Source organism: Cannabis sativa, chromosome 2 (genome assembly GCF_029168945.1).
Source record: "Cannabis sativa cultivar Pink pepper isolate KNU-18-1 chromosome 2, ASM2916894v1, whole genome shotgun sequence".
In the NCBI taxonomy this organism is placed as follows: Eukaryota; Viridiplantae; Streptophyta; class Magnoliopsida; order Rosales; family Cannabaceae; genus Cannabis; species Cannabis sativa.
Window position 1 is genome coordinate 74,152,335 of NC_083602.1, and position 72,089 is coordinate 74,224,423.

A 72,089-nucleotide genomic window follows, 5' to 3' on the forward strand; every position below is an offset into this window, starting at 1 on the left:
TTGTATGTTATCTTGTTGTAACATTTATTTAATCTCTTTGTTGGTCATTGTATTGTATTACAATAGAGTTGTAATATCTTGATTTTCTTCCATTGTAATAAAATCTCTAACACTCTTAAGTTTTTTTCTTCTAACTCTCTAAATATATGATCATATTGGGTGCGTTGTCGAATAAAATTATAAAGAGTATAACAAGCAATTACTATCAAAGTTTGTCGACTCAATTTGTAAGGTAGCATCATCTTCAATATAGGAAAATGAACTTTCAACACACCAAAATGTCATTCAATGACATTTCTAAGTGAAGAATGTCCATAATTGAATAGTTCTTTCATATCACGTGGTCCATTACGTCCACTATTATATTCTTGTAAATGGTATCTTTCACCGCGATATGATGAGAAAAAACCTTTTGTACATGAAAATCTAGAATCTAAAATATAGTATTCACCTATAAAAAAATTAGTTTTCTATAAGTACCGTCACTAAATAATAAAATAATAATTTAATTTTGGTTACAAATACTTTCTTTAGGTTGTGGAAACTTATATTCAAGTGTTGTAATTGCATCTATAAACATCTTGAAATCATTTGCAATACACTCCCAACCAGTAGATCCAAAAGTAAAGAACATGTCGAAGTTACAAGCATATAAAATGTTTTGTGTTACTATATTTTTTTGACCTCTGTAACTGACTTGCTTATCTATAGGGACACATGCACTCACATGTGTTCCATCAATTGCACCTATACAACCATAATTAAAAAACAAAAAAAGTTATTAAAAAATGTATACTAATAATGTACTGTGAAAGTATTATTTATCTTACACTGTAGTTACACTATTATATAATAGATTTTTGGTATCGGTTCAAGTGATGTTTTTTTTTTAAAAATCGACACTGAAGACAACCCCAACTCTTTGGTCTTAGTTTATAACTGACTTTTATAATGACTTTAACTTACTAATTAAAAGATAATTAACTTAATTTAATTTAAATTATTTTAACTTAATAAAATAATTAAGCCAAATTAATCATGAGCATTTATATGTCACCTACATGTGTAGAATGTTCATACACGTGTGAGTCATATTTTAAAGTCTAAAATTGATTTTTCAATTTTGTCATAAATAAGATTTATTATTTATTACACCAATATATAATAAATGATTACTTCTCATTAATTTCTTATCTCACAAGGATTAAAATAAATATTATTTTTCTAAAATAATATATTTCTCTATTTAATATTATTTAATAATAATATGATATTTAACTAATTAATATAGTTTATCTAATAAAATTAAATAGTTAAATGTTATTAATTACACAATTCATAATTATCATAATGAGTCAAAATAATAATTTTACAAATTACTATTTTGCCCTTAAAAATTATTTCCCATATAAATTAATTCTCACTCGAAATTCATTCATCAAATAAAACTTTCCCTTGTATAGTGTTGTATAAAGGTGACTCGGAGACCATGGAACTATATTTTGAAGCTCCAATAAACCCAAGATTATTATTAATCTCATCAATAGAATAATCTAATTGATTAATTCTATTATTACTCCACTATAAATATAAAAATATACTCTTTGACAATATAGAATTATATTTACAGAATTCTTACTTGTAGTCTATTGATATAATCAATATAAACAGTTTTCCCTCCAATTATTACTTCATAATTAGAGTTGGTTAAAATATCGTTTTACCCTTCTGTTATCTCAATTTTTATCCACCTGATGTGGCATGTCTACATGGCCAACAACAGTGCTACATGGCAATACAACTCACCGACAAGAAGGCCAAGTAATCTACTCAGCACTTCAACCAACGAGAAGTCTAATACTCAAGCAGAATGACAAAGTGACCACCCCTGGCCAGCCCCATGGCTAGCATAGGCCGGCCAAGTTCTGGACATCCCATGGTCAACCAGCATGCATCCTGTAGGTGCATGGCCTACCAACTTTTGGCCTGGCAGGATTTTAGTGTGAAACTTTCATACATGGATAACAAGCCAAATCTTGGGCCTTAACAACTCATAAAAATAGAGGGAAAATATCTATTTTTGAGAGACATTTTAGTCATTTGTATTTTATTAATTTAATATGTTAATAATATCTTATTTTACCTATTTCTAAGGGATTTGAAGGGTATAAGCTCACCTATATAAAGAGCCTTAATCAAACCCTAAAACCTTGAGTGCTAAATCTAAAATCATTAAGTCTCAAACCCTAGCTCTATGTCTGATAACTCACATCTCTCTCTTACACGCCCACTGCTATACTCATACTTGAGATTTGCCAACTCTGATTTCTACATTGTAATTATAAGAGAGCTACTTAAGATCCCATCACTATAGTGATCTGAGTAGTATTATCTCTTGGTATCAGTATAACTAAAAGAGGAGTAGGTCATTACCTGCTAACTAAGAGGGCCAATCCTCTAAAAAATTATGTGTCTATTTACTTTATTATTCTTATTGTGTAACACATGGCAAGCATCATCATTAAATACAACTCTGTTGTCGATTGGCAAATGGAACTATGGACCTATATTTTGAAGCTCTAATAAACCCAAGATTATTATCAATCTCATCAATAAAATAAGTTGATTTATTAATTTCATTATTACTCCACTATAAATATGGAATTGCACTATTTGACAATATATAATTATATTTACAGAATTCTTACTTGTGGTCTATTGGTAAAATCAACATAAGCAGTTCACCCTCTAATTATTAGTTCATAATTAGAGTTGATCAAAATACCATTTTACCCTTTTAATTATCTCTTGATTCCTTACGTACCATTAATTCAATGTGAACAGTTAATCTATAACTTATTATAGATTTGGATCCAACTGTTAGCGTCTCTCAGAATTAACACTATAGGAGAACTAATAGTTGATTCGTTAGGAAAACTTAGATTCTATTATTGTATAACATGTTCTCAGCCACTCATGTTATTAAGCTCCCAAAATAGAAGTTGTAAGAATTGTCTTCTATGAGAATCTTTAATGAGTGAATCAAAGAACTCAATAAACACAAACAGGAGTTCATGTATACTCAGGATTCAGGTTGATCTACTAATGATCATTATTATGATATGATAAGCTATTTTCATGGTAAACGACATGTTAATTAAAGATATTTATTACATATTGGTCCAGTCATGTATAATCTAATTATACATAGTACATTTACTACATGTCCATCTACATATGTGATTTGAATCAAAATCACACAAACTAGAAGTATAGTGTATAGTAAACCGTACTTGGTAGTTACATATTAAAGATTTCCCAATACTTTAATAAACTACTTACTTATTTTATTCATATCGTATAATCTTAATTCTCTTATACATCCTTATAAGATTATACCTTCTCCATATGAATAATGAATTTTCAGATATTTTTAATAATTATCTCTTATAATTAATACATCACTTATCTTATAATCATATTATATGTATTGTCTAATATATAATCCATTAATTACTTGATTTTAAGACATAAATCCCAACACTCTTTTCCACATGAGCTTAGATTTGAATTAAGCTTAATTACAGCTACGGCTCACGTTCGTGTCCAATAAGATGGGTTTGTGGTCTGAAATAGAGGTTGTGAGGTGTTTAATAATGGCATCTAGCCAAGCAAGCCTCCAATCAATAGACACAAGAGCTTTGTTGAGCCTTGCCCTCTTCAGACAAGTGACGTTCGAAGAACCTGAGCATTTCTTAAACCAGGTAAACTTGACCCCTTGATACCCCAAATTAATTAGCCCTATTCGATGAACCATTCTCCTGAGATCAAAGGAATACCTTACGATGTTGATTGATTTGGAATAATTGACACAATCACTATCCATTAAAGTGCCATTGAGATCACCTAAAATGGTAACTGTCAGGTCATACTGGAGAATAAAATCTCCTAATTCATTCCAAAAGAATTCTTTCTCACCAAAGATAGGAGGACCATAGGCGCAAATTTGGATCCAAGGCCTATCCGGGGGGTCAGAGGAAATAAGGGCAACAATTTAATTTTTATTAGCAAGTTGTATGTTACGATCCACTCCTAATCTCCAACACAAACCAAGACCACTAGCTGAGCCCAAAGGGGGGGACATAATTCATACCGGAAAAGTGAAGGTTAGACATTAAACATGTAAATTTATCTTGTGTGAGTCTTACTTTGGAGAGGACCAAGATTTTAGGATTTGACTTTCGGATAAGATCCTTCAGTTGTTGAACTTTTGCTGCATTCTCCAGACCATGACAGTTCCAAGCCAGGGCCTTCATTTGGATTGTGGTGACTTTTCTGGGCAAGTCTTCACAGTCCCAAAATGAAACACCTCTTGACTGGTGTTCTCCATTCCCCCATTCGTATCATCAACCTTTCGAATAGAGCAAAATGACTTCGACTTTGGGTTGTAATCTATAATCACAAAGTAATTATTCTGGTCCACCTTTAGATCAAAGACATTTCTTTCCTAATTGGTTCTAATGGCCCAATTGTCTTCTTTTCACAGAACCTTTACTTTTCCTATGAAGAGGTTGAGGCTTCACGGTGAAACTCGTAAAAGCTTTTGTCGACCACCCTCTTGTTCTTGGCTTGGGAGAATGAGCATGAGGGTTCGATTTGACTAAACCGGAGGCAGATGGTCTCCATCTCTTTCGTTTCATGCTTATTACTTCTGAGGAGCCCGATGAAAAGTTTTTAGCAACCAAAAGATTGGAGAAAAGTTGATGTTCAATTTTACTAGGTAAAGGGTGAGGTTCAGTTTCTACGGGAGAACCATTACTCTGGGATTGGTCCTTAATAGAAGAAATGGGGAAAGAGGTAGGATTTGGAGCAATGATAACTGTTGGATATTTATTTTACCAGGATCTTAGATCTACTCACAAGTATGTTGTTTAAACACCCTAAATACGAACTTTCTAAAACGATAAATTAAACACATATAAAGTTAAGAAAACCTTACATTGATGCAGCGGAATTAATGTCTCCTTCCACTCAGATCTCTAACCCTTGTATCCTTTCTGTAGCAGAGTATAATCAAGATCTGAGCCCGAATGTCCTTCTTCTTCAAGTTTGATCCTTCACAGTCTTCCAATCTATGATTGAGTTACTGCTTGCTGTGTGTGGGCACTTACTCTTTCACTAGGGTTCGAAATTGATGAAGGGAAAAGAGAAGAGGGATTTTGGCCAGGTATAGAAAGTGGGAAAGGCTCAGTTTTTCTGAAGAGAGAAATTTCTGTCAGATTACTAATGAAAGCTTGTGAAAGCATGTGTTGTGACTGAGCCATCTCTTTCTATTTATAGGCAACTACTAGGTTTAGGTTAAGAATTATTTGGCATTAAAATAATGAAAATATTAATTTGAAAAACCCTTAATAAGTGGTCGGCCATGGTATTATAGTGGGCCCCACTTGATTTTGCAGTTTTATCAAATTTTATCTCTATTTTCTCAAAAACGCCAATTTTCTAATTCTAACCTTTTAAATGTCAAAACTAATTATTTTATAACTAAAATAGATTATTAAATAATATTGTCATTTAATTTAATTATTAATTAGACATATAAAGTCCATTAATAAATAAATAAACCTAGAAACTGTTTTCTTTACAATTTCACCCCTGCTTAGTGAAAATTCATAAAATTAGACATAGTCTAACTTTAGAATTATAATTGATTAATCACGAATCAATTAATGAGTCTTACAAGCAGAATGTTCTCAACTAGAATGGGGACCATGGATCTATATGCTGAGCTTCCAATAAGTGAATCAAATTTACCAAGTAAATTCCTACTTATTAATTCTTCGTTGAATCCACTCTTAGAACTTAGAATTGCACTCTCAGGCTTATATAGAGCATATTATATGTTCCACGATATCAATATGCTATCTCCTTTAACCATTGTTATAATCTTATTGTGATTTGAAGATCCTCTATATAGATGATCTACATCGAGATGGGATTTCTTTACCGTTCTCACCCCTCAATGTATTTTGCCCCTTAAAACACTTAGCTACCTGTAAATGGTGTTTAGTGATCTAATGATTAGTCAGTTAAACAAGAGCTCATCCATTTACTTCTATTTGCTAAGCTCGAAGGGAATCATCACTTGACTTCTATACACCAGTAGAAGCTATAGATTCTATATTTATGTTCAGCACTCCCACTCAATCATACTATCATGTTCCCAAAATATACGTATCACCCTGACCCAAAAGTAGGCTTAACTAATAAATCAAAGAACATGAATAGCACTCCTGAGTTGAGCCTAAGCATATCAGGATTTATATTCTTTTAATCTTAAGATCAACTACTGATATTGACTTGGAAAGATATGTATAACGGTAAGTTTGTAATATCTTAACTTAGTTGCAATATCGGTCCAGTCCAATGTATACTCCATACATTCGAAATCCAATAACACTGATGAAACAGGGACCAATACTTTTGATTCATATGATCACAATCACATTCCACTGTGTTGACGATACTGTAATTGTGAATAAACATATGATCTGGATTTAACTGATTTTGTGTGTATGAATGTAATAAACATATTAAACATATTAAACCATTAGCATGTAGAATTCACGCAAACATCAATCACTTCAAATTTCTTATATTGATAACTAATCAGATTGTAAAGAGTTTTATTTAGGGCATAAAACCCGGCAAACTCCCACTTGCACTAATATAAAACAAACTGTGCAAAAAGGTCAATCTGATGTCTTGATCTTCAGATCAAGTGTAGTATATTGAATCCACCCAAACTTCTGGAAACTAGTTCATAAAAAACTCTTATGAAACATCCTTTACTATATGCTTTACTTGTCAAGGGATACTGAAATCTTTACTGTTTTAAAAGTACATCTGAATTAACAGAAGACATATCTCTCATATTTTAAAATATGTAATTAAGATATTACAGTGTAGACTTTTCTTCAGTGATATAACTTTCTTGGATTTCGAATACACGAAGTTATAATTCTTCTCTGGTAGAGCTTGAATTATTATACAATAATTCCTCCACCCCCAAAGTAAATACCATCTCAAAAATCTCGAAATTAGATGGTGAGATGCAAGGACAACTGATACACAGTTCCTTAATATCTCACATATAGATCACTTTCATAAATCTTTCTTGAATATCTTCTAATGTTCCCTATTTGATTACATCTCAAATAGCTCCCACTCAATAGCAGATGTCTAGTTAAATAATACTTTTAACCTCTGATTGTTTGGAGAGTTATCTAGTTGTGACTTTTGTATTAGTCTTAAACTATTAAGTTAAGACTAAGTCATCAACATAGCAGACTAGTATTTGAAGTGAAAAATACATGCCAGAGATAAAGTAATCAAAAATTAAGATACCATCAAATTTTATGAGGATTTAGAATTCTAGGTTCAAGTCATTCAAATGGACTGAACTAGAGTTCTTTATCTTATTCTCATAATTCTAATAAGTAATTCCTATCCATGTGAATAGTTAGATTTGCTTTTCAGTAGTGTTCTTAAGTACCTATCACAAGTATCAACCTGATGAAGATGGGTATAGAACTTTAAAATTCTCCCACTCAATTAAGGTAGTGTGAAACTTTAACAAAGAACTTTCAAAGGTATCAAACTTTTACTTACAACAGTAAAATCGAAATGGAACATACAATCAAGATCAAGAATTTATATTGATAATAGCTGTCTCATTATATTACTTCCATGTTTAAAGAAAATATGTGTTACATAGGGAATTGTGGAATAGACTCCACCCCTAAGAATATACATATAGGGTACTTGTGGATAACCTCCACCCCTAAGTATATAGAGATTATGATCCACCCCTAAAGGTTGTAAAGATCATGATTCTCTAAGTGTGATAGAGTTTATGTGGAGTTGAATACTATCCAGAGTTCATTAGATATAAAAGATCATTGAACTGCATAGTTTTCTTAACTTTTCTCCACCCCTATCAGATCAAAAGATCTTTTTATTAAACAAATTATTAATAATTGTATTAGAATTAACAATTATTAATAAACATAGAAATAGTTTCTTGTGTTTATTTATTATAACTCTATGAAGAGTTGTAAATATAATAGAATTTGCATCAATAATAAAAACACTTACATATACAAACATACAAATATAATGTGGTAATAATTAATGAAGATAAATTAAATGAAGCTCAATCTCATAAATTACAATGGTGAATTTCGAAAATAAAACTTTATTAATAATAAAATAAAAAAAATGTATTGCAACAATATGAGAAAAATACAGGGATAAATATCCCTAACTAAAATTTGAAATCCAAATTGTCTTTAAACTAAAACAATTAATTCAAAAATAAATTGAAGAGCTTCATCTTCATCTGGACGATTTCACCCTTGGTCCAGCTTTCTGATCTAACTCAATTGAGTTCAAGTAGCTTGGCCTATAAGAAGAAGAAAAAAAATAAACAAAGTTAGTCCAGAATCATAAATCCAATTGGATAATAATTCACTAAAACTCTTAAATTTTATAATTAGAAATACCTTGTTTCTTTGCAAGAGGTTTAGGACACTAGGGTTTCCAATGACCTTTCTCATTGCAGTAGAAACACTTTCCTTTAAGTGTAGCATCACCAGAAGGAACAGCCTTTTTATTCTTCATGGCTTTTGTTCGCTTCTTGGTGTTCTTCCACTTTTTCTTCGATTTGGGCTTCGAAGCAGAGGCAACATTTGTTTCAGGTTTCATCGTCCCATTACCGTTCCCAGGATTGTGAGGTTTACTCCCTTTCTTCTTGGGTCTTCCAATAAAATTTTCATAAGTTTGAAGGTCATTGACTAATTCATGAAAGTCAATTTCCTTCTTACTCATGACATAATTTGAAGTGTATGGTAGAAATGCTGGAGTTAGGCTATTCAAGATAAGACTTACTTGAGTAGCACTATCCATTTCAGCACCATGATCCTGGGCTTCTTGGAAATAACTTGACATGAGGAGAACATGGTCACGCACGTTTTGATGAGGTTCCATCCGCGCATTAATGTACTTCTTAGTCGCGTCAAAGCGTGACTGAAGTGATGCCTTACCGAATAGCTCATTTAACTTCGTCATAACTTCAGCAGCCTTCTCGGTTTTAGAAAACTGAGTTTTGAGGGTGTCAACCATGCTAGAAAGCATAAAGTATAGAGCTTTGTCATTTGCTTTCTGCCAACGCTCATACTTTTCTTTCACAGCTTTGGATGCATTATCCCCAGGCACTTCAGGTGACGGCTCAGTTAAAACAAACAAGGCACTTTCTGCTATGAGAGCAATATTAATGTTCTCATTCCACTTATTAAAGTTAGATCCATTCAGCTTATTTTCAGTCAATAGTGATAACATAGGATTCATTTTGATAATACAGGATACTACAAAATAATAGAGATCAACAAATAGAAATTAATAATGGTTTAACACAAAATCAATTCAGAAATTATAAGCACATAGCAAGTAGGAATGATATGAGAAAATACTTAAAAAATTCAATCCTAAATAATTTCCAAGATTTTTCAACAAACTGATATCAGTGTCCCGTTTAGGCGAGAGTCAAAGCTACCATCCATTGAATAGAGTTCTCAGCTCATCTAAAATGTTAAACATTCTAGCAACCTTTTATTCGATCAAGATTGGAATCCAGCGTTGTCCCGTTTAGGCGAGAGTCAAGGCTATTCTATCTTATGAGCTACTACAATTGTTTCGCAATTTGCAAGTCAAATATGGCCGCCACCATTAGGGTGATCCATACCATATAAAACACTTACAAACCACTTATCATGCGAGATTAAACGGTGCAAAATTGCTAATGAACGTTCCTCCATTAGGGAGGATTACTCACTAAAACAAACGCGGTGTAAAACCCACAATGGAGATCGAATATCTTAATAATAATAAAGCTCATTCTTTAAAATATATTTTCTTTATTATTCTAATAAATAAATTCTCATTAAATTCGAAATTTAGAATTGAAATTCAAAAATAAGAATTTAATATAATATTTATAAAATTACACTTAGATGGTGATTGAAATAAAATTAATTATTTCCATCTTAGTAATAATCTTAAATATAACTATTAAGGAAATTAATTTAAGTTGAATTAAATTAGATTAATTAGCAACTTAAAAATTTCCTTTGAGAATATATTTATTGAATTCGAAAATTAAGTATATATTAAAAAAAAAATGTATACAAATTTCGAAAAATAATAAAAATTAGAAAAGAAATACTTTAAGCAAAAATACCACCTATCTAGATTTTCTTTTGACTAGTTAATTCAATTTCTAATAATATATATATATATATTTTAAATTTATTATTTTAAATTAATCAATTAAATGAAAAAATTATTGATTTGAGTTGGTCCAAGAATTAATTAAAATAAATAATTAATTTACAACTCAATCTATTTTTCAAGATAAAAATTCGAAAATATTGCAAAATTAAAGTGCAATTTTTTCGAAATTGATTAATAAAATAAAGAAAAATATATATTGAAAATTATGTAAATTTAAGTTGAAAAATTAAATTTCAACCTAAAAATAATTTTCTATTTAATTAAGTGTCATGAAAAATAAATATTTAAGTATCATGATGAAAATCAACTTAGATATTTAAATTTTTCAAGTTAATTAAATGTATTAAATTCAAGAAATAAATAATTAAGTGTAGAGAAGGCTTAATTATTAATTTCTATTTAATACTAGGAAAAATATACTTAATAAAATTGTACCAAAATTAATTATTTAAATAATTAATTTCACAAAGTATAATATTTTCCTATTTAAATGTTAGAAATAATAAGTAGTCTAGAAATTACTATCTAGAAAATATCTTATTTGACTAAGTATCTTTTCAACAATTTGAAAAATATCTAATTTAAGTTGTATAAAAAAAATCTAAAACTTAAATAATTTCAAATTTAGATTTAATTAAATATCAAAATTAAGTTATAACCACTTAATTTGAAGATATCTTTTTAAGTTAATATTCGAAAAGATATTAACCTAAAAAATATGTAAAATATTCCATTTTAAGTTAATATTCGAAAAGATATTAACTTAAAAAATATCTTAAGAATCTTTAATAACTAATGCCTAGGATTCCTCAACTTAATTTAAAATTTAAATAAAATATTCAAATTTAAGTTAGATAAGAAAAATCAGTTGATACAACTAATTTATAACTTAAATAGGAATATTTAATTAAATAAGCTCCAGAAAGAATCTTAGTTAGTTAAAATTCTATATTTAATTAAATACAAGAAAAATACAAATAGTTTGTCTAGAAATAATATCTAAAACTAAAAGTGTTTTTCTTAAAATTAACTTTAAAATATTAAAAAGAAAATAAATTTCATACATATTTTAAAAGTTAATTATGTTGCTAATTCAATTTTATTAGGTCAAACTAATATAATTAACCTAGTACAGTTATTCAAATCAGGCAAATGGGTCTTCACAATTGCGGTAGTTCATGTGAGGGGGTGCTGGGTTCAGTATGTCGTACCCACTTCTATGGCTCCCAACTCTCACACAAGGCCCAAAAGAGAGGAATTCAACCTTAAAATAAATAACTGTTATTAATTGAATAGGTCCATGATCTAAATGGACCTAAATAAAATCTATCATGGTGTGACATTTTATTTAGCAACAACCTATATGCATCTATATTAAAACAAAATAAACATATAGGCTCACACAGGCACACTTTGGATGGATCCTATCATGTTTCTAGGTCATACACAGATGAAAGAAGATTGTAAAATTTACCTGTTACAAATTATTAACTTGACCAAGGGAGCCATCAGATCATTAGATCTGGCAAAAAGTAACCATGGCTATTTGCAATCAAGTAATAATAGGTTTTGAAAACTTACACACAAGCTAAAACCATATACTCCTGCAACAAGGTTAGCTGGATAGTTGGAAGTAGGATTTATTTAATTTTAAATAAATAAATTGCAAAATTAATAATTAAATAAAAAAAATATTTAATTTAAAAAAAATAAAATAAATAATTTAATTTTCGAAAAAAAATATTTATTTTCGAAAATAAATAAAAAATTATTATTTTAAATTTCGAATTTATTTAAAAAATAAATATTTAAAATTAAACCTACAATTTTGAAAAATTAGGTTTCAACCAACCTAAATATCATTGCAAAAAAAATTTGCTAACTACTTTTTAAAATTAAATGTTATTTTATAAATAAAAATTAAATAAAAAATAGAAAAGATAAATAGAATATCTTTTTCAGATTTTAAATTTAATTTAAATAAATAAAATAATAAAATTTAAAAGTTAGAAAAATATCTTACATTTATTTAAAATTACATGATTATAGTTATCTTATTTTAAATTTAAATAAGGTCAAATTATTTAAAAAAAAAAAAGATTTAATTTAAAAGTATTTAATATCTGACCTTAAATTGAAAAATAAGATAAGATATAATCAAATTTAAAAATAAGATAAATAATTAAGCAAAAAAGATAGATATTTACTAATATCAAATTCAAATTACACTAATATCTTGAATTAAATTTAAAAAATATTAAATTAATTCATAATGATAATTAGAATTGAATTAGGAATAGTAAATCTATAAATACAAAACTATACAAAAAATCGGAAGTTAATTTCATGAAAAAGCATGAAAAAACGAAGAAAAACGAAAAAATTGTGAGCTGTACGGACAGTTTTCGCGATCGCAGAAAAATTTCAGCACAACTCCGATTTTTTTGAATCTTCAAAAAATCATAACTAATTCAAATTAAATCGAAATTGAGTTCTGTAAAAAAGTAACTTGCTTAATTTTTTCCATACTATCAAATAAAAATAATTCGAGAAACAGATATTCAATTATTTTATACGAAAATTTACAAACATCAATCAATCATCAAATAACACTCAATACAACATGATACCATCCAAAAACAAACAAACAATCATTTTAAAGTCCAAATTTCTTGTAAGTAAATCAATTACCATGGCTCTGAGGCCAGTTGTTGGATATTTATTTTACCAGGATCTTAGATCTACTCACAAGTATATTGTTTAAACACCCTAAATATGAACTTTCTTAAACGATAAATTAAACACATATAAAGTTAAGAAAACCTTACATTGATGCAGCGGAATTAATGTCTCCTTCCACTCAGATCTCTAACCCTTGTATCCTTTCTGTAGCAGAGTATAATCAAGATCTGAGCCCGAATGTCCTTCTTCTTCAAGTTTGATCCTTCACAGTCTTCCAATCTATAATTGAGTTACTGCTTGCTGTGTGTGGGCACTTACTTTTTCACTAGGGTTCGAAATTGATGAAGGGAAAAGAGAAGAGGGATTTCGGCCAGGTATAGAAAGTGGGAAAGGCTCAGTTTTTCTAAAGAGAGAAATTTCTGTCAGATTACTAATGAAAGCTTGTGAAAGAATGTGTTGTGACTGAGCCATCACTTTCTATTTATAGGAAACTACTAGGTTTAGGTTAAGAATTATTTGGCATTAAAATAATGAAAATATTAATTTGAAAAACCCTTAATAAGTGGTCGGCCATGGTGTTATAGTGGGCCCCACTTGATTTTGCAGTTTTATCAAATTTTATCTCTATTTTCTCAAAAACGCCAATTTTCCAATTCTAACCTTTTAAATGCCAAAACTAATTATTTAATAACTAAAATAGATTATTAAATAATAGTCATTTAATTTAATTATTAATTAGACATATAAAGTCCATTAATAAATAAATAAACCTAGAAACTGTTTTCTTTACAATTTCACCCCTGCTTAGTGAAAATTCATAAAATTAGACATAGTCTAACTTTAGAATTATAATTGATTAATCACGAATCAATTAATGAGTCTTACAAGCAGAATGTTCTCAACTAGAATGGGGACCATGGATCTATATGCTGAGCTTCCAATAAGTGAACCAAATTTACCAAGTAAATTCCTACTTATTAATTCTTCGTTGAATCTACTCTTAGAACTTAGAATTGCACTCTCAGACTTATATAGAGCATATTATATGTTCCACGATATCAATATGCTATCTCATTTAACTATTGTTATAATCTTATTGTGATTTAAAGATCCTCTATATAGATGATCTACATCGAGATGGGATTTCTTTACCGTTCTCACCCCTCAATGTATTTTGCCCCTTAAAACACTTAGCTACCTGTAAATGGTGTTTAGTGATCTAATGATTAGTCAGTTAAACAAGAGCTCATCCATTTACTTCTATTTGCTAAGCTCGAAGGGAATCATCACTTGACTTCTATACACCAATAGAAGCTATAGATTCCATATTTATGTTCAGCACTCCCACTCAATCATACTATCATGTTCCCAAAATATACGTATCACCCTGACCCAAAAGTAGGCTTAACTAATAAATCAAAGAACATGAATAGCACTCCTAAGTTGAGCCTAAGCATATCAGGATTTAGATTCTTTTAATCTTAAGATCAACTACTGATATTGACTTGGAAAGATATGTATAACGGTAAGTTTGTAATATCTTAACTTAGTTGCAATGTCGGTCCAGTCCAATGTATACTCCATACAATCGAAACTAGTATACTTTACTAATGTCCTGGAAAGAACATAACACTTGCTCCAAGTGTAAGTACACATCATCGCTGATTATCACATTAGTGTAAATCCAATAACACTGATGAAATAGGGACCAATACTTTTGATTCATATGATCACAATCACATTCCACTGTGTTGACGATACTGTAATTGTGAATAAACATATGATCTGGATTTAACTGATTTTGTGTGTATGAATGTAATAAACATATTAAACATATTAAACCATTAGCATGTAGAATTCACGCAAACATCAATCACTTCAAATTTCTTATATTGATAACTTATCAGATTGTAAAGAGTTTTATTTAGGGCATAAAACCCAACAATAACCCCATCTAGGGCCTTACATTTTTTGGGCCCAAAGTCATCCTCCATAGATCCGAAGTCTTCAATATCTAAGAGAGGGTAGAATAGTACGATTCACGCATGCATTTGTCTGTTGTGCCCAAACCCGCAAGGGTCTTGTATCCCCTAACCCAAAAGCCTTGTGAGGGCCAAGGAATTTTGTGGGCTTGACTACAATAGAGAGAGGAGTAAGTGTGAGAATTTGAGAGGCCCACCTTAGAAGAGCTCGAGTCTAACGTAATAGAGTTTGACCCTTGGGATGGGACCTTCGAATGGTTAGAAAGGGGACAAATTAGACCCTTTAGAGAGTGATGCAGCAGGGGTTAACTTCATTAAGGTAAGAATTTGACCATTCTCATTAGGGGGTCACTGTTGTGTCTGATGGGTATCATGGGATGAGTCCTTTAATATCATCAAAGCCTTTAGACAAGTCGTACAGCCTCCTATATCATCTTGATTCAGATGCATGCCTGGAGAAAAGTCACCTTCAATGTTGTCGTTTATGACATCTGAAATAAGGTTTTTCTTAGACACCTTTTTAACCACCAGAGTGGCAGTATCCTCAAAGGGGCAAATGTTACCAAACGATGGGAAAGGATACCATCGGAAAGTGATTGACTTTCTTCTCTCTAATGGTCGGTAACTCTTCAACCACCTGTTCTAAAAACCATCCTTTACCAGGGAATTAACGTCGCAATTCCTTCATTTCCCAAGAGTTTATCTCCTTCATCGATTAGTTTATTTTCCATTGTTGTTTGAAGGATGGGTCCACAGTCAGCCTCCTCTGGATAGCCCAATCTTCAAACCACTTACACAGATTAGGGGAGAAAGGCCATCTTGAAGACTCATCATGTTTCATTCAAATCCCAAACATTGGGAAAAGGGCTCCTTTGGAGTCTTTAATAACCATAGGTGGCTTGAAGTAGAATTTTTGTTCATGGGAAATGATTCCACATTTGAGACACATTTTATGTTGCTTCTCGTACTTATATTGCATCCAGAGGTCTTTAATGGCCTCTCTCTTCATGAAGAATCTTGAAAATAAAGGCTTATCAATGTTAATGGTGGCCTGAAATTGCACCCTCCCCATGCCAAAAGAACCTCTCTCAAAGTCGATGCATCTCGGAAGCTCATAAATAGGCGAGACTTTTCCAGCAAGCTCTTCCAGGTTGGTCTTATTCCAATAGAAAGGTGGGATGCCGCTTAACCTAACTCAAATTGGGGACTTGTAAAATTTCACTTTTGATGGCGTAACAAGACTGTTGGAAATATTTTACCAGGATCTAGATTTACTAACAAGTATGTTTCATTAACATCCTAATATGAATTCTAAAACAATGAAATAAACACATAAGAGTTTAAGAAAACCTTACATTCGGTGCAGCGAAATATAATGACTCCTTCCGTTCAGATCTCTAGCCCTTGATTCCTTTCTGTAGCAGAGCATCACCAAGATCTGAACCTGGACCTCTTTCTCTCCTTCCTTTGATGCTGATTCTCCTTCTTGTTGTTTGGAATCTCCTACAGTCTTACACACTATGTGTGAGATACCATTTGATGTGTGTGGGCACTCACTCATTAACTCAAGGTTCGAAAAATTGAAGAGGAAAAGAGAAGAAGAAGTGGCGGCTAGGGTAAATAGAAAGAGGCTCAGTTTTCATCTGTCAAAGTTAAGTGTGAATGAGAGTTATCACTATCTATTTATAGGTAACCACCTAGGTTTAGGTTACAATTATTTGGCATTAAAATAATAGAAAAATAAATAGTAAAATCACACTAAGTGATCGGCCCTAGAATGGATAATGGGCCCACTTTGCAATTTTGCCATTTTGTCATTTTTCCATCCCATTTTCTCAAAAACGCCAATTTTCCAATTTAACCATTTAAATGTCAATTCTAATTATTTAATAACTAAAAAATTAATTATTAAATAATATTTTCATTTAGTATATTTATTAATTAGACATATAAAGTCTCTTAATTAATAAATAAACCTAAAATCTCTTTTCTTTACAATTTCGCCTTTGCTTAGTGAAAATTCATAAACTAGACATAGTCTAACTTTAGAATTATAATTGATTAATCAAAATCAATTAACTGAGTCTTACAAGCAGTATGGTCTCAACTAGTATGGGAACCATGGGTCTATATATCCGAGCTTCCAATAAGCAGATCAAGAATTTATATCTTAAATTCACTGACTTATTAATTCTTCGTTGAATCCACGCATAGAACTTAGAATTGCACTCTCAGTATATAGAACGCTCTATATGTTCCACCATATAGACACGTCATTAGTTATCCATTGTTATAATCCTAATTTGATCAATGATCCTCTATATAGATGATCTACACTGTAAAGGGATTAGATTACCGTAACACCTTACAATGTATTTTATCCTTAAAACACTTAACCCCGTATAAATGATATTTCAACTAAGTGAAATGAGTACTCCACCATTTATTTTCGTTTGGTCAAGCTCGAAGGAAATCATCCTTTACTTTCTATTTGTTAGATAGAAGCTATAGATTCCATATTTATGTTAGCGCTCCCACTCAATTGCACTATCATGTTCCCAAAATGTACGTATCATCTTGACCCAAAAGTAGGCTTAACTAACAAATCAAAGAACATGTATAATACTCTTGAGATCGAACCTAAACATATCAGGATTAAGATCATTTGATCTAGGATCAATGGGTGATATTGAATTGAATAGATATTACGGTAAATTTAATATATCTAATCAAAGTTCAATATCGGTCCCTTCCAATGTATACTCCATACATCCGATACTGGATAACTTTGCCAATGCCCTAGAAAGGACATAACACTTATCTAAGATGTAAGAATACCTATCGTTGATTATCATGTCAGTATAAATCCAGTTTTCTGACAAATCAGGGAATAAACTTTCGAACATATAGTCAAGATTATATTCCACTGTGCTGACAACACTATAATCATTAACAAATTCATATGTTCTGGACTTAAATAGAATTCATACATTATATATATAATCATGAAATAAATCATGTGAACCATGCAACATAAAATGTTATTTTTAATCTTTATTAATAAGTAAATCTAATTATATTGAAATGAGTTTTATTTAGGGCAGAAAACCCAACAAACTCCCACTTGCACTAATATAAAACAAAATGTGCATTTTAAATAATCTCAACACCTTGATATACAAATAAGTGCAGTAGTAGTATCCTCCTCGTAATAGGATCTAACAGGTTGAATTAAACACAACCTTTTATCCACCATTACTCTTCCTTAATCACAAATTCCTTGATATTGTGAAATTCCTCTCTATATGTCTACTCTCTTGGGATATTGAATTCTATACTTTTGGCAACTACTTTTGGTTAATCAGGAAATAACACTAGTAGTTAAGACAAGTTGGAACGGTGCCACAAATGTATAGAACTTTCCTTAGACTGAATAAGTACCTTTCTTGCAACTTTAACATTCAGTCTCTCTCTGGTAAACCTAGAGACTTCAGATAGGTTTTTACACTTCTCCAAAATCACTACTCCACCCCAAGAGTAATCACCATCTTATCAGCAGACTTTCTAGCACAAAAGCAGGTTTTGAAATCTGATGTGGTGTAGTCTAAGAGTTTTAAACAAACCCTTATTGACTAATATATAGTTCCTCTTCTTAATCTTAAGATTTACTTGATTTTCTTCCAATGTTCCTCTCTTGGATTAATCTAATACCTACTCATTACTCCCACTCAACAGCAGGTGTCTGGTCTAAGGCATACTAAAGCATATCTGAGACCTCTCACTGTTGATTTAAAGAATTCTTTCATGGCTTTATCTTTCCTGGAATAGTTGAGCTTTTCCTTTGATAAATAAAATCTATGCCTAGAAGTAGAGAAGCTTCTATAGATTGCCATTAGAAAGAAAGTGCTTCAGCATCTTACTAAAGTAAGTTGCTTGCATTAGAGTAAGTAATTACCAGGTATACCACAAGCCAAGGTTTAGATAAACTCAAACCTATAATACTAGGAACAGGAAGTTTTGTTAAGTCCATTGAATAGACTTATAAACGAAAGTTTCCTTCTATGTCCTTGTAATAGAAAAATTTAGGTTACTCCATGTGAATGGATTAAACCATAGTTCTCTTGGCTTTTTTTCTTAGTTTCTTATCTTGACAATCCATTACTTGTTTAAACTCACAATGGATTTTAATCACTAGTGTCTTCCAAGTCATAATAAGGTGAGTTCCTAGAAACCCTCCCACTACGACAAGGTACCGTGAATTATGTCTAAGAAAACTAAATGGTATTAACCTCTTCGGTTGTGTCAAGACAACAGAGGCAGTGTGATCATCTTGTGTCGAATAAGATGATAGAACACTTATGGAATCAGGAAAAAATTATCTCCTTTATTTGCTACTTTATTTTCAGACTTAGTCATTTTCTTAGAAAATTAGTATTTGTTTAAATAAACACTTTCTTATCTAATGACTATGGGATGGTCCACCCCTAATCACTTAGAAAAGCTAACAAACCATGGTTAACAGTTCTAGCTTTTCCTAAGATTTTGATTAGGTCATCCATGAATCTAGTAATGATTTACACTAAGTACCCAACCATTGCATCATTCTGAAATTGTATTACCATAGAAGGATTTAGGCAACGACTAGTAACTAATCATCAATATGCAAATAAAAAATTTCTGGGGAGGTAAGTTTGGATATATTTCAAAAATCAATTTAATGATCTTTGAACTGCATATCTACTAACTATTTCTCCACCCCTATCAGTTCGCAAGTTCTTTAACCACTTACCTTAATGGTTTATCACCATTGCTAGAAATTCATGAAATTTTCAAACATTTCAAATTTCTTTTGCATAAGGTAAAATCTAGAGTGATTGTTTTAAGAATACAACGAAAAACTCATATCCACCCCTGAATATACATCCATCTGCGAATGAGATGAACTTACTTTCAGTGGATATACGCATATTAACTCTTTGCAGAGAATGATCTTGTCAAAACCATTATGAACAAGATACAAATGCCATAGATTTAAAAAAATGTGGTTGTGTCTTTTTGATGACTTAGGTTTAGTTACTTCAAAGAGTTCTTAGAATAGTGCAAGTGGATCCTGGTCACAGAATACTAAACTCATATTCCATACAGTTTGAATCCATTGATAGAAAATGGTTATTAAACACTTGTGAAAGTGAAACTGTATTATATTAAAAAATTATTTGGAATCTAAAATTTAAAGTCAAAGACTTAAATTTATACCAAATATACATGAGTAATTCTTTCTTGGACCACCACTACTAATTTTAACTCTAAGTCAGATTTGCCCATACAAGTAGAAGATTTCTAAGATTGAGGATTTATATCAGTTTGGGATAGAATTTCGGGAATATAATCATATGCGTCATTAAATTTCTTAAGAGAAAATAGAATGATATGAAATGATTTATAGACCATTCATCCAATGATATGTTATTGAGCTAATTCGAAATGAATAAGCTAAGAGGAATTAGGATAATTTCGTTTATAAATAAGAATCCAACGATGCTTCGATTTGCGAGAGTCAAAGTAATCTTATTTATACAATCTTTTGTTTCATATTGTAAATACTAGTCTAAGGTGTCATCAATTGATGAACAGCTAGGTGTTGCATTTATAATATTTATCTTTCGAGATCTAACACAATTATGTTTGTCTAATGGTGACAATCCATTAGGGATTTATCCCATTAGAACAACAAACCAAGTTAGACCAACAATGAAGATACAAAATTAAACTACAATTTAATAACAGAAAATAACATGGTTCAATATAAATTCATACACAATTCAGAAATTATTAAACACATAGCAAGTAGGAATGACAAGTGAAAATACTAAAACATACAATCCTAAATAATTTCTAAGGTTTTCAACAAACTGATATCAGTGTCCCGTTTAGACGAGAGTCAAAGCTACCATCCATTGAATAGAGTTGTCAGCTCATCTAAAATGATAAACATTCTAGCAACCTTTTATTCAATCAAGATTGGAATCTAGCGTTGTCCCGTTTAGGCGAGAGTCAAGGCTATTCTATCTTATGAGCTTCCACCATTGTTTCATATTTTGTAAGTCAAATACAGTCGCCAGCATTAGGGTAATCAATACCATATAAAACACTTACAAATATACTTATCTTTCGAGATTAAACGGTGCTAACTTGCTAATGAACGTTCCTCCATTAGGGAGGATTACTCACTAAAATAAAAGCTATGTAAAACCAACAATGGAGATCAAATGTCCTAATAATAAAGCTCATTATTTAAAGTGTATTTTCTTCTAATATTTATTTTAATCAAATTATTTTAAATATATATTTATTTAATTAAAATTTCCACTTTAGAATGAAAAATTCTAAATATAAATTTTAATTTAATATTTATAAATTTTACTTAGATGGATATGAAAATAACATGAATTATTTCCATCTTAGTAATAATTTCCAATAAATATTTAGAAAAATTATTCAATTTAAGTTGTTTCAAAATTAATTTAAATTAATTTACAACTCAAATTTAATTTTCTATAAATATATATTGCATTTCGAAAAATTGAAGTATTTAAGAATACAATTTTTGAAATTGCTTGTTAAAATAAATCCTGGAAAAAATATTCTAATTTTATGTTGGCTCAAAATTAATTAATAAAATTAATTTACAACAAAAAATATAATTGTTCTATTTAATTAAATATTAAAGAAAAATTTTCAAATATTTAAGTATCATGATGAAAATCAACTTAAATATTAATTTTCTATTTAATTAAATACACTAGAAAAATACTTCAAGCAAAACACATAATGTCTATCTAGACTTTCATTGACTAATTAATTTAATTTCTAATTATAATATATTTTAATTCATTTATTTTTAATTAATCATTAAATGAAGAAAATCATTGATTTAAGTTGGTCCAAAATTAAAATAAATAATTTTCAACTTTAATCTATTTTTCAAATAAAATTCGAAATTTATGCATTTAAGAAATACAATTTCGAAATTGTGGGAAAAAAATTAATAGAATAAAATAAAATATATTTTGAAAATTGTTCAAATTTAAGTTATTATGAAATAAGATTTCAAACTTAAAATAATTTTCAATTTTAATTAAATAACATGAAAATAATAATATTTAAGTATTATGATGAAAATCAACTTAAATATTTAAATTTTCAATTTAATTAAATGTACTAAATTCAAGAAATAAATAATTAAGTATAGAGAAGACTTGATTATTAATTCTAATTTAATACTAGGAAAAATATACTTAACTTAGATTGTACCAAAATTAATTATTAAATAATTAATTTCACAATCTATGATATTTTCCTAATTAAATATTAGAAAAAATAACTAGTTCTAGAAATAACTATCTAGAATATATATCATTAACTAAGTGTTTTTATAAAATTAACTTTAAAATATTAAATGAAAAATAAATTTCATATATTTTAACAGTTAATTATGTTGCTAATTCAATTTTAATTAGGTTAGACTAAAATAATTAACCTAATACAATTATTTAAATAAGGCAAATGGGCTTTCACAATTGGGGTAGTTCATGTGAGGGGGAGCTGGGTTCAGTATGTCGTACCCACTTCTATTGGCCCCCAACTCTCACACAAGGCCCAAAAGAGAAGAATTTAACCTTTAAATAAACAATTGTTATTCATTGAATAAGCCCAAATCTAATTGGGCCTAAATAAATTTACTTATGCCAAAAATTATTTTAGCAACCTAGTCCATTTACTTAGTAAAACTTAAATGGGCTTCCTATATGCATCTAAGCCCAATAGCAAACATATAGGCTCACACAGGTCAAATGATTTGGATGGGCCCAATCATGTTACTAGGTTTACACAGATGAAAGAAATAGCAAACATTACCTGTTACAAATTATTTATAAGATTTATTGACAATTGGACTATGATTAAAATCAGATCATTGGATCTGTCAACAAGTTAATCATAGCAATTTAGATCAAATAAATAATAGGTTTGTAAAAAAAATTGTATATTAATATATATATAAACAAATAATACAAACAAATAACTCATCTGGAATATCTGGAAAGTAAGCTAAAATATCTCAATTTTAAAATTTAAAAAAAATTAAATTTTAAAATAAATATCTTAACTAGAATTCAAATTTAGGTTGTTAGAGAATATTTGAAAAAATTCAAAATTCAACAAACTCCGAAATTTCTTAAATTCTAACCAAAAATAAAAAATATCGAACCAATTTTTCAAATATCAAGTTTATTCAAAATTTAAATTTATTTAAAATTTCTAATAAGATAATATAATAAAATTTCTTGAATTTTAAATTTAGATATTTCATTATTATATTCTAAGTCTTATAATTTAATAAATTTAAATATTACATAAATAAACTAATTGAAAAATAAGATATTTTATATGGTTAGAATATTTAAAAAAAATAATAATAAGTTTGAAAAATTTATGGTTTGAAACCGTAAAATATCTAATCAAACTAAACTAACCAATTTTCAAATTTCATGTTATTTTTGCCAAAATATAATTTTAATAAAAAAAATCTAATAAGATAAAATGTTAAACCTAACATATCCTAATATTATAATTTTAATTAATAAAATATATTTCAAAAATAACAAATTTGAAAAAAAAATATGATATGGTTAGCAAACTTTGAAATTTGAACAAGATTATTTTAAAAGATAATATTTTAATATCAAAGTAAGATCATTCAAATTTAATAAAAAATAATATCTGATCTTATAATTAAAATAAATAAAATAATCTAAAATTTCAAAAAATAACCATAAGGCTCCTTTGTGAGAAATCAAATTTTCAAAATTCAAAGCCTACTAATATCAAAAACTAATTTTAATTAATTTTAAAAAATTAATAAAAATTAATTTTTCTGACAAGTAGATTTTTAATTGAAAATCCAGATTCTACACAAAATTCTACCAAAAATTGGCTTTTGTTTCAATGAAAAACGATTTTCGAATCAAAAGTTATGACGAAAACAAGTTTGAGGCACAGGGGTATGCTTTGCATACCCCTGCGCACGCGGAAGCTGGGAAACGGCCGAGAACAGAGGCTGCAAGCAGCCTGGTTTGATCGAGGGACACGGGCGCGAGCTTCCCTTCAGACAAGGGTTGTCTCCGAGAAACCTTGGTCAGCGCCTTGTCTGAATGGGCGCTGTCCGAGCGTCCCAGACCCTATGCGCGCGCGTGAGTGTTTCAAATCCTGATATTTTCATTCAACTTTAAAAAACCATATCTAATTCATAAAAAATCTAAATTAGGTTTTGTAAAATCCTAAATTTATTAATTTTTTGTCCACTTTCCAGTAAAAATAATTCCAGATCGAAATAAAAAATATTTCAGTAACATATATTGCGATTTCTAAACTATCATCAAATAAGCACATAAACCACATGAAACCATCCAAATCAACACATAACATCGTTTTAATTCATATTTCATGAAAGTAAACAATGGCTTTGAGGCCAGTTGTTGGAAATATTTTACCAGGATCTAGATTTACTAACAAGTATGTTTCATTAACATCCTAATATAAATTCTAAAACAATGAAATAAACACATAAGAGTTTAAGAAAACCTTACATTGGGTGCAGCGGAATATAATGACTCCTTCCGTTCAGATCTCTAGCCCTTGATTCCTTTCTGTAGCAGAGCATCACCAAGATTTGAACCTGGATCTCTTTCTCTCCTTCCTTTGATGCTGATTCTCCTTCTTGTTGTTTGGAATCTCCTACAGTCTTACACACTATGATTGAGATAGCACTTGATGTGTGTGGGCACTCACTCATTCACTCAAGGTTCGAAAAATTGAAGAGGAAAAGAGAAGAAGAAGTGGCGGCTAGGGTAAATAGAAAGAGGCTCAGTTTTCATCTGACAAAGTTAAGTGTGAATGAGAGCCATCACTATCTATTTATAGGTAACCACCTAGGTTTAGGTTAGAATTATTTGGCATTAAAATAATAGAAAAATAAATAGTAAAATCACACTAAGTGACCGACCCTAGAATGGATAATGGGCCCACTTTGCAATTTTGCCATTTTGTCATTTTTCCATCCCATTTTCTCAAAAACGTCAATTTTCTAATTTAACCATTTAAATGCCAATTGTAATTATTTAATAACTAAAAATTAATTATTAAATAATATTGTCATTTAATATGGTGCTGTTTGGTAACACTTTTGTTTTTTAATTTTTTAATCACAAAATGAAAGTAAAATTTTTGTTTTTAAAAATTTATTTTTGAAAAACAAAAATGCGTTGTGTAATCACTTTTGTTTTTCAATTTTAAAAACAGAAAACAAAAGTGTGTTCTGTAAAATTTATTTTTATTTTTATTTTTTGATTTTATTTAAGTCGGGTCTAGGTCCGGGGTCGGATTTGGGTTCAAGTCAAAAGCCGAGTTCAGCGTCAGGGCCGTGGGGAGGGGATTTGGGTCCGGGTGTGGTCGTAATCCAAAAGATTGATTAAGAAAAAAAAAACTATTTAAAAAAATATTGAAAGTGATTTTTTTTTTTTGTTTTTAAAATTTTGATTTCTAATTATAAAATTGAAAAGTAGAAACAGTTTTATAGAACATGTTTTTGAAAAAAAAAAATCACTTTTCTACTTTTAAAAACAAAAAACTGATTAAAAAAGTGTTACGAAACGCCACCTATATTTATTAATTAGACATATAAAGTGTCTTAATTAATAAATAAACCTAGAATCTCTTTTCTTTATAATTTCGCCCTTACTTAGTGAAAATTCATAAACTAGACATAGTCTAACTTTAGAATTATAATTGATTAATCAAAATCAATTAACTAAGTCTTACAAGCAGTATGGTCTCAACTAGTATGGGGACCATGGGTCTATATATCCGAGCTTCCAATAAGCAGATCAAGAATTTATATCTTAAATTCACTGACTTATTAATTCTTCGTTGAATCCACGCATAGAACTTAGAATTGCACTCTCAGTATATAGAACGCTCTATATGTTCCACCATATAGACACGTCATTAGTTATCCATTGTTATAATCCTAATTTGATCAATGATCCTCTATATAGATGATCTACACTGTAAAGGGATTAGATTACCGTAACACCCTATAATGTATTTTATCCTTAAAACACTTAACCCCGTATAAATGATATTTCAGCCAAGTGAAATGAGTACTCCACCATTTATTTTCGTTTGGTCAAGCTCGAAGGAAATCATCCTTTACTTTCTATTTGTTAGATAGAAGCTATAGATTCCATATTTATGTTAGCGCTCCCACTCAATTGCACTATCATGTTTCCAAAATGTACCTATCACCCTGACCCAAAAGTAGGCTTAACTAACAAATCAAAGAATAAGTATAATACTCTTGAGATCGAACCTAAACATATCAGGATTAAGATCATTTGATCTAGGATCAACGGGTGATATTGAATTGAATAGATATTACGGTAAATTTAATATATCTAATCAAAGTTCAATATCGGTCCCTTCCAATGTATACTCCATACATCCGATACTGGTAAACTTTGCCAATGCCCTGGAAAGGACATAACACTTATCCAAGGTGTAAGAATACCTATCGCTGATTATCATGTCAGTATAAATCCAGTGTTCTGGCAAATCAGGGAATAAACTTTCGAACATATAATTAAGATTATATTCCACTGTGCTGACAACACTATAATCATTAACAAATTCATATGTTTTGGACTTAAATAGAATTCATACATTATATATATAATCATGAAATTAATCATGTGAACCATGCAACATAAAATGTTATTTCTGATCTTTATTAATAAGTAAATCTGATTATATTGAAATGAGTTTTATTTAGGGCATAAAACCCAACAAAGACGACCATGGCATTACCACCAAAAGTGCTCCACAGATAATCCACGGTCGTTGTTGAAGAACATTCCAAACATCCTCCTTAGTTGGAAACGTGAATGTAAAATGCCATCATCATCCTCTTGCCAACTCCAACCTTTAAAAGAGGACCAAGCTTTCTTGAGTGCACCCGCAATGACAGTTGTTCATAGCTTGTCCTTACAAATAAGTTTTCCTAGGAGTACCTTCCCAGGTGCTTCCTGAGGGTCAATCTCGCTTGGGTCCAAGCTACAAGTTAAATCATTAGTCATGACTTGAACTATTTCCTCAAAGAGGTGGCTGAGACTGTTATCCACCATTAAAATCGAGCCATGGGAAAAAAACCCTATGAAAAAAACAAAGTGAGAGTCTTCTGAAAGTAGTGTAATGTAGTGTCCAAAGTTCAAGCAAACACTTTGGTATACCGTAGGCAACATCCAATCTAATTGAATCGAACCGATCCAATCCAATCCAATTATAAAAAATTAGATATCCAATTACAATTAAATTTTATTGGATGCTAAAAGTTGGATTTTAATTGGATTGGATCAGTTATTGGATGTCAGTCTCAAAATCTAATTAAAAATCGATCAAATCCAATTACATTTATATATGTTAAAAAATTATTTATATTTATTTATATAATAAAATAATAAAAAAAATATAATATATATTCAATTATATTTTTATTGGATTTTTTTGTGTTGATTATTTTGTAACACTTGATTATTTTGTGTATTTATTTTTATTATGTTTTGTTCTATTTTATTACCTACAAATATTATTGTTTTAATTATTTGAAACTTTTAGTTATATTATATTGTAACAATGATATGTTTATAGAGTATTAAACTTAAATAAAAAGTGATATTTATTTTTGACGTATTTTTCTTTATATTTTTATTTTAATATTAAAATTTAAGTGTGTAATTAGATATCTAATTAAAAAATCGATCAAATCCAATTAGTAATTAAATTAGATTGTATCAAATTTTGAGGTGTAATTAGATTGGATCGGATGATGATTTTCTAAATCCAATTACTAATTAGATTAGATCGGATAAAACGAAAAAGTTAGATTAGATCGGATACCAACTCTTACTTTCTATCTTCTTTGTGTTAGCGTCATTTTTTGTTGCTTTCCTTTTTTTTTTTCTTTTTCTTTTTTAACAATCATAGTTATTTTCTTAGGGTAAGTTGAAAAATACCATTTTTATTAATCAATTAATCAAATTTACCTCTAATTTTATATTTAATTGAAATATGCCTGTTTTTATATGTATTGTACCCAAAATACTCTAACATAAGAGAGTCACATGGAGAGTATCTTAAAGTGACAGGGGTAAAATTGGTACAATGTTTAAAAAAAGAGGTAAAAATAATAAATTTTAAAAAAGAGAACAATATAAAAAAAGTATAGAATATAATTTTCTCTATTTTCTTATCTTAGCTATTGTAAAGTACATGTTAAGAAGAGTATGCTGTTTAGATACGGAGAAACGACCTGTCGTATAGTCAATTAACGACAGCAAACCCATTTAAACTACAAACGAGAAATAACGCTCTTCATCTGATTCATGTAACGACATTAGACTTAAATATCGAAACTACCCCTGACTGATCCTCATTACAAAAGCTGGTGTCCCCACATTATCATCTCCCTCCAAAATTTGCTGAGCCATGAATACCATCTTCTTCATTCTCTCATGGCCATTCTTCTCTCCCTCTCACTCTCCCCTCACCCCCTGAACCCTAAACCCTGCTTAATCCCCAAAACCCTTTCTCTTTCCACTGCAAACTCTACTCGTACCACTCTCCCCACTGGCACCAGGAGACATTTGATTAACAAGTTCACTTCGCTCTTCCTCATCTCTTTTGCCCCGCTGCAATTCCCACTTGCCCGTTCTTCGGCATCGGCGAAGCCCTCGCTTTCCGGCATCGTCAACACCAAATCTTGGTTCCAATTCTTTGGCAATGGATTTTCCATTAGGATCCCCCCTGACTTTGAGGACGTTATGGAGCCTGAGGTACCTATATATGATTTGAGATTTTATGTTTGCTCTGAAATTGGAAGCTGTACTCCTTGTAGCTGCATTGCGATTTTAAGCGATACATGTTAGCTGGAACAAGATAAACCCATACTTTTTTCCTTTTTCATTATATTTTCTTAAAGACTAATTTATATATTTATTTTTTTAGGATTTCAACGAGGGATTGTCTCTTTATGGAGATAAGGTAAAACCGAAGACCTTTGCGGCGCGGTTTGCATCTTCTGATGGGTGTGTATTTATTTACATGAAACTCCCTTAATCTTCTATGTGTTTTTTCACTCAATTATTCATCTATCATATTTTTTACACGTTTCATTTTGTTTATTATAAGGGGGGCTTTTCTTCTTTTCCTTTCTGAGAGTGGCTTGTTAGAGTACTGATCTTATTGCAATCTTATTAGCTTTCCGTACTTTGTAAGTTTATTTTGATTATTCTTCTTGTTATTTGTTCATACATATAGTTCTGAAGTTGTTAGTGTCATAATTCGCTCGACCAATCAACTCAAGATCACCTTTTTAGAGGTTTGTAGCATTAGTTCTCATTGCTTTTGCAAGATCCTTTGTTTTTTTTTTTTTTAATTTCACATCCATGTGATGAGGACATACTTTTTTATATTTCGATGAATTTTGTGCAACTTACATGATATTTAACTAATTAAACAGGCCCAAGACATAACAGATTTAGGTTCCTTGAAAGAGGCAGCAAGAATCTTTGTTCCAGGTTTGCATTTTTCTCTTCCTTTTCTGTTGCTGTTAATTTTTGTGTTTGATCAACTTTCTGGACGGAGTTGGTCTATGTTTTTACTCTTTCTATCCCACTTTTAGCTTGACAATTACTATCTGAAATCAGTGACTCTTTATATCTTTCCTTGGCTCTTCCTTCTGCTATATATATAGCATATGCTATTTATTCTGACAATGTGGCAATGCCAGGTGGAGCAACTTTGTATTCCGCTAGAACAATAAAAATAAAGGAAGATGAAGGCTTCAGGTAAATTCATCTTCAAACTGATGACCTGTGTATCTGAGCATAAAATGGAAAGGTTTGCCTACCTATTGGGCATAATCAGAAACCTTATCCCTGTTTGTTTAATTGCTTCTCAGAACTGCCTATTTGTCCTTATAATTTCCTTCATATCAACATGTATCTATAAATATTTATAAGTGACTAAGGACTTCCCATTTGATATTTACGATTTCTATTCACAAATTAATGTTTTTTTTTATTGAGTACTCTTCTTAAGAAACCTTTCCGATTAATATTTTATATTATCTTTCTTCATAAATAATATTTATATATTTTGATATGTTTCAGAACTTATTACTTCTATGAATTTGGCCGATACGACCAGCATGTGGCATTGTATGCTGCTGTTAACAGTGGAAAGGTTTGTTATTTACATGAACTTTTATTGTTGAAAGTCACAAGCTAAGAATGGCATTTTATTTCCTTCACTCAATTACACTGGAAAATGGAAATATCATAAGTATCCATTCGATATGTATAGGGCATGCTATGTTCATTTGTGAATTTTATGTCAAGATCCTGGTGTTATACTCTTTCTAAGGCTCTAGACCTTTTTCGTTATTCCCTTAAATTAATATGTGTCTTACAAAGAAAAAAAAAATTCTCTCCCTTGTCTATGATAAAGGCAATTATAGCTGGAGCAACTGCCCCAGAGTCCAAGTGGGATGAAGATGGTGTGAAGCTTCGTTCTGCTGCTATATCGATGACAGCAGTATAGCTGGGCTACCAGGTTTGTAACTATCGACTATATTTTTACATCATTGCATCTACAACCCTTTTTTCTCCTCTTTCCCGAAAGATGTAAGATTTAGACATATAAATATAGAAAGCGTTCAAGAGAATAGTTCAAGCATCCAGCATTGTTTTGTGTCCCACATGGATTTGAGGTAGAGCATAGTTCAAGCATCAAGTATTGTTTTGTCCCACATGGATTAGAGAATGTTATGTTTTGCTGAGGTTGTAATATAAAACACATAGCTAGACCGTTGGTTAAAGTATCTTTGCGCTTGGGGCAATGACGCAGCTAGTGAGGTTCTAACCGAGGCGCGTCTATTGCTGGTTGAAAACTATTTCCAAACCCCCTCTTAGGCCTGAGTTTTGCTTAGGCCTTCGAGAATTTCTGGAAGGGCTCCTCTCGGGGTAAAGCCCTACAATTCTAGTTTTAAAATATTTTGGTCTTTAAAAATCTTTTGCGCCTTATTCTCTTTGATTGAGTTTTTTCTTTTATTCTTTGTGTTCATTTTATCATGGAACCATTAATTCTAACCTATAAAAAGTTTTCACCAACTATTTTATTTTCTTGTGCTAGATTTTTTACAGATTCTTCGCAACTGGAAGCTACAGTTTAATGATTCATTCAAACAAATTTTGTACTCTATTTTATTGGAGCAAACTATGTGACTCGAAGATTAATGATAGTCGTATGGGCATCTCTAGCGTGGTAATTGTAATTGGCCAGTTTTCCGTCTTAAGATGGCTGAAACGCATTATAGAGCTTGTGCAGCTAAGTTGATATTTTCTTTTAGATTGAAAATTCTTTATGAGAACTTTTCCTTTTGGGGTCATTTTTAGAATTTAAGAAGGCCGGGTCAAGAATACATTAAGTTTCGGTGTAAATGAAATGATTCCAGTCTTCACTGAAGTCATTAGTTGTGAAATTAGATTTGTTCTTGAACAACTAGTAAATAAAAGTGAATACTGTAAGCTTAAAACATCCCAATCAAAATAATTAAAACCTATAGATAACTATGTCATCTGAAAGGGAGACCGTACAGCTAGAGCAGTCTGTTTCATGACTTTTAATTAGTGACCATTAGTTGAATGTCGATTCATTAGAAGACACGATTGACTTGGTTAATAAAGATAGCATTCTCTATATGATAAGATATTGAAACTAACATGATTGATGGTAAAAAAGAAGAACACTTGCAACCCCATGTTGATGATATAATAATTTTCTATAATGACATTTATTTTTCTTTTTGTTTTGTGAAACACCCAGATGGCTTTGGCATAGCATATTTATTACTTTAAGAATAGTATTATCTTAAACTTATACATATCTATATATATAAATCAGGACCCTGATGTAGTCCTCATCTCAGTTTATAGCTATTAGATTAGTTCAGTTTGATATTCTAGAGCTATTAACAAATAGAATTATATAATATTTTATTATTTTTTTATTATTTTAAATTTATGGCTTTCACATAAAATTGGGAGTAACCGGTTATATTATTTCGTTTTTTGTGCTGTCTTTGAATAATATAATTGTTTCTTGGACAAAATAATAGCTATTAAATAATAGCTTTTGTTTGATGTCTCCAATAAAATTAAAAAAGTTTTTGTCTTTTAGATATTCTTGTTAAGTTAGTTAGTTCATTTAGGGTATTCTGTTATAACAAGTTGTTATTCTGTTATTTACCAATTGTATTGTTTCTCTGCCTATATAAGGCTTTCCTTTCATTATTGTATTTTATCCAATTCATAATAAAGGGAATCGTTACTCTCTCTCTCTCTCGCTCTGTATCTTCTCTAATATGGTATCAGATGCAACCCCGAACAACCATCAAGAACTCTTACAGACATAAACGAATTCAACAATGGTGCGCACACGAGCAACGTCCTCTGCTACCACCGATGGCGATATCCCCACGGTCGATGCCCATGATCCTATTGCTCCTCCACCATCTCAAACCTCAGCTGGTGTCAATCGATCACACGCACCAGCAAATCGATCCACTACTCAAGATCGCCCAGCCTATGAAGATGTACGCAGTCCGTATTACATCAGCTCCGCAGATCATCCTGGCTTGGCTCTTGCCACCCCTGTCCTCACGGATCGCAATTTCCATCCCTGGAAACGAGACTTCAAACTCTCCATAGGAGCTCGAAACAAAACTCCTTTTCTTGATGGAACGCTTCCGCAACCACCTCCTGAAGATCCTCTTCTTAGTTCTTGGCTTCGATGTAACCAGATGGTTATGTCATGGATCTTGCATTCTGTTTCACTGCGTAAATCAAGAGCAAGATAATGTATCTCAAAACAACAAGTACCATGTGATTTAACTGAACAATCGTTTCAACCAAGGAAACGGACCTCGGATCTTTGAACTCAATGAATCTTTGATATATCTTCATCAAGGGGAAGACTCGGTCAGTACATGCTTCACCAAGTTGACTGCAATTTGGGACGAAATCAATCAACTCCGCCCCAGAATCCCTTGTACCTATGCTGCAGCAACTCAAAGACAAGCTCAAATTAATCACGATCAGGTTCTTCAATTCCTAACTGGTTTAAATGAATCTTTCCATTCTGTTAGAGCTCAGATTTTACTCTATGATCCTTGGCCTCCCTTGAATAAGGTTTTTTCCATGATCGTTCATCAAGAACGCCAAAGAAGCCTTGGTAATCGACCAAATTTACCAGTTGCTGCTGCCACAACACAAAAAACCAGCACTCATTCTCCAAAAATTGATCCCGATCCTGCTGCGAATCTTGCTTCCAAGAACAAGAAAATGCGACCCATGTGTACCCATTGCCATAAACCTGGGCATTTCAAGGACAAATGCTATTTCTTGCATGGTTTTCCCCCAGGATATGGTAATAGGAGACCCCAGGAATCTTCAACAAAAATACCTAAGAACAATAAGAATCTGCCACATGCTTCTCAAGTCTCGGATTCCTCTACTGAGTTAAATCCTTCACAACTTACCAATGACCAATGCCAACAACTGATATCAATGCTGGCAGAACAAATTCAGTCCACTCCTTCAACTTCGAACAACACTCCTGCTTCAACCAATTTTTCTGGTAACAAAATAAGACTTTCCATATAATTTCTGGATTATCGATAGTGGGGCAACCCACCATGTATGATTTGATTATAGATGTTTTAATTCTTTCCAATCAAAACCACATGCTAACTGTGTCACCCTTCCCGATGGCACTTCAGTTAAAATAGCAAAGGTTGGCACGGTTATTATCAATTCAGAAATCACTCTCACTAATGTCTTATATGTTCCCCAATTTCGGTTTAACTTGTTATCAGTAAGTTCATTGTTACAGCATTGTTCTACCAAATTAATATTCACATCTGATTGTTGTTCTATTCAGTCTTCGCATATCGAGGACTGGGATTGCTAAGAAGTTTGGCAAACTCTACTACATTCAACAAGAGACTACTGCCACTAATCCTTTTTTTTGCAATGTCTCTTGTAATAAAAACCAATGGCATTCCCGCCTTGGTCATCCTTCTGTATTGATTACAAATAAAATCAATAAAATGTTTCACTTGTCACCAAATCATTCTTCTTCTTTTCATTGCAAAATATGTCATTATGCAAAACAAAAAAAATTGCCTTTTATTTCACACAATAACATTGCTGCTACTATTTTTGATCTCATACATATGGACATTTGGGGTCCCTACCATATCGAATCCATTGAAGGGTACAAATATTTTTTGACTATAGTTGATGATCACTCACGATATACATGGACCTATTTTTTGCATGCTAAATCTGATGCCCCTGCTATCATTACAAATTTTTTCAGCCTTGTCACTACTCAATACAACTCACACATAAAGTCAGTCCGCACAGACAATGCCAAGGAACTCTCCCTGTCAAATTTTTTTGCTAGCAAAGGGGTCATCCATTACAATTCATGTGTTGGTCGTCCACAACAAAATTCTGTTGTCGAACGCAAACACCAACACATCCTAAATGTTGCACGGGCCTATACTGGAGTTATATGGTACGTACTGCCATATATTTGATAAATAGAACCCCTTCGATTTTACTTAAAGATAAAACTTCGTATGAAATTCTTCACCACAAACCCCCTATGTATGACCATTTGAGGAATTTTGGGTGTTTGGCCTATGCTTCAAACATTGTTCACTCCCATAAGTTCTCTCCAAGATCAAAAGCATGTGTCTTTATTGGCTACCCTGAACATATGAAGGCTTATACTTTACTTGACATGGCTACTAATAATATTTTTCATTGCAGAGATGTTTTTTTCTATGAAACTATATATCCTATGCTCAACAGATCTCACCAAGATGATATCGACAAGTTCTTTTCATCCTCCATTTCCCGTCCATTTATTTCTGAACAGCATACCAACACCTCTGCTGAAACCAGCAACACTGCTAACACCAGCAATAATGCTGAAACCAGCAACAACACACCAACAGGTGATTATTTTCGACCTGACAGCAGCACCAATGCTGCGAATGACAACACACAACCCCTCAACACCAGCAGTCTTCAACAACCAGCTGATGTGCATCACACGAAATCTGGCAGGCCATCACACAAGCCAAAACATTTAGAACAATACATGTGTGACTTCCTACAGGTCCCTGCCTCAACATCTCACCCCCTCACAAATTCACTGGCTTATACCAGGTTTTCCAAAACCTTCAGAGCTGCTATACTTGCTGCCCATAAATTGGTTGAACCCAAATCCTATTCCCAAGCTTGTAAATACAAAATATGGACCAATGCAATGGGAATTGAAATCAAAGCTCTTGAGGACAACCACACCTGGATAATTGTCACCTTACCCGATGGCCATCATGCCATCGACAACAAATGGGTTTATAAAATAAAATATAACCCAGATGGCAGTGTAGAACGATGCAAGGCACGTCTCGTTGCTAAAGGGTATACACAAATGTACCTGTATTGATTACTTCGATACCTATGCTCCTGTTGCAAAATTCAATACCCTCAAAATCCTTTTTTCTCTTGCTGCCATCAATAATTGGCATTTACATCACATGGACATTAACAATGCTTTCCTCCATGGTGATCTACATGAGGATGTTTATATGAAACTACCTCAAGGATACACTCCCAAAGGAGTGATTCCACCAAATGCAGTTTGCAAATTACAAAAAAGCTTGTATGGTTTAAAACAAGCATCAAGACAATGGTATGCAAAACTCAGCAGTCATCTTATTCAAAGAAGGATTCCACCATTCCAAATCCGACCATTCTCTATTTTTCGAGACATACACCGTGTGTTTTCTTTGCCTTACTCATTTATGTTGACGATATTGTTGTTGCTACTAACAATCTCGATGAACTAAACAAATTTAAAACCGCCTCGATGCACGCTTAAGTTAAAAGACCTTGCGCAAACCTTCGTTTTTTCCTTGGTCTGGAAATAGCTCGATGTTCCAAAGGCATCTCCGTCTCACACAGACCCTTCACCCTGCAACTTCTTGAAGAAACCGGCTGCCTAGGCTCAAAACCAGCATCCACCCCCATGGAACCAAACACCAAACTGAACAAAGACTCAGGAAACTTGCTGCAGAACCCGTCTCAATATCGAAGCCTCATTGGAAAATTGACTTACCTCACCATCACTCGGCCCGACATTACATTTGCTGTAAACAAACTCAGTCAATACACTCAATCACCTCGACAACCTCATTTAGATGCCGCCTACAGAATACTTCACTACTTGAAGAACTCCCCTGGTCAAGGTCTTTTTTCCATGCATCATCGCCTTCAAAACTCACCCTTCGTGCCTTTGCAAGCACGCTCGATCGGGGCGCCCGCCCGTCTCGACACCGCACGTTCTATATCGGCCACTGTGTTTTCCTAGGCGACTCTCTCATCTCATGGAAGTCAAAGAGCAAAGAAACCATATCCCGTTCCTCTCGCCGTTGCACGGTCTATGGCCAATGTCACTTGTGAAATACAATGGATAATCTCCCTGCTCAAAGATTTCAGACTTGACATATCTCTTCCTGCTCTTCTCTTTTGTGATAACAATGCAGCAATCCATATCTCAGAGAATCCTGTGTTCCATGAACGCACCAAACATGTGGAAATTGATTGCCACATCGTCCGAGAGAAACTCACCAATGGCATCCTCAAACTCAATCATGTCCCTTCAAAAATGAACCTAGCTGATATCTTTACTAAACCCCTTTTCCCTGCTCATTTCAATGAGATTATTTCCAAGATGGGTGTAAAAGATTTTTACACTCCATCTTGAAGGGGGCTGTTAAGTTAGTTAGTTCATTTAGGGTATTCTGTTATAACAAGTTGTTATTCTGTTATTTACCAATTGTATTGTTTCTCTGCCTATATAAGGCTTTCCTTTCATTATTGTATTTTATCCAATTCATAATAAAGGGAATCGTTACTCTCTCTCTCTCTCGCTCTGTATCTTCTCTAATAATTCTTCCATTCTCTCTCTCATTGAATTTTCTTTTGACAGAATATAACTTGGTTGAAATTATCCAACAAACAACAATGACAAAAGCTTTTTTAATTTTGAGAGGTGGGGGAGTCTTTGGTAGAAAGGAAAAGCAAGAGTATTGAGAGGTTCTTTCCACTAACGCAGTATCTTTATTGAGAAAAGAAACTTGTGATTTGTTTGAAGAGAAGCTAAACATATGTTCTTGTTGGCGAGTATCAGCATGGAGGCCAAAAGAATTAAATCTCAACATTGGACTTCCTTGGTGTAATGGCATTGTTTTTAAAGATAATAAATCAACAGTTTTAGCAACTTTAGAGCTCTTCCAGTCATCATCACAAGGTCCAGATTTTTCTTGCTTAACAAACCTAGATCCAAGAACACCATTATTTATTGACTTAGTATCTGAATCATTGAACTGAGAAAAGCTCCCCCACTACAACCACCGCCACCTCCTCCTCCGTTACCACCACTGCCCTCATGATGAGAAGGAGGACCCACAACCATCACTCATTTCCCTCCATTTCTTGCCTGAGAGACTTTGCTGAGAGCCAGACAAACGAAAGAGGAGGAGAGAGGAAAAAGAGAAAAAATCTTTCTAATTGAGCTTTCATTCAAAACTCAAAACCCACTGAAATTATCTTTCTTGCTTCACTAAAAAAAATCCCAAAAGCTTCACTCAATGAAAATTTCAAAATTCATCACTCATTTATTCACTCAAAGACTAAAACAAGTGTCTAAAATAGTGCAAATCAATATAATAAAGACTACTCATTTTTTTACAATTGAACACACTAATATCAAAGAATTGATTACATAGTTTAGGATAATTATGTAGTTTAAGGTTTGAAAATTTTTGGACTTTAGTTTAAGGCTACTCATCACTTTTTGTACTTTAGCTCCAAACCAAATACGTTATGTAACTTTGTCGAGTATTTATGAGAAGTTGGAGGGATTATAAAATTTTGGAGGTGAGAAGTTAGGATTATAAAATTTTAAATTCCCTCTATAACAGATTGTAATGGTGTTTATCGGGTTGGACTGTTATTTTGGATTGCAAAAGTGTATTTTTTAGAACAAATAGCACTAATATTATATTAATTTTTTAATTTCACCATTTTTTTTTTACATTTATACATTTATTACAAAAGGTTGTTTACATTTTTTTTTAGAACAAATAGCACCAATGTTTTTTTTTTTACATTTATTAATTTGTGATTGCATGAAGCAATAAGGTTGTTTCTTCAACCTCAAAAATATTCTGGGATGATGTTCAACATCTTTCAAACGTAGACGTAATGCTAGCGGCGTAGTATTCACTACGAGTGCTAGTGGTCAAAGTGGTGAAATCACTAAGGATAGACTCCGATCATCGAACTGTTAGGAATATTTTTTCAGGATCTAGATTTACTAACAAGTATGTTGAATTAATATCCTATATATGAATTCTCTAAAATAATGAAATTAAACACATAAGGGATTAAGAAAACCTTACATAGTTGCAGCGGAATATGTATTCATGAACAAATATATATGTTCTGGACTTAATAGAATTTATACATTAAACATAATCATAAAATAAATCATGTGAACCATGCAATATAAAAGTGATTTCTGATCTTATATTAATGAGTAAATCTGATTATATTGAAATGTGCTTTATTTAGGGCACAAAACTCAAAGTGGTCAAATTACTGAGGATAGACTTCGATCATCGAACGAGATGCTTATTTATGATTGCATGAAACAATAAGATTGTTTCTTCAACCTCAAAAATGTTCCAGAATGATGTCCGACATCTTTCAAACCTAGACGTAATGCTAGCGGCGTAGTACGCACTAGGAGTGCTAGTGGTCAAATCACTGAGGATAGACTTCGATCATCGAACGAGATACTTATTTTTATGAACCATTATTAAGTATTGTGAAACTTCTTTCTAAGTTATTTTATTTTTCTTTCTTAACTTTCTAGATTTACTTTATATGCTCATCACTTTTTTTGTAGTAAAATTAAAATAGATGTAAACTTTGGAAAGTTTAACCCCCAACAATTTAGTAACTGGGTATAACGTACCAAATCTTAAAGTTTAAATAGTTATACTGTCAATTACTTTTTAAATATATAATATTAATTAAATATAATTATTTTAATCATTTAAATTATTTATAATAATAAATAAAATATTATAAGTAAGTAGTTTTATAATAATCAAAATGTTATAACTAAGTGCAATTCAAAGTATATATAATATTAATTAAATATATAAATTATTTATAATAATATTAAAAATAAAAAATACTATATTGTGCAATTTTTTAATTACTAAAAAAATTTTAAATTTTTTTGAGTGTAATCTCTCCTATAAGGTTGCAGATCAGGTGCAAAAGTGGTTGGGAGTTGGGGGCTGGCCGAAGGAGTTTCAGGCTTGGAAAATCTGGTTGGTAATCAGCAGCAAAAACAAGAATAGCAGAATTTGTACTGCTGTCATGGCAGCCACGATTTACAGGTTGTGGTTGAACAGAAATAATTGTGTTTTTAATGGTTACTCGAGCACAATCACATGCATTGTACAGGATATTAAAAAAAATCATGTATTATAGATTAATAATAGCTAAAAGAGGGAGCTTGAATAGACATGAGAGGAACTTCATAGAGCATTTATTTTGTAAAAGTTAGTTGATTTTGCAGATGGTTTTTTTTTTCCTCAGCTGGGCTTTGTTTGTAATTGCTTGTTGATTAATGAAGTTGTTCCTTCTTGATCAAAAAAAAAAAAAAAAAAAAATTAAAAGGTTCAACATTAAATCATATAATTTGATATTTACTAAGCATACTCTATATTACTCATATAAAATTATATTTTTTCTTGTAAGCTAAATTTTTTCAAATAATCTACATTTATTACTCATACAGGGTTTATATTTACCAATAATGTAACTATATTAGTTATGGAGGGTTTATATTCACCAAATAACATGAGTATATATTACTAATGCATTACTATATGTACTATAAAACTATATTTATGTTTCTACCATACATATAAAATTACCAAACTATCTAAGTAAATAATTATTAAAAGACTTTGCCAACCCACCGGTTAACAAAACTGGCTATACTAAGTAAAATTTATTCTTTCAACAATTAATGTGTACTTTTGGCTTAGGTGTCAAAATTTTTGTCAGTAAAAAATAACATAAATTATTTCTCCAAAAAACCGGTGAGGTTTTTCTCTCTAGGATGAGAGTGTTGGGAATCCAACTGTGAGGTTTTTCTCACCCTGTAGTTATTACTTAATAGTAATTACTTATCATTGTTGCCGGTGATTTTATCTATACCTTTTACCATTTTATAAGCTTTTATTGCTCCTTCAGTTTTAAGGTTTTAACGGTTCTGGTTGGTAAGATTCTAAAAGACTTTCTGTACACGTCAAACAAAGTCGCTATAGTTATTATCCACGATGGAGATGAACATGGCTGATGGGAACATCAACGATCTCAACTCAGATGACAGAAGGAATGAGGAAGAAGCGGGGCCAGAGAATCAAGAACAAGGCCCATAGAACGAGCAGGAAAACCCTGCTAATGAGGCTACGAATCAGGAATGGCAAGAAGATGCAGAGGATAAAGAGGAGGAAGTTGAAGAACTCAGAAAAGAGTTCTTGGACTCTATGACTTTGGAGCTTGAACCAGACTTTGAACTAACTTAAGATATTACCAACACTGGTGTTTTGGCAAAGTTCTTCGGTGGAGTAGGGGTTTCAAGAAACAGACTGAAGGATATCTCAGCAAGATATGGAAATTGAAAGGCAACTGGAGGATAAAGACTCTTAGCAAGGGCCTATGGGGAATATTTTTTGATGAAGAGGATGACTGCGTGGAAATCTTATACAATAGGCCGTGGTTAATCAATGGAAAACTCCTAATCCTCAAGGAATGGCCAGAGGACGGCATTGTTGGGTTTTATGCCCTAAATAAAACTTCATTTCAATGTAATCTATTTTATTTAACATCAATAAAGAAACAGAAGTATTTTTCATTCATTTGTGTATGTTTCGGTTCACTTTATCAATTGCTTGTCTATTTGATTTATAAATTCATCTTAAACCCTTTTCACATACTTGATCCTGTTTATTGTGTTGTCATCACTTTGGAAAGTAAACATGACTATGTGAATAAAGTTCCCTTGATTTATCAGGCACAGGGTTTTACTGATATGATAATCTACAACAAGAGTTTACTTGCATTTGGAGAAATGCTATGCTCTTTCCAGAACATTAGTTGAAGTAAAGCTCAGGTTAGATGCATGGAGTATGCATCAGAAGGGACCGATATTGAACTTTGACTTAGATTTATTAAACTTATCGTAAAATCTATTCAAGTCAATATCGCCTAGTTGATCCTAGATCAAATGATCTTAATCCTGTTATGATTAGGCTCAATGTCAAGAGGCTATTCGTGTTCTTTGATTTGTTAGTTAAGCCTACTTTTAGGTCAGGGTGATACGTACATTTTGCGAACACGGTAGTGCAATTGAGTGGGAGCGCTAACATAAACATGGATCTATAACTTCTATCTGACGAATAGTAAGCAAAGGATGATCTCCTTCGAGCTTGACCAAACGAACATAAATGGTGGAGTACTCATTTCACATAAGCTAAAATATCATTTATACGGGGTCAAGTGTTTTAAGGATAAAATACATAGTAGGGTGTAACGGTAATCTAATCCCTTTACAGTGTAGATCATTCATATAGAGGATCATTGATCAAATTAGAATTATAACAATGGATAACTAATGATGTGTCTATATGGTGGAACATATAGAGCATTCTATATACTGAGAGTGCAATTCTAAGTTCTATGCGTGGATTCAACGAAGAATTAATAAGTTAGTGAATTTTAGTAATAAATTATTGATCTACTTATTGGAAGCTCGGTTATATAGACCCATGGTCCCCCCACTAGTTGAGATAATATTGCTTGTAAGACTCATGTAATTGGTTTTGATTAATCAATTATAATTCTCAAATTAGACTATGTCTATTTGTGAATTTTTTTACTAAGTAAGGGCGAAATTGTAAAGAAAGAGTTATTAGGGGCATATTTGTTAATTATGATACTTTGTATGGTTCAATTAATAAATATGATAAATGAAAATATTATTTAATAATTATTTATAGTTATTAAATAGTTAGAATTGGCATTTAAATGGTTGAATTAGAAAATTGGCGTTTTCGAGAAAATCAGATGCAAAAGTGATAAAACTGCAAAATTGCAAAAAGTGAGGCCCAAATCCAATAAGCCATGGACGGCCACTTTTTTAGGTATTATCCTCTGATATTTTCATTATTTTAATGCCAAATAATTCAAACCTAACCCTAGTGGAATACTATAAATAGGTAGTGAAGGCTTCAGGAAAATTACACTTCTCATTCAGAAAAACCTGAGCCTCTCTCTCTACCTTTGGTCGCCACTCTCTCTCTCTCTCTCTCTCTCTCTTCTTCCTTAATATTTCGAAACCCTTAGTGATTAGAGTAGTGCCCACACACAGCAAGTGATACCTCAATCAAAGTGAGGAAGATCGTGAAGAAAGATTTTCAGCAAAAGGAGTTTCAGCATCAAAGATTCTGAGAAAGAGATCCAGGTTCAGATCTTGATAATACTCTGCTACAGAAAGGATACAAGGGTTAGAGATCTGAACGGAATGAGTCATTTAATTCCGCTGCACCCAATGTAAGGTTTCCTAAACTTTATATGTGTTTATTTCATCGTTTTAGAAAGTTAATATTTAGGGTGTTAATCAACATACTTGTGAGTAGATCTAAGATCCTGGTAAAATAATTTCCAACAACTGGCCTCAGAGCCATGGTAATTGATTTGCTTGCAAGAAATTTGGACTTTAAAACGATTGTTTAATGTTTTGGATGGTATCATGTTGTATTGAGTGCTATTTGATGATTGATTGATGTTTGTGAATTTTCGTGAAAAATAATTGAATATCTGTTTCTGGAATTATTTTTATTGGATAGTATGGAAAAAATTAAGCAAGTTACTTTTTTTACAGAACTCAATTTCGATTTAATTTGAATTAGTTATGATTTTTTGAAGTTTTAAAAAAAATTGGGGTTGAGCAGCATGCCTCGCGCGCGCGGATTTCATGCAAATCCCCAAGCCGCCGAGGTTCCTCGCCCAAATCACCCTCCTGCGCGCGCGGACGGGTATGCACAGCATCCCGTCCGTACAACTCGCAATTTTTTCGTTTTTCTTCGATTTTTCATGCTTTTTCATGGATTTAACTTCCGATTTTTTGTGTAGTTCTGTATTTATACATTTACTATTCATAATTCAATTCTAATTATCATAATTAAATTAATTAATATTTTTTTAAAATTTAATTCATGATATTAGTGTAATTTGAATTTGAAATAGTCAATATCGATCTTTTTTGCTTAATTATTTATCTTATTTTTAAATTTGATTATATCTTATCTTATTTTTAAATTTAAGGTAAGATATTAATTTTTTTAAAAAAAATAATTTGACCTTATTTAAATTTAAAATAAGATAACTATAATCATGTTGTTGCCCCTAATTTTGCCCAATATAGGTGGACCAACCAAACAAGGACACGTGGATCAAGCAATGTACAATCCAAAATATTTGCTAAGTCTTTATGCTGTAAGGTGGCTTCCAGGACGTAGCTCCCGGAGAAGGCATATGGAACCCCATATGCTCCCGGAAGCTCGAAGTAACGTTAAGGCATCTCCGCGACATGTCAGGTTTCTCCTGAGCAATCAAGTCGCATTTAATGCCGCATGGGAGGAAGCGTGTTGGGACTGCTACACGCAATAAAGTCTGACGGCACAACCTCCAACCAGCAGCTACAAAGTAATGATCATTTAAGTCTAGCGATGACTACACTGTGAAGGGTCACATCAGTCAAAAGACAATAAGGACATTCCACATAAAAACCCTACAGCACCTAGGGATTTGACCATGCATTACCCATGGTATATTCATTGGGAATGCCTAACTTTATGGATACTTACAGATACATTTGTAAGGATAATTCTGGGGATCACCCCACAAAAAACACTATAAATACCCCTTCAAAGCTCATTAAATGGGATCGAGAATCTTGGGCTGCATAAGAGCAAGTAGAGTAAATACTCACCAAGAACATTCTTTGTATTTATAAGAGTGAAACACTCACCAAATACATTCTCTGTATTAAATACATCCATAAATAACAAAGACTCGTGGACTAAGGCTCATTAACGCCCCAACCACGTAAAAATCCTTCTCTAATTTTCTTACAGCTCTTTAACTTTATAATATTTTATTAGTTGCCGAAAACCTCGGTCAACATTTTGGTGCTTTCATTGAGAGCTGAAGAAAGCTACTGTAAACGAACACTTGACTTCACAAACATGGTGGAGACTAGAAGTACTCGTCAGCCTCGCCCGTTAGAAGATGCTTAAGACCCAAATGAGGAAGATGTAGCCTCAAGAGCAGCTGAGGGTTCTGAGGAAGAAGAAGGAATTCCAGATGATGACTACGAGGGAAACCTCGATGAGTATGCCTACGACGAAGGTAGTTACTCAGAGTTGGTGCTTCTCAGGCAAAAAGCTATCGATCACGAAGCCGAGATCGAAGCTCAGAAAGCACAAAACCAAAAAATGCAAGAAGTGATGCTGGCCATGCAAAAAGCCATGGAGGCAGCTGGCATTCACGTGCATCCCAAGGCAATGACTGCTGGACTTGGCAAGGAACCGGAGATGTCCTCGCCTAGTTCCCAACAGCAGAAGTCTAGGGAGCCTAGTCCTATAAGGTACCCTGCTGAAGGGAACCAAACAAAAAACCCTACCTCTACCCCGGGGCGAAAGAAAAAGGCACAAGATCCGCGAAAGGTCCGCTCAGATTTCCCTAAGGGGAAAGGTCCGCAGAGGGGCAAGCCCCAAAAAGGGAGCTTTGGCCCTCAGGATCGAGAGGACCGAAAAAGCGTTTCCGTGCACCAAGAGCCCGGGGGTAGAGGAAGAAGAGGACAGAGATGTCCTCCCGTTGATTTGAGAAATCAAATCAATGGGAACCAAGGTGACCTCCGGGATCACCTTGACCAAAAAAGATACGGACCCGCGGTCTCCACGGGTACGTTAAATGAAGGAATTATGGCGGAACTCGCCATACTTCGAAAAGACATTGCCCGAGTCTCCCGAAGGCAGAAAGGGGATGACTTCGACTCAGATAGCGAGGACCGGGAGCCATGTGCTAAGCACATCCTGGAGGCGGAGCTCCCTAAGAACTTCAAGATGCCTGAAATGGCAGCTTATACCGGGAACTCCGATCCAAGCGACCACTTGTCACGGTTCAACCGTGTCATGACGATCATGAGAGTCAGCAATGACGCCAAATGTCTGTGCTTCCCGCTTACTCTAAGTGGGTCCGCGGAGGAATGGTTCAAGAAGCTGGAACCAGGATCCGTGGGCTGTTGGAACAAGCTACAGACCAATTTCCGGAGACAGTTTGTCGCCGCAAGAAAGGTCAACCTGGAGGTCAGTGCCTTGACTAACATCAAGCAACTGCCCACCGAGACCTTGAAAAACTATATAAAGAGGTTCCGAGCCTCGAAAACCAAGAAAGTTGACGACGGACAACAGCTTGCGCTTCTCCAAGCAGGCATCCGTACGGGAACTCCTTTCTGGAATGAACTACAGCAAGAAGGAGCTGCTAGCCTTCAGGACTTCCAAAAGAGAGTCCAAAAATATAACAACCTCGAAGAAGCCCAGATAGTGGCCTATGGAGGATACTATCCCACCGGGATAGCAGGGTACATGCCCGGAGTACCGCCCTCGGGTACTGCCCTGACCGCGACTCCACAGGCAAGCGGCATACAATTCTCTGCCACGCCCGGATACAGTCAGGGCCAGGCCTTGGCGCCGGCCTCCTCCCATTTCGGCAATCCGTCCGGGATGAATGGACGAGCTCCTTCGCACTGCGCTTCGACCGCTAGCCTGGCAGGCCCTTCCCAGGGCTCGAGGAGTAAAAGATCCTCCAAGGGCAGCACCCGGACGGGGGAGAAGCGCCAGAAAAGGAGGTACACTCCCCAGTACACTCAATACACGGAGCTGTCGGACTCCCAAGAGCGTGTGTACTTTGCTACTAGGAAAAATACACACTACCGGATACGATAACCATTATACAAGGATAGCTCCCGGAGAGATCCAAGCAAAAGATGCGAGTACCACAACGACATTGGTCATAGTACCAATGAATGCAAGAATCTCAAAGACGAGATTGAAAACCTAATCCGGTTGGGCCACCTCTATGAGTGGATCAAAAATAGGCTGCCTCACCTCAATCCGGGCCAGGCGACTGTGGGTGTGCCCCAGGGAACACCGGGGAGTACAGCAGGAGCGTTAGCTCCAGCTGCTCCCGCGGGCGACGCCCAGCACATCCCCGGTCTGCCGCCCAGACCTAACGGGAGGGTAGCCATGATCTCCGGAGGTCCCCATATCGGAGGAACTACTCGCAAGGAGCTCAAACGATATGCAGGGGCCGTGAAACATAATGAGGTTTGGGAGGTTACTCAACTCCTAGCTCAAAGGCCCCGGCTGATGGACCAACCCATCACGTTCACGAAAGAAGACGCCAAGACGGTGCGCTTCCCTCATCACGACCCATTGGTCATAGAGACCCCCATCGCTAATAAAGTGGTGGCCAGAGTCTTAATTGATAACGGAAGTTCCGTGAACCTACTCTTTAAGGAGGCCTTCACCGCAATAGGCTTGACGGACCGAGACCTCTCACCCAGTGGGTCCCAACTCACAGGGTTTAATGGGACGACACTTATCCCGATGGGAAAAGTAAGGCTTCCCGTCACCTTGTGCCCGGACACCCCCCAGAGCACATTTAAATACTGCACTTTCGTGGTGGTGGACTGTCCAACTGCTTACAACGCTATCCTCGGCCGACCGGCCTTGGTAGATTTTGGCGCAGTCACATCCATTCGGCACTTGTGCCTAAAGTTCCCTACCCCGGAAGCTGGGGTCGGGACGGTGAGAGGAAACCAGGGGAAAGCGAGGCAATGTTACAATGTCGTAACCCACCTGTCGGTACTAATGGTCCGGGAATCCATTGAGCCAGAAGTGGCTGAAGAAGATGAGTTAGACCCCCATGTGGGGTCCGAAAGAATTGAGGAACCAATGGAGGATGTCGAGGAATTATCAGTGTGTGACCTCGACTCCACCAAAGTACTCCGGCTGGGAAAAAGCCTAGATCCGGAGGAAAAAGAGAAAATAATAAAAACACTAAAGGGCGCCATCGACATCTTTGCATGGCGCCAAGAAGACATGACTGGCATAAGCCCCCATGTCATCACCCATGTACTCAACGTCAATCCGGACATGCCGCCAGTCCAGCAAAAGCGGTGAAAGTCGAGGCTCTGGAGAAAGAGGTGGACAAACTTCTGACCAACGGCATGATCCGCGACGTATACTATCCGGAGTGACTAGCCAATCCAGTCCTGGTACCCAAGCCGAACGGGACTTGGCGAGTTTGTATAGATTTCACTGATCTAAACAAAGCTTGTCCGAAGGACTGCTTCCCGCTGCCCAGGATCGACCAGATGGTAGACGCCACTTCTGGATTCAAACTACTATCCTTCATGGACGCCTGTGCTGGGTACAATCAAATAAAGATGCATACGGCAGACCAGGAGTGCACTAGCTTCAGGACCGTTAAGGGGGTATATTGTTACCTAGTCATGCCCTTCGGACTGAAAAACGCCAGAGTGACCTACCAGAGAATGGTCAACCGGATGTTCAAAGGCCTCCTGGGACGAAATATGGAGGTTTATGTAGATGACATGCTCGTCAAGTCCAAAGCATGCAATAGCCATGCGGACGACTTAAAGGAATGTTTCAAAGTAGTCCGGAGATACGGCATGAAGCTCAACCCGAAGAAACAAGTCAGGGAAGTTCCTGGGCTTCATCGTTAGCCAGTGGGGGATTGAGGCAAACCCGGAAAAAATCCAGGCTCTCCTGAGCATGCCATCCCCCAAAAAGCATAAAGATGTGCAGAGCCTGACCGGAAAGGTGGCTGCCCTAAGCCGCTTCATCTCACGGTCTACAGACAATTGCATACCCTTCTTCAACATACTGAAGAAGTGTCAAAAGTTTGAGTGGTCGGACGAGTGCGAGGAGGCATTTAAAAAAATAAAAGGACACATGGCCAAGCCTCCTATCCTGTCAAAACCCGCTCTCGGAGAAGACCTGTTTCTATATTTGGCGATCTCCGAACACGCGGTCAGCGCTGCCCTAGTCCGGGAAGAAGAGAAAACTCAGCATCCCGTGTACTATGTCAGTAAGCGCATGATAGGAGCCGAAACGAGGTACCCCATCATTGAAAAGTTGGTTTTTTTGCCTCCTGATGGCCTCGAGGAAATTGAGGCCATACTTCCAAGCACATCCGATCAAGATACTAACCAACCACCCGCTCCGGCAAGTCCTCCAAAAACCTGAAGCATCCGGAAGGCTCCTCAAGTGGGCAATGGAGCTAAGTCAATTTGATTTGCACTACATTCCCCGAATTTCTATAAAAGGCCAAGCCTTGGCGGACTTCATTACTGAATGCAACGAAGCCGAGGCAACCGCGAATATGCCGGTACCGCCAATCCCCACATGGAGAGTATTTGTGGACGGAGCCTCCAATGAAAATGGGTCCGGAGCCGGAGTGGCAATGATATCACCAACCGGACTACGACTCCAGGCGGCCCTACGGTTCGACTTCGCAGTTTCGAACAATGAGGCCGAATATGAAGCCCTAATCGCAGGGCTGAAATTAGCAAAAGCCGTAGGAGCCAAAAGAGTGGAAGTCTACAGTGATTCCTAACTGGTCGTAAACCAGATATCGGGAGAATACCAAACACGCAGCGAGCGAATGGCCGCGTATGTAACAATAGTTCGGGAGCTGCTCCATGAGTTCACGGACTACAAAATAGAAAGAATCCCCCGGGAAAAGAACACTCACGCAGACTGTCTGGCTAAGTTAGCTTCAGATAATGAAATTGAAGAGTTTGGGGTAGTACCAGTGGAACGCTTGGCAGAGCCAAGCATCAAAATAAAAGAGGCCACAATAACGGTTGGGCAAGAACCCAGCTGGATGGTCCCCATCATAAAATACATAACAAAAGGTGAGTTGCCCCAAGAAAGGGCACTGTCTCGGAAGATTCAGTACCAGGCTCATCGTTATGTAATGATGGATCGAATTCTCTATCGAAGAGGACTCAACATGCCTTATTTAAGGTGTGTATCAGACCCTGAAGCTAGACAAATCATGCTAGAGGTCCACGAAGGGTTCTGTGGAGATCATACGGGAGGACCCAGTCTCTCAAGGAAAATATTGAGACAGGGATACTTCTGGCCAACAATGAAAAAAGATTGCATAGACTACGTCCAAAAGTGTGATTCGTGTGAAAGGTTCGCGAACATACCGAGAGCTCCTCCAAATGAAATCACCCTGATGACTAGTCCCTGGCCCTTCGCGGTATGGGGAATAGATCTTATTGGGTCCCTGCCAACAAGAAAAGGAGGAGTAAAGTATGCAATAGTAGCAGTAGACTACTTCACCAAATGGACGGAGGCTGAGCCCATGAAGACCATAACTGCTAAAAAAGCACTAGACTTTGTTATCAAGAAAATAGTGTGTCGATATGGCCTGCCTCACAAAATAGTCTCTGACAATGGAAAGCAATTCGATTGCGAAGAATTTACTGACTTCTGCAACCAACACGGAGTAGTGAAAAGCTTCTCCGCGGTGGCCAGACCTCAAACAAACGGTCAAGCGGAAGCAGTCAACAAAATCCTAAAGGTCACCCTGAAGAAAAAGCTGCTGGCCTGCAAAAAAAATTGGCCTGAAGAATTGCCAAGAGTGTTATGGGCCTACCGGACGACCCCTAGAACCACGACCGGCCACTCGCTTTTTTCAATGGCGTACGGTTGTGAAGCGATGGTCCCGGTAGAAACGTTATTCCCGTCCCACAGGAGAACGACTTACGATCCAGTCACAAATCAGGCTTTGCTTCAAGAAGCCCTGGATCAAGTGGAGGAACTCCGGGACGAGTCTCAAATACGGATGGCAGCTTATCAAAAGAAGGTGACCAAGTATTTTAACTCCAAGGTTAAAAACAGAAAGTTTGCTATTGGGGATATGGTCTTAAGAAGAGTCTTCCCAGCCACCCAAGAACCCGGAGTGGGGGTACTTGGGCCAAATTGGGAAGGACCATATGAAATCGAGGACGAAATCGGCTCAGGCACTTACAAGCTAAAAAGGATGGATGGAACCATTGTGCCAAGAGCATGGAATGCCGACCACCTCAGAAAATATTACCAATAGCAAAAAATGTAACTTAGATTTTGTTTAAAGAGTTTGTACTGTCTAAATGTATACAGCCTCCGCATGTTAAATAAAACTGAGTGCCTTAAAAACAAAGTTTCTATGCCACTCAGGGGGGTACTAGGGTATACCGCACGGACAGACAAAAAACAAACTAAGTAAAATATCCTGACCCAAAGGGCAGGTCACTAAGTAAAATATCCTGACCCAAAGGGCAGGTCACTAAGTAAAATATCCTGACCCAAAGGGCAGGTCAAAAAGAGTATGCACAAAAATAAAAAGCATAAGTATAAAAATCCTAATCCAAAGGACAGGTCCAAAAGAAAAATATATGCATCAAAAGAGATCATATAAAAATCCTAGCCTTAAAAGGCAGGTCTAAGTATATACAAATGGCCCGGGGACAGGCCTTAGAAATTGTCTCCCCTTTAAATAAAACAGCTATATAGATATTGTCTTAAATAAAAGAAAAATAGCTGTATATAAACAAATATATATATATAAAAAAAGAGAGAAGTGAGTGAAATCTTGGTTGTACTGGGTCAAACTCGGAGCAGCCTAATCGATGCGAGGAGGGAGACGAGGTCCGATGCGTGCCTCCACCATGGCATCAAGCTTTTTCTTCTTCTCCCGGAATTTGGCGATCATCTCCTCGGGTTTGGGGTAGAAGGTAAGCTTGATGTTCTGGTCATTTGTAGACCAAGCCATGAAGACGCCATCATCAAAACACTTGGCGCACCGGCTGCAGGAGACGGGAGAAAGAAGCTCATCTCTTTTTGCCTTCTTTGAGGCTTGTTCCTTGAAGTCCCTGAGCTCCTTCAGCTCCGCGGCCAAAGTGGCCCTGGATTCTAAGTTTTCCTGGTGAGTTTCCTCTAAGGACCTCACCTTGGCAGCCATCTCCTCCAAGGCTTCCCTGGCCTCCCGAAGCTCCCGCCTGGCCTTCGCAGTGGCTTCACCTTCCGTCCTCAGCTCCTCCTGTGCCTGGCCTCCAGCCTATCTCTCCGCAGGGCCTCCTCCCGGATCATTGCCTCCGCCTGCGCTTCCCTCCGCATGGCCTCTTCCTCATTGGCTTTGGCAGCGGCCTCTCGGCGCTCAGCAGCCTCCTGATAAAGCCGCCTCTCAACAGTAAGATCCTGAAGAATCTTCCTGACTTCGTCCATGTCCCCAAAATCAGACAGGACGAAACCATGGTTGATTATGTTCTTGGAGAGACGGCCGGCTTCAGCAGCAAGCTAAAAAAAATAATATATAATAATACAAGTGTAAGTAAGAATCTCCGAAAAAGAAAACAATAAGGAAAAAAAGCAAACTACAAAACACTTACCACAGTGAGGGAGTGGCTGAGATCCTAGACTTGGTAGATGGAGTTCAAGGATGCACAAGTAGCGAACCGCTTAGGTGCACACCGGGTAAGCTGGGACGCAAACTCGCCAGTCATCTCCGCAGCAAAGGGAGCTAAGGTGGGCCCGAGGAAGCGACCGAACCAGTCCGACAGGGGGTCCAAATTTAGGTCCCACGGATTCTGGTACTCCGGGTTGTTGAGAGTGTTTTGCATCTCAACTCGCAAGACCCTCCTAAGGGCTTCCACCTCAGCATACCCCCGGGAGTATTCATCCATGGCGTAGTTGTGTTTAGCTATCCGGAGTTCCTGTCTCGCCTCATCTCCAGGAACCGGAGTCAGCACAATGTTGGGAGGGGCAATGTGTTCCTCCATGGGGGAGACCCCGCCATCAAGACCGTGGGCCGGAGTATCAGCTCTCCGTGGCCGTTTGGGCTCCTCCTGGGCAACCATTTTGCCCTTGCGTTTGCGAATCAGAGCAATTTCTTGCTCTTCTTCACCTTCTTCAACTTCCTCAGGAAGAGCCCGGTGCCCTCCTGCACCTTCTTCAACTTCCTCAGAAAAGCCCCATTGCTTTTCTTGACCCTCTCCCGGAAGCACCTCATCATCCACTAAGTCAATAGTGTCTGGAGGAGCACTGGAAGAGATCTTTAGAGGGGGGGCCATCTGGGAAGAAGTAAAGGGAGGAGGAGCCTCAGGAGTGTGAACCCCGGCAAGTTCGGCCAAAATGGCGTCCATGGAAGCACCTGCTACAACAAAAGAAAGAAAGCAAGTGTTAGAACATCTGTGGGAAACCACCAACACTCAGATATGACAAGCAAGCTAGTCCTACCCTGACTCTCTAATTCGGCCCTAGCAAAGTTCCGAATTTTGATGCTGGCAGCATCATCTCCGAGATAGTTGTCCGAAGGCCGGAACCAGCTGGATGTAATATAAGCTGAAGAGCATAAGGGGACGGGCTCCGGAGGGCCAGAACCCATCCGGGACCGACCTAGGAAATTTCCTAGGTTGGAAAAATAAAACTCCTTCAAATGGTCACCCCACCGGGTCGAGGGCATCCTAAACCTATAAAGACGCTCATCGAACCCTACAGGCCTAAGACTGGAATACTCGCCAACAGAAGGGACATAATGAACTGCTAAAGGAGACTTACCACCGGAGCCGAAGGCTGTGGCCTGGGAGCCCTTCTCTCCGCTGAGTCCCCAATATGAAGGGGCTTCCCGGCGATCGCCTGGCTTCTTCTCTCGATCGGGCTACCCACACGAAGTGGCCTCCCGGAAGCTGCCTAGGCCTTAGAGTATGCCTTCTCCTGAGCCTTCCGGTAGAGATATTCCTGGTACTTCTTCTCGGCAGTGGTAATGATCTCATCCTGGAAGGTCTTCTCCGCGACCGGCGCCCTCACGTTGGGACAGATAACCCGGGAAAGGTTAGAGTCCTCCACGGATTGGTGCAGAAGGATGAGTTTTGCCTTCCTGCAGTTCTCCGTAGTAACCAGGCCCCCGATGTCAAGATCAGCCCGGTCATAAGAGGCAAAGGCCTGGGCTCTCTGAAGAAAGACCTGAGTAGGTGCGGTCCGTTCGTAAGAAGGAATCCTGACCCACTCAGTGAGGAGCTCCAGATGGTCCACTGCCCGGAAACCAGAACAGAAGAAAAAATGATGGCGATACTCCTTAACATGAGTTTGCCTATTATACGGGACCACCCGTTCATAGGCAGGGTGGGCCCGGAACCCGTAAAAACCGTCTTTAAGTTTGTCCCCCTTCTTGGGGACAGAAACAAGTTCGTAAAAATAAAATATCTCTGCCGGGCTGGGAGAGCCCCATCCCCGGGCGGAGTAAAAAATAAATAAGCCTGAAAGTAGGCGGTATGCTTGGGGAATAAGTTGGTATGGCGCAAGGCCAAGAAAAACTAAGAAATTAACAAAATAGTCTTGGAGAGGAAGCATGGCCCCGACCATCAAGTGCGTCTGGCTCCAGGCCTCGAAGTCGCCGTAGTTATGATTGGGCGTCTCCGCATCACGAGGTGGCCGGTGGTAGGTCCCGGATGTGGAAGGTTTGATTCCTGCTACCTCCACGATGTTTTCCAGCTGATGGGGACAAGTTAGAGTGGAGTGAAGCTCGGCCGCCTCCCATCCGGTCGCCCGAGACTTGTACCCCTCCTGGGCAACAGGACCCAGGGAGACCTCCTCGAGGGTAGCCAGGCGCTTACCGCTCTTCTTAGATGATTTTGAGCCAGAAGCAGACATGTTTCGATTCTGCAAAAAGAACTAAGGTTCCAGCAGTTAGGCCCCATACCAAACCCTAAACCAAGAAAAAGGGAATGGGGGTCCACTAACCGCTGGAAAGAGGCCCCCTCCAGACACCTGTCATACAGGAAACCCTAGAAGGATTCCCTGGACAAGAGTCGGGTGCAATAAATTCACAGAAGACGGCGTTGCGCACTAAAGAAAACGAAAGGGCAGAAAGTAGAAAGAAAATAATCTATCCTATGCCCTAAGTGACCACTATACGAAGAGCATATGGTCTTCTACAAAAAATAACAACAAATGCGTGACAAGAGTAATCCTATCACTGGAGCAGTAAACCCAAACCGATTATATGAAGAATCTAAACATGTGCATTCCCAGAAACTTCGAATACAAACCCAGAAAAGAACAAACAGATAAGTAACTGTTGGAAATTATTTTACCAGGATCTTAGATCTACTCACAAGTATGTTGATTAACACCCTAAATATGAACTTTCTAAAACGATGAAATAAACACATATAAAGTTTAGGAAACCTTACATTGGGTGCAGCAGACCATAATGACTCCTTCTGTTCAGATATCTAGCCCTTGATTCCTTTCTGTAGCAGAGCATTATCAATATTTGAACCTGGATCTCTTTCTCTGAATCTTTGATGCTGAAACTCCTTCTTGCTGAAAGTCTTTCTTCACGATCTTCCTCACTATGATTGAGGTATCACTTGCTGTGTGTGGGCACTACTCATACACTAAGAATTTCGAAATTGAAGGAAGAAAAGAAGAGAGGGAGTGGTCAGCCAGATAGGGAGAGAGAAGGCTCAGTTTTTTCTGAATCAGAAGTGTCAGAAGAAAAGTGTGTTTTTCCTGAAGCCTTCACTATCTAGCATTCCACTAGGGTTAGGTTTGAATTATTTGGCATTAAAATAATGAAAATATCAGAGGGAAAAACCCTACAAAAGTGGCCGGCCCTATACAAGTGGATTTGGGCCTCACTTTTTGCAATTTTGTAGTTTTATCTTTTCTGCATCTGATTTTCTCAAAAACGCCAATTTTCTAATTCAACCATTTAAATGCCAATTCGAACTATTTAATAACTATAAATAATTATTAAATAATATTGTCATTTATCATATTTATTAATTGAACCATACAAAGTATCATAATTAACAAATATGCCCCTATAAACTCTTTCTTTACAATTTCGCCCTTTCTTAGTGAAAAATTCACAAATAGACATAGTCTAATTTGAGAATTATAATTGATTAATCAAAACCAATTATATGAGTCTTACAAGCAATATTATCTCAACTAGTGCGGGGACCGTGGGTCTATATAACCGAGCTTCCAATAAGTAGATCAAGAATTTAGCACTAAAATTCACTAACTTATTAATTCTTCGTTGAATCCACGCATAGAACTTAGAATTGCACTCTCAGTATATAGAATGCTCTATTTTTTCCACCATATAGACACATCATTAGTTATCCATTGTTATAATCCTAATGTGATCAATGATCCTCTATATGAATGATCTACACTGTAAAGGGATTAGATTACCGTTACACCCTACAATGTATTTATTCCTTAAAACACTTGACCCCGTATAAATGATATTTCAGCTTATGTGAAATGAGTACTCCACCATTTATGTTCATTTGGTCAAGCTCGAAGGAGATCGTCCTTTGCTTACTATTCGCCAAATAGAAGCTATAGATTCCATGTTTATGATAGCGCTCCCACTCAATTGCACTACCGTGTTCCCAAAATGTACATATCACCCTGACCTAAAAGTAGGCTTAACTAACAAATCAAAGAACAAGAATAGCCTTTCAAGATTGAGCCTAATCATAACAGGATTAAGATCATTTGATCTAGGATCAACTAGGCGATATTGACTTGAATAGATATTACGGTAAGTTTAATAAATCTAAGTCAAAGTTCAATATCGGTCCCTTCCGATGCATACTCCATGCATCCAACCTGAGCTTTACTTTAACCAATGCTCTGGAAAGAACATAACACTTCTCCAAATGTAAGTAAACTCTGTTGTAGATTATCATATCAGTAAAACCCTATGTCCGATAAATCTAGGAAACTTTATTCACATAGTCATGTTTACTTTCCAATGTGTTGACGGCACAATAAACAGGATCAAGTATGTGAAAAGGGTTTCAGATGAATTTATACATTATGTACATATAATCATGAAATAAATCATGTGAACCATGTAACATTAAATGTTATTTCTGATCTATATTAATAAGTAAATCTGATTATATTGAAATGAGTTTTATTTAAGGCATAAAACCCAACAAACTCCCACTTGCACTAATATAAAACAAAAAGTGTGTTTCAAATAATCTCAACACCTTGATATACAAATCAAGTGTAGTAGTAGTAAGCTCCTCGTAATAGGACCTGAAAGGTTGAATTAAACACAACCTTTTCTCCACCATTACTCTTCCTTTAATCACAAAATCATTGATAATGTGTAATTCCTCTCTATATGTCTACTCTCTTGGGATACTGGATTCTATATCTTTGGCAACTACTTTTGGTTAATCAGGAAATTAACACTAGTAGTTTAAGGCAATTTGGAATGATGCCAAAAATGTATAGAACTTTCCTTAGACTGAATAAGTACCTTTCCTGCAACCTTAACATTCAGTCCCTTTCTGGTAGACCTAGAGACTTTAGATAGGTTTTTACACTTCTCCAAAATCACTATTCCACCCCCAGAGCAACCACCATCTTATCAGAAAGATTTACTAGCACAAAGGTAAATTTCGAAATCTGATATGGTGTAGTCTAAGAGTTTTAAACACACCCTTATAGACTAACATATAGTTCCTCTTCTTTATCTTAAGATTTACTTGATTGTCTTCCAATGTTCTTCTCCTGGATTAATCTGATACCTACTCATTACTCCCACTCAACAGCAGGTGTCTGGTCTAAGGCATACAAAAGCATATCTAAGACCTCTCACTGTTGATATAAGAAATTCTTTCATGGCTTTATCTTTTCTGGAATAGTTGAGACTTTTCCTTAGATAAATAAAATCTATGCCTAAGAAGTTGTGAAGCTTCTATAGATTTTCATTAGAAAGAAAATGCTTCAGCATCTTACTAAAGTAAGTTGCTTGCATTAGAGTAAGTAATTACCAGGTATACCACAAGCCATAGGTTTAGATAAACTCAAACATATAATACTAGGAACAGGAAGTTTTGTTAAGTCCATTGAATAGACTTATTAACTAAAATTTCCTTTTATGTCCTTGTAATAGAAAACTTTAGGTTATTCCATGTGAATGGATTAAACCATAGTTCTATTGGATTTTCTTCTTAGTTTCTTATCTTGACAATCCATTACTTGTTTAAACTCACAATGGATTTTAATCACTAGTGTCTCCCAAGTCATAAGAAGGTGAGTTCCTAGAAACTCTCCCACTACGATGAGGTACCGTGAATTATGTCTAAGAAAACTAAATGGTATTGATCTCTTCGGTTGTGACAAGACAACAGAGGCAGTGGGATCATCATATATCAAATAAGATGATAGAACACTTTTGGAATCAAGAATTAAATATCTCCTTTATTTGCTACTTGTTTTCAGACTTAGTCATTATCTTAGAAAAGTAGTATTTGTTTGAACAGACACTTTCTTATCTATTGACAATGGGATGGTCCACCCCTAATCACTTAGAATAGCTAACAAACCATGGTTAACAATACTAGCTTTTCTTAAGATTTTGATTAGGTCATCCATGAATCTAGTAATGATTTACATTAAGTATACAACCATTACATCATTCTGAAATTGTATTACCATAGAAGGAATTAGGCAACGACTAGTAACTAATCATCAATGTGCAAATCGAAATTTCTGGGTTGGTAAGTTTGGATATATTTCAAAAATCAAATTAATGATCTTTGAACTGCATATCTACTAACTATTTCTCCACCCCTATCAGTTCGCAAGATCTTAAATCACTTACCTTAATGGTTTTAACCATTGCTAGAAATTAATGAAATTTTTCAAACATTTCAAATTTCTTTGCTAAAAGGTATAATCTAGAGTTATCGTTTTAAGAATACAACGAAAAACTCATATCCACCCCTGAATGTACATCCATCTGCGAATGAGATGAACTACTTTCAGTGGATATAGGCATATTAACTCTTTGCAGAGATTGATCTTGTCAAATCCACTATGAACAAGATACAAATGCCATAGATTAAAAAAAATGTGGTAGTGTCTATTGATGACATAGGTTTAGTTACATCAAAGAGTTCTTAGAATACTGCAAGTGGATCCTGGTCACAGAATACCTAACTCGTATTCCATACAGTTTTAATCCATTAATAGAAGATGGATATTAAACACTTGAGAAAGTGTAACTGTATTGTATTCTGGAATTAGAAATATAAGAAAATTTCTATTTGGAATCTAAAATTAAAGTCAAAGACTTAAATTTATACCAAATATAATGAGTAATTCTATCTTAGACCACCACTACTAATACAAACTCTAAGTCAGATTTGCCCATATAAGTAGGAGATTTCTAAGATTGAGGATTTATATCAATTGGGAATAGAATTTCGGGATTATAATCATATGCATCATTTAATTTCTTAAGAGAAAATATAATGACATGAAATGATTTATAGACCATTCATCCAATGATATATTATTGAGCTAATTCGAAATGAATAAGCTAAGAGGAATTAGGATAATTTCGTTTATAAATAAGAATCCAACGATGCTTCGATTAGCGAAAGATAAAGTAATCTTATTTATGTAATCTTTTTGTTTCATATTGTAAAAATACTAGTCTAAGGTGTCATCAATTGATGAACAACTAGATGTTGCATATACAATATTTATCTTTCGAGATCTTACACTATTATGTATGTCTAATGGTGAAAATCCATTAGGAATTTATCTCATTAGAAAAATAAACATGTTAGACCAACAATGAAGATTCGAAATTAAACTACAACTTAATAACAGAAAATAACATGGTTCAATATAAATTCATACATAATTCAGAAATTATAAGCATATAGCAAGTAGGAATGACAAGTGAAAATACTAAAACATACAATGCTAAATAATTTCCAAGGTTTTTCAACAAACTGATACAGTGTCCCGTTTAGGCGAGAGTCAAAGCATCATCCATTGAATAGAGTTGTCAGCTCATCTAAAATGATAAACATTCTAGCAACCTTTTATTCGATCAAGATTGGAATTCAGCGTTGTCCCGTTTAGGCGAGAGTCAAGGCAATTCTATCTTATGAGCTTCCACTATTGTTTCATAACTTTCAAGTCAAGTATGGTCGCCACCATTAGGGTGATCCATACCATACAAAACACTTACAAACTACTTATCATGCGAGGTTAAACGGTGCGAAATTGCTAATGAACGTTCCTCCATTAGGGAGGATTACTCACTAAAACAAACGCGGTGTAAAACCCACAATGGAGATCGAATGTCTTTTGATTAAAAGCTCATTATTTAAAGTGAGTTGTATTTTTTTTGATTCTCTTTATTTAATTTATTTATTTTAAATATATATTTATTTAAAATTTCCAATTTAGAATGAAAAATTCTAAATATAAATTTTAATTTAATATTTATAAATTTTACTTAGATGGATATGAAAATAACATGAATTATTTCCATCTTAGTAATAATTTCCAATAAATATTTAGAAAAATATTCAATTTAAGTTGTTGCAAAATTAATTTAAATTAATTTACAACTCAAATTTTATTTTCTATAAATATATATTGCATTTCGAAAAATTAAAGTATTTAAGAATACAATTTTCGAAAAATGCATATTAAAATAAAAAATAAATCCTGGAAAAATTATTCTAATTTAATGTTGGCCCAAAATTAATTAATAAAATTAATTTACAACAAAAAATATAATTTTCCTATTTAATTAAATATATATAAGAAAAATTTTCAAATATTTAAGTATGATGATGAAAATCAACTTAAATATTAATTTTCTATTTAATTAAATACACTAGAAAAATACTTCAAGCAAAAATATCACCTATCTAGATTTTCCTTTGACTAATTAATTCAATTTCTAATAATATATTTTAATACATTTATTTTTAAATTAATCAATTAATGAAAAAATCATTGATTTAAGTTGGTCCAAAATTAAAATAAATAATTTACAACTTTAATCTATTTTTCAAATAAAATTCGAAATTCCAGCATTTAAGAAATGCAGTTTCGAAATTTGATTAATAAAATAAAGAAAAAATATATTTTGAAAATTATTTAAATTTAGTTGAAAAAATAAATTTCAACTAAAAATAATTTTCTATTCAATTAAGTATCATGAAAAAGAAATATTTAAGTATCATGATGAAAATCAACTTAGATATTTAATTTTCAAATTAATTAAATGTATTAAATTCAAGAAATAAATAATTAAGTATAGAGAAGACTTAATTATTAATTTCTAGTTTAATACTAGGAAAAATATACTTAAAATAAATTGTACCAAAATTAATTATATAAATAATTAATTTCACAATGTATAATATTTTCCTATTTAATATTAGAAATAATAAGTAGTCTAGAAATAACTATCTAGAAAATATCTTATTTGACTAAGTATCTTTTCCACAAAATTTGAAAAAATATCTAATTTAGGTTGTATTAGAAAAAATCTAGAACCTAAATATTTTTCAAATTTAAATTTAATTAAATATCAAAAATTAAGTTGTAACCACTTAATTTGAAAATATTCCATTTTAAGTTAATATTCGAAAATATATTAACTTAAAAAATATCTAAAATATTCCATTTTAAGTTAATATTCGAAAAGATATTAACTTAAAAAATATCTAAAGAATCTTAATAACCAATGCCTAAAATTCCTCAACTTAATTTTGAAATTTTAAATCCAAAAGATATTTAGATTTAAGTTGGTTAGTTGAAGATAACTTAATATCAACTTAAATAGGAATATTTAATGAAAAATTTAAATTAAGCTCCAGAAAGAATCTAGATGATTATAATTCTATATTTAATTAAATACAAGAAAATACATATAGTTTAGCTTAGAATAAAAAATTCTTTAAACTATAATTTTCTTAAATTAATTTCAAAATAAATGAAATTAATTATGTTGCTAATCAATTTTATTAGGTTAAACTAGTTTAATTAACCTAGTACAGTTATTCAAATCAGGCAAATGGGCCTTCACAATTGGGATAGTTCATGTGAGGGGGTGCTGGGTTCAGTATGTCGTACCCACTACTATGGCTCCCAACTCTCACACAAGGCCCAAAAGAGAGGAATTTAACCTTAATAAGAACAACTATTATTAATTGAATAGGCCCAAAAATTAAATGGGCCTAAATAAATTCTATCAAGAACTATGATAATTTATTTTAGCAACAGCAACCTATATGCATCTATAATAAAATTAAACACATAGGCTCACACAGACACACTTTGGATGGGTCCTATCATGTTGCTAGGTCATACACAGATGAAAGAAGATTGTAAATATACCTGTTACAAATTATTAACTTGACCAAGGGAGCCATCAGATCATTAGATCTTGAAAGTCCTAATTACTACTGATTTAGTTCAAATTACCTAAATTGATTATTTCTGTGAATTAAGCAAAGAGTAAATCAAAGAACACAGAATTTACAAGCTTCCTCTGCATTGGAAACGCATTCCAACCGAGTAGTGCTTGGGTTCCCTTGAACCGGGTAAAGTAACATCCACTATAAAATCAATTCAATTACAATTACCAGTTCTGATTCTACAAATCAAACAATGTAATCTAAATTGACTTTTATACAATGTTACCTAATACTTGAACACACTCAAGTATCAAGATCTAATCACCAAAAGATCTCTGTAAACACGAACTCTGAACATTCAGACAGCTGAATCACTTTCAGCAGATTGATCTGAACTCTCTACAGATCAGGCAGATTCTATCTCCATCTTCGACCTCAAGAAGATCTTCAAAATAACAATCTGCACATTCAAGAAACAAACACAGAAAAAAGATGCCCTAGCAGAGCAAGAATCCAGAAGAAGATTCTAACAGAAGAGAGTTAGTTAGTACAACGGTTCTCACAGTATTTATATGCTGAAGATAATAAACCTAACTAACTAAACAACCAGCAAGGTACAGCTGGCACAAACTAACAAACTTGCAGAAAGCTGACATGGCACTAAAATGAAATTAGTGAAGACAGATGCAACTAACTACAGAAAAGATGTTAGAAAAGCAAATGCAGTTTTAGAATTACCAAACAACAGTAATATCTAATTTGCCACACAAAACACGACACTTACAATCTCCCCCTTGGCAAATTATGATCAACGACAACCCAAATTGAAATCACCAAAAGTTTAGACAAACCGCAAACAAAAAGATACACAGGCAGTATTCAAAATATTAACACAATCCAAAAAAAACTGTGTACAAAGTTTATCAAAAGGTAAAATAACTCCCCCTCGATGATCATAATCAATCACTGCTAGAATACGAGACCAAAGGAGCACAGGAACCAATAACCCTTGAGTCACCACCATCAGGAGCAGATGACGGAGCTACAGTGGAAATCTCCCCCTGAACAACTGCCACATGTGAAGTCTCCCCCTGAATAGCAGCCCCAATAACCTCGCCTTGTTGAAACCAAGAATCAATCTCCTTGTCAATACCAACTGATGGAGAAGGGACTTGAGCACTGTGACCATCAGTAGGTAATGGTACAGGAAGAGCTGCAGACATTTGTGGCTGACTGTGTTCAGCAGATGGATCTACTGCTGCATGAGATGGAGAGAAATCAGGAGAGGCCTTATGCTGGTCAGAGCCATCTGCAGAAGAGCTAGACACAATCCCCTGTGAATGAACAGCTGGAGAAACTTCAGATTCCTTGAGGACATTGGCCATAGCAGTGAGAACATCAATGACTGATTTTTCAAAGCGACGTTGCCTGAGTTGATCACGAGCATAGGAAGTGGCCAGATCAGTAACTGTGGTGATCAATTGAGATTGCCAAGGAGTTGAAGCAGCCCCATCTCGAGAGGATGAAGGACCAGTTGATGCAGATGGTAAATCTTCCATAAGTGATGCCCCAATAGCAGAGAAATCCATTACTGACAAGGGAAGTGGTTTGCTATGCACTGGATTGAACGATTTACCAATGGATGGGACAGGCAGGATTTTGTCTTGTTCATAAACAACTGGAGAACCCCGTTTAACCACTCTGTTGATCAAGCTGGGATAAGGCAGAGTATGCTTAATACTCTTGGCAGAGGCAGAACTCATAATCCGATCATACATAAGAGTTGGGAGATCAATACTCACACCAGTTCCTAAGGTAAACAGAAATCGAGCTGTGTTGTAGTTGATCGTGGAGATATGTGAATTAGCCCACCAGTTGGACATAGCTATTTTATGGAGGACTCTGTAGAATTCTGATAGTACAGTGACAGGTAACTCCTTCCCATTCCACACAAACTTGGGATTGCCAGTAATCTCAACACCAACTTCCTTAAACTCAGGCTTATACACATCATTAAATGTAGGGTGTGAGATGGTTTTGATTTTTAGGACACAGCTAATGGTGGAGGGAGCAAACCGAAACCTGTTACCTCTAATATATGCAAGATAAAGAAACTGACTTTTCTTGTTCAGAATGCTTTCATCTAGGTTGGCATAAAATTCCCTAACCAGGTTCTCATTTGGGGTTTGGAGGTGAGTAACAGAGAGTGACCACCCACGACGTTCAATCAACTCTTGTATTCTAGGAAAATACTTGAGTTTAACCCGATATTCAGGCCACAAGGGACGACGACACACATTTTCCTGAAACCTAAGGAGCTTATCATTTGAGTAAAAGGGTGCATTAGATGTGGTTGACTCAGACACACAAGGTGGAGGGATCTTAATTTTCTTAGACCCAGACAAAGGAGTAGCATCAGAGGAACCCCTTTTTCTTTTAGGTGAATGCGTAAACACTAAGGGTTGAGACGAGTCAGACACAGTGGGAGTAGAGACCTTAGGCGAGGCAAATGGGATTGACATAGACCTAGTAAACCGCCTAGGTACATTAGAGGGTGAAGAAGGTGTACCTGATTGTGGTGGACATGGAGGAGTGACAATCCTGGTTGGAGACCCACTTGGTTCCTCCGACTGCATGCGAGACGGAGAATCATCTCCAATCAAGGTCGAGGTTTTAACACGACGATTAGCCCGTTTTCCCATATTGACACGGCCTAGCACAACCTAGCGAGGCTGAAGAAGGCTCAAAGTGATGAACAGTCACTCGAACGAAAACAGAGTTGGGAGAAGATGAATAGTGCCACTGACAGGGTAGGTGAAATTCAAATGATGGTAAAAAAGGATTTTTATTACTGATGAATGGAAAAGACAAAACTACCCTTTGGGTCCAACATAAAAAGCCCAAGCCCATTAGCAGATTTAAAAACCCAGTAGCTCAAACTTAACACAGACAATACGAGAACAAATATGGTAATTATAAAAATGTGAATATACTACATGGACTACACGAGCTCAACAGTGAAGAAAGAAAGAAAAAAAATATTATGCTTAATGGACACATACACCAGTGCAAAAACAATCTTAGAAAGGCACTACACAAGACAACAATACACTTGGCACAGATAAGATAGTCAATTAAAATGTGAGAAAATCAAGGAGCATTGTCATATGCTATAAGGGACTATAATTGACACATGATCAAGGATGAATCAATAAGCTACCATTTGTGTGTGATGTGTCCTCATGTGAAACACCAAGAGATTAATCAAGGCACTTCACTCATCTCAAAAAGGGGCAACACGAATTGAAGAGGATAATTGACTTTCCCCCCTCTTTTTTTTTTATTCAAATATTGAAAGACTTCCCTTTTTCTGATAAATCAACACTCTCTGGGTTTCGCCAACCAGTTAAAGCTTTCACTCTTTCAGGGAGATGTAGCCGTCATCCTTTGGATTTTTCTCTGAGAGTGACTCGAAAAGGAGCAAACTTTTCCAGACACTCAAAGGTACAAGGATAGCTCTTCCCATTTCATCCATGAAAGGTAGCTTTTTCAACTATGGTAACTGAGGATTCATCCCTAATCACAGACAACAATGATCCAAACTACATATGAACTCCTTATACATATAATATTGACTAACTTACCACAGCCAAAGGCAGTTGACCCTTGTAAGATGCAACTTTCATAGGATCAGATAGTGCACACTCCAATGGAGTTGCGAAGATGAGCAAAGGTGTGAGCATCCAGAGCCTTAGTGAACAAATCAGCTAGTTGAGCACCTGTAGACACATGAGTAATAGTCAGCAGTTTAGATTCAACCATATGTCTAATAAAATGATACCGTATGTCTATGTGTTTGGTACGTGAGTGCTGAACTGGGTTTTTGGAAATGTTAATGGCACTTGTGCTATCACAGTAAAGGACCAATGAGTTTTGTGGGAATCCATAATCAGTAACCATCTTATTAAGCCAGATCAGTTGAGTACAACAGCTACCAGCTGCTATATACTCAGCTTCTGCAGTAGAAAGGGAAATTGAATTTTGTTTTTTGCTTAGCCATGACACAAGATTATTTCCCAAGTAAAAACACCCTCCCGAGGTACTTTTCCTATCATCAAGACTCCCAGCCCAATCAGAGTCACTGTATCCAACAATGGACATGTTGGTATCTCTGGAATACCACAACCCAAATTCTGAAGTGCCAGATAGGTATTTAAAAATACGCTTAACAGCAGACAGATGAGACTGTTTGGGATTAGCTTGATATCGAGCACACAACCCTACACTAAAGCAAATATCAGGTCTACTGGCTGTTAAGTAAAGAAGACTACCTATCATTCCTCTATACAGGGTGGGGTCAACTGACTCACCAGACTCGTCTTTGCTAAGTTTGGTAGTAGTACTTAACGGGGTAGGTGCATGTTTAGTATGATCTAAGCCAAACTTCTCAAGCATTTTTCTAACATATTTGGATTGAGAGATAAAAATACCCTGATCAGTTTGCTTAATCTGTAAGCCTAGAAAAAAACTCAGATCTCCTATAAGACTCATTTCAAATTCACTAGTCATGAGGTCAACAAACTTGACAACTTCTTTTTCACAAGTTGACCCAAAAATGATGTCATCAACATAAATTTGAGCTACAAAGATACATGGTTGCAGGAGTTTAATAAAGAGAGTGTTGTCAGCAGTACCTCTGGCAAAGCCATTGTCTAGAAGGAATGAAGTTAACCTCGTCATACCATGCTCTCGGAGCTTGCTTAAGCCCATATAAGGCTTTCTTGAGTTTATAGACATGATCAGGAAACTTTGGGTCCTCAAATCCTTTTGGCTGTTTCACATATACCTCCTCTTGCAGTAGACCATTGAGAAATGCACTTTTGACATCCATTTGGTGAAGCTTGAACTTCAGAAAACAAGCCACGGCCAACAGCAGCCGAATTGATTCAAGTCTGGCCACGGGGGCAAAAGTTTCTTCAAAGTCAACTCCTTCGACTTGATTATAGCCTTGGGCCATTAGTCTGGCTTTATTTCGAACCACTGTCCCAAACTCATCTGATTTATTCTTGAAGAGCCATTTAGTTCCAATGATGTTGACTCCATCAGGTTTATGAACTAAGATCCACACCTTGTTCCTTTTGAACTGTCCCATTTCATCCTGCATAGCATTATTCCAGAACTCATCCAGAAGAGCTTCTGTTACATTTTGAGGTTCTACCAGAGACACATAACAGGCAAAAGCAATTACATTTAACACTTTGCGACGAGTGACCATAGTAGCATTTGGATCTCCAATGACAATGGTAGGAGGATGAGCTTTTTGAATCCAAGATGGTGGACCTTTCTTGTATAACTAAGAGTGAGGTGAGGACACTGTGTCTTTGCTAGTAGACTGAGGGACGGAGATGACCTCATCTTCAATTAATTCTGCAGAGGGTGAAGTTTCATTCTCAGATGAGTCTGGTTGATCTTCAGATGAAGTTATCTCAGGATTATGTTGATTCAATGGAGCCGAGGGAATTGACATACTACATGGGTCCTGAGATTCTTCCTCTCCAGAACCAGATCCATTGTCTGACACTTCCAAGTCATCAAACTTAACGTTCATTGATTCCATGACTGTGAAAGTTCTTTTGTTGTACACTCGATATGCTCGACTGTTAGTTGAATATCCAAGAAAGACCCCTTCATCACTCCGAGCATCAAATTTCCCAAGATGATCACGATCATTTAGGATATAGCAGGTACACCCAAAGATATGTGCATGACTCAGATTAGGAGTCTTGCCTTTCCACAGTTCATATGGAGTTTGAGTAGCACCAGTTCTCAAATGAACCCGATTACAAATATAGCATGCAGTATTCACAGCTTCGGCCCAAAAACGAATTGCAACTCCCTTTGCACACAGCATAACTCTAGCCATCTCCTGAAGGGTTCTATTTTTTCGTTCCACTATCCCATTTTGCTGTGGAGTCTTTGGTGCAGAGAACTCATGACTAATACCCATTTTATCACAAAATTGAGCAAAAATCTCATTTTCGAATTCCTTCCCATGGTCACTTCTGACTCGATAAACCTAACCTATGGTGGCATCCTTTTCGGTCTGAAGCTTTAGACAGAGAGAGGAGAAAGCCCCAAAGGTGTCAGATTTTTCTTGAAGAAAATTTACCCAGGTAAATCTAGAGAAATCATCTACACATATCATGACATATCTTTTTCCAGCAATGCTTGCAGTTTGCATAGGACCCATCAAATCGACATGCAATAGCTCAAGCACCTTGGATGTAAGTAGAGCATTAATAGGAGGATGAGAAGCCTTGATTTGTTTACCTCGTTGACATGGACCACACACCCGATCTTTTCCCAGTCTGAACTCTGGTATCCCTCGAACAGCTTTGATGGAGACAATTTTCTTCAAATCTCTGTAGTTGAGATTACCAAGTCTGTAGTGCCATAGGTCTGGTTTATCCAAGAATACTCTGTGACATTTCACTTGGTTGGTTAGTACATAGCAATGGTCAGCAGTTCTATTTCCTGTGAGAACTGATTTTCCTTCAGATGAGACTAAACATTGAGTCTTGGTGAAGCTCACATCATAATTGGCATCACATAGTTGGCTGATGCTGATTAAATTAGCTTTTAGACCTTTTACAAAAAGAACTCCAGTTAGGGGAAAATACTCAGAGAGATCCAGGTCACCTTGTCCCATTATTTCCCCTTTATTACCATCACCAAATGTGACAAAACCTTCTTTGGAGGAATGGAAGTTACGTAGACCATTGCAGGAACCTGTCATGTGACGAGAGCAACCACTATCAAAATACCAGCAATTATCTTTCATGGCAGACAAGGAGGTGTGAGCAACAAGAGCAAGATTTTCACGTTTGGTTTTTTTCTTCTTCGTAGGTCCATGTTGAGGGATAAATGGGAATTTATTATGGCCAGATTTCTTGTTGATGATGTTGGTCAAGTAAGTTCGAAGCTTGTAGCATCTTGGCCTGATATGACCCTTTTTATTACAAAAGTGACATATTGGGACAAATCGATCAGCCTGCTTGACACCTAACTTTTCACGGACTGGACCTCTTTTAATGAGATGAGTCTTAGGTTCATCTGATTCTTTCTCAGGTTGATCATCCTTGGGAGTTGATGATGCAGATACAAACTTTATTTTGTCACTAGAGGACGGTTGGCAGAGTTATCATCAATAGACAGGTCATGGCCTTGATTGTATAGCAGTTTGTATCCTAATTACTACTGATTTAGTTCAAATTACCTAAATTGATTATTTTTGTGAATTAAGCAAAGAGTAAATCAAAGAACACAGAATTTACAAGCTTCCTCTGCATTGGAAACGCATTCCAACCGAGTAGTGCTTGGGTTCCCTTGAACCGGGTAAAGTAACATCCACTATAAAATCAATTCAATTACAATTACCAGTTCTGATTCTACAAATCAAACAATGTAATCTAAATTGACTTTTATACAATGTTACCTAATACTTGAACACACTCAAGTATCAAGATCTAATCACCAAAAGATCTCTGTAAACACGAACTCTGAACATTCAGACAGCTGAATCACTTTCAGCAGATTGATCTGAACTCTCTTCAGATCAGGCAGATTCTATCTCCATCTTCGACCTCAAGAAGATCTTCAAAATAACAATCTGCACATTCAAGAAACAAACACAGAAAAAAGATGCCCTAACAGAGCAAGAATCCAGAAGAAGATTCTAACAGAAGAGAGTTAGTTAGTACAACGGTTCTCACAGTATTTATATGCTGAAGATAATAAACCTAACTAACTAAACAACCAGCAAGGTACAGCTGGCACAAACTAACAAACTTGCAGAAAGCTGACATGGCACTAAAATGAAATTATTGAAGACAGATGCAACTAACTACAGAAAAGATGTTAGAAAAGCAAATGCAGTTTCAGAATTACCAAACAACAGTAATATCTAATTTGCCACACAAAACACGACACTTACAGATCTGGCAAAAAGTAACCATGGCTATTTGCAATCAAGTAATAATAGGTTTTGAAAACTTACAAACAAGCTAAAACACATACTCCTGCAACAAGGTTAGCTGGATAGTTGGATGTAGGATTTATTTAATTTTAAATTAAATAATTAATTTCGAAATAATTAATTAAATAAATAAAATATTTATTTTCAAAAAATTAAAATAAAATAAAAAAAAATTCGAAAATTTTAAAAAAATTTAAATTTAAAATTAAACCTACAATTTTGAAAAAAATTAGGTTTCAACCAACCTAAATATCATTTCAAAATTTGCTAACTACTTTTAAAATTTAAATGTTATTTTATAAATAAAAATTAAATAAAAAATTAGAAAAGATAAATGAATATCTTTTTCAGATTTTAAATGTAATTTAAATAAATAAAATAACAAAATTTAAAAGTTAGCAAAATATCTTATATCTATTTAAAATTACATGATTATAGTTATCTTATTTTAAATTTAAATAAGGTCAAATTATTTAAAAAAAGATTTAATTTAAAAAATTTAAAATCTGACCTTAAATTTAAAAATAAGATAAGATATAATCAAATTTAAAAATAAGATAGATAATTAAGCAAAAAGATAGATACTAACTATTTTCAAATTCAAATTACACTAATATCTTGAATTAAATTTAAAAAATATTAAATTAATTCAAAATGATAATTAGAATTGAATTAGGAATAGTAATAGTGTAAATATAGAACTACACAAAAAATCGGAAGTTAATTCTATGAAAAAGCATGAAAAAACGAAGAAAAACGAAAAAATTGTGAGCTGTACGGACAGTTTTCGTGATCGCAGGAAAATTTCAGCACAGCTCCGATTTTTTCGAATCTTCAAAAAATCATAACTAATTCAAATTAAATCGAAATTGAGTTCTGTAAAAAAGTAACTTGCTTAATTTTTTCCATACTATCCAATAAAAATAATTCCAGAAACAGAATCGCAATTATTTTTCACGAAAAATTTACAAACATCAATCAATCATCAAATAACACTCAATACAACATGATACCATCCAAAAACAAACAAACAATCGTTTTAAAGTCCAAATTTCTTGTAAGTAAATCAATTACCATGGCTCTGAGGCCAGTTGTTGGAAATTATTTTACCAGGATCTTAGATCTACTCACAAGTATGTTGATTAACACCCTAAATATGAACTTTCTAAAACGATGAAATAAACAGATATAAAGTTTAGGAAACCTTACATTGGGTGCAGCGGACCATAATGACTCCTTCCGTTCAGATATCTAGCCCTTGATTCCTTTCTGTAGCAGAGCATTATCAATATCTGAACCTGGATCTCTTTCTCTGAATCTTTGATGCTGAAACTCCTTCTTGCTGAAAGTCTTTCTTCACGATCTTCCTCACTCTGATTGAGGTATCACTTGCTGTGTGTGGGCACTACTCATACACTAAGAATTTCAAAATTGAAGGAAGAAAAGAAGAGAGGGAGTGGTCAGCCAGATAGGGAGAGAGAAGGCTCAGTTTTTTTCTGAATCAGAAGTGTCATAAGAAAAGTGTGTTTTTCCTGAAGCCTTCACTATCTAGCATTCCACTAGGGTTAGGTTTGAATTATTTGGCATTAAAATAATGAAAAAATCAGTTTAAATTTCCTACAAAAGTGGCCAGCCCTATACAAGTGGATTTGGGCCTCACTTTTTGCAATTTTGCAGTTTTATCTTTTCTGCATCTGATTTTCTCAAAAACGCCAATTTTCTAATTCAACCATTTAAATGTCAATTCTAACTATTTAATAACTATAAATAATTATTAAATAATATTTTCATTTATCATATTTATTAATTGAACCATACAAAGTATCATAATTAACAAATATGCCCCTATAAACTCTTTCTTTACAATTTCGCCCTTACTTATTGAAAAATTCACAAATAGACATAGTCTAATTTGAGAATTATAATTGATTAATCAAAACCAATTATATGAGTCTTACAAGCAATATTATCTCAACTAGTGCGGGGACCATGGGTCTATATAACCGAGCTTCCAATAAGTAGATCAAGAATTTAGCACTAAAATTCACTAACTTATTAATTCTTCGTTGAATCCACGCATAGAACTTAGAATTGCACTCTCAGTATATAGAATGCTCTATTTTTCCACCATATAGACACATCATTAGTTATCCATTGTTATAATCCTAATGTGATCAATGATCCTCTATATGAATGATCTACACTGTAAAGGGATTAGATTACCGTTACACCCTACAATGTATTTATTCCTTAAAACACTTGACCCCGTATAAATGATA

At 34.8% G+C, this 72,089-nt stretch overlaps 1 protein-coding gene, 1 long non-coding RNA gene and 1 other non-coding gene across 6 annotated transcripts; all 3 read left to right on the forward strand.

Annotated features, from left to right (window-relative positions):
* Positions 1 to 28,564: 28,564 nt before the first annotated feature.
* LOC115721314 (uncharacterized) lies at positions 28,565 to 31,722 on the forward strand. Of its 4 annotated transcripts, none has more exons than XM_061110874.1 (9): positions 28,565 to 28,960; positions 29,133 to 29,212; positions 29,316 to 29,357; positions 29,445 to 29,505; positions 29,647 to 29,704; positions 29,917 to 29,974; positions 30,299 to 30,371; positions 30,636 to 30,740; positions 31,320 to 31,722. In XM_061110874.1, the coding sequence occupies exons 1-8, from the start codon at positions 28,640 to 28,642 to the stop codon at positions 30,726 to 30,728; spliced, it is 786 nt and encodes a 261-aa protein (XP_060966857.1). In that variant the 5' UTR covers positions 28,565 to 28,639; the 3' UTR covers positions 30,729 to 30,740; positions 31,320 to 31,722. The 4 variants fall into 4 exon arrangements, with proteins under 4 accessions (XP_060966857.1, XP_060966858.1, XP_030506447.2 ...); XM_061110875.1 differs by having other exon boundaries at positions 31,331 to 31,722; XM_030650587.2 differs by lacking the exon at positions 29,316 to 29,357.
* Positions 31,008 to 31,158, forward strand: LOC115721529 (U4 spliceosomal RNA). The gene has a single exon (XR_004012545.1). It is a non-coding gene; the product is annotated as a U4 spliceosomal RNA (small nuclear RNA).
* Positions 31,723 to 36,722: 5,000 nt separating the features above from the next.
* On the forward strand, positions 36,723 to 38,020 carry LOC133035126 (uncharacterized). The gene is made up of 2 exons (XR_009686397.1): positions 36,723 to 37,363; positions 37,458 to 38,020. It is a non-coding gene; the product is annotated as an uncharacterized LOC133035126 (long non-coding RNA).
* Positions 38,021 to 72,089: the final 34,069 nt, after the last annotated feature.

Coding starts and splice junctions, on each gene's coding strand:
- LOC115721314 (XM_061110874.1), top strand. CDS start 28,640: ATGGCCATTCTTCTCTCCCTCTCACTCTCCCCTCACCCCCTGAACCCT. Junction 29,213..29,315: donor CGGTTTGCATCTTCTGATGG/GTGTGTATTTAT, acceptor GTTTATTATAAG/GGGGGCTTTTCTTCTTTTCC. Junction 29,705..29,916: donor AGCAAGAATCTTTGTTCCAG/GTTTGCATTTTT, acceptor TGGCAATGCCAG/GTGGAGCAACTTTGTATTCC.